The sequence below is a fragment of the Miscanthus floridulus genome, chromosome 15 (assembly GCF_019320115.1).
Source record: "Miscanthus floridulus cultivar M001 chromosome 15, ASM1932011v1, whole genome shotgun sequence".
NCBI lineage: Eukaryota > Viridiplantae > Streptophyta > Magnoliopsida > Poales > Poaceae > Miscanthus > Miscanthus floridulus.
Genome location: NC_089594.1, coordinates 51,882,422 through 51,954,510, shown reverse-complemented (window position 1 = coordinate 51,954,510; position 72,089 = coordinate 51,882,422). Strand labels below are relative to the sequence as shown.

Here is a 72,089-nt window from a genome sequence, read left to right as displayed (position 1 = left end):
CTTAATTCCAAATTAATTCAAAAATAAATAAAGGCAAACCCTAAGTGTTTGATTAGTGTTAGATCTTATTTTGGTCATGTTTTGTGACTAGTAGGGTTTCAAGATCCATTTGGTCAAGTCACATGTGTGGTTCTTGATGGTAGCATTGCAAGTTGGTTTTGTTGGCTTGCAACTATACCGTGAGAAACAGTCGTATTCGAAGTGTTGTTATATTTCATGTACCATGATAGCATCATGTTTACATTATCATCATGTTAAAGCATATGTTATCATTTCATGTAGAATCTGAGAGTGAAACGATTCTAGTTGAGCAAGTTCTGGAAGAATCCCTGGTTATCATGGGATTCGATAATTGTGGTACTGATCCGAAACCTGAGATCATCAATGAAGGCAAGCCCCGGTTTATGCATTAAACCCTTACCTTGTTACTTTGAAAAGTTTATCACCTATGTTACTTATTGCATTAAGTTGATTAATTCAAATGTTACCTACTTGATGCATTGCCTACCTTGTTAATTGTTTAACATCCTTGAAGATGTTTTCATTTACAAAGGCGTAGAATGCTTAGTATGCTTTATGATAGGCTTACAAAATAAAAGTTTTGATACAATCAAAGATGGCATACTGGCCAAAGAAAGAAAGAAGGTTGAATGAACTAGAGACTAGTTGGGTGACTTATCTTGAATGTTGGGTAATGTTGCCGACTATGTCGCTTAAAGGCCACTCATTATGGATCTTCTGAACGAGACACTTTGTAGTACTGGTCACATACTCCAGGTAAGCCTACTTTGGCTGATCCAATACTAAGACGAATGCCCACGCACTGGGAGTGGGGAGATGGCGGGAGTAGCATGTACCCTCGTGGCTAGAATGTGGCTGGATTTGAGGTGTGTTGTGCTCTCGAGTGGCGTGGAGATGGACTAGTATAGGAGGATCCGGTAGCGAGGTTGATATATGCAAGATTGAGTTCTTCATATGTCGTGTGATAAGGAATCCCCAGCTGGGACTTGAATCAATTCGAATTACTGGTGCTCCGCGGATATGGAGACTCGATTCATTATAGAAGCAATGCAGGACTGGTGAATTACTAAAACTTGAGAAAAGAATGGAATGAGAAGGAATGGAATATGGGAAATGTACATTTAGTTGAGATAATGAACTAAAAGGACTTAGGGGTAAAACTTAAAAATAGAATAAGAATAGTAAGCTTTTGGCAAAGAACTTTTTGAATCTTGCTACATCCTTACCTTGTCCCAACACCTGCATCTTTAATGTCTTCCACCCCCTGTTACGTCGAGTTAGTCTTGCTGAGTACTTTTATACTCAGGGTTTGTTAACCCTTATTGCAGGTGAGTCGCATGCGCAGGCTTGTTTTGGTCCCTACTGCATGTCTGTGTTTGAAGTCAATGACGATGAGGAATGATGAATGGCCTTTGGACAAGGCACTAGTTTGTATGATAAATAATGTTAATGTAATATTATCCTCGCTACTATGGTTGTATGACACTTATGGTATTGTAAGTTTGAAAATAACTGGTTTGTAAACTAAGTTATCTTAAGACTTCCACTATCTTTTACTCTGATGTATATATTTGAATAAACTGTTGTAATCTGCAATGTTTGTGATTGGGATCCTATTTGAAAAGAGAATCGTGGATGATTTGGGTTTCCCGAGGACACCTGACAGACCTATTGAGTTGTTGGGAACTCATGAACGCAATCCGAGGTCTATTAAGACAACGATAGGTGCACGTGGGCCTGATTTCTTAGGAGGTTCTACCATAGAAAAGAAAGAGAAGAAGGACAAGATGGCCGTCAAGAAGAAAAAGGGTGGTTCATATGTAGTCACTTGGGATAGCGATGCTTCCTCAAGTGATGATGATGATGATAGTGATGATAACAAGACCACCAAGAAGAAGGTTCTTGCAAGTATTGTAATAAATGAGAAGCCTTCTCTCTTCGAATCTTCATCATGCTTCATGGCTAAGGCCACTAAGGTACAATCTTGGGATGATGAAAGTGATGAAGAACATGATGATGAAAATGAACATGAAAATAAAAATGATAGTGATAGTGATGATGATGAGCCTACCAAAGATGAATTGTTTGACATGCTAGAAGATGCTAAAGAACATTTTGACATTAAGAGAAGAGAATGCAAGAGCTTGAATAAAGAGGTAAAAGCCCTTAAGCAAGCCCTTGATGAGCTCCAAGCAACTCATGAGAGGCTAGAGGAAGCCCATGAGAAACTAGACAAGGCTCACAAGAAGCTTGAAAAAGCTCATTCTTCTTTGCTTAATGAGCAAAATAAAAAGAAGCATGTTGAAACTTGCAATATAGGCTTAACTTGTGATATAATTGATGAATCATTATCTATACCTATCATTGTTACTCCTACTAACCCTTCTTGTAGTACTTTCCACTTCCACCTCATCTAGTAGTGACGGTCTCACTTGTGATACCTCACTAGTGGTTGAGAATGAGAACCTCAAGAAGGAGGTCAACAGCTCACTCACACCTTAGCTAAAGCTTATGGTGGTGAGGACCACTTGCTTATGTGCTTGGGTAGCCAAAGAGCTTCTCTCTGCAAAGAGGGATTGGGCTATACCCCTAAGAAAGGCAAGGTGGCCTTTGCTCCTCACAAGACTAGTTTTGTGAAGAACAATGGTCGGTTTTGCACTAGTTGTAAGCAAGTGGGTCATAAAGAGCAAGAATGTAACAACAAGAGCAAAAATGCTAATGTATCCTTCATAAGGCTTAATTCATGTTATATGCTTTCTAAGGGTATAAATGGTGTGAAGGCTAAGTTCATTGGTAAACTATGGATGGACTCAAAGAAGAAAGCCATTTGGGTACCAAAGAGCTTAGTGACTAACCTTCAAGGACCCTAAGCAAGTTTGGGTACCTAAAAAGAATTGATCTTCTTTTATAGGTTAATTACAAAGCTGGAGGAAGGCATTGAGTTCTTGATAGTGGGTGCACTCAATACATGACTGGTGATGCAAGAATGTTCAACTCAATCAACACCAATGGCAATGATGGTTATGATAGTATCACATTTGGTGATAATAGCAATGGCAAGGTCAAAGGACTTGGTAAGATTGCAATATCCAATGACATGATCATTTTCAATGTGTTGCTAGTAGAGAGCTTGAACTTCAACTTGCTATCCATGACTCAATTGTGTGATCTTGGATTCAAATGCATATTTGGGGTAGATGATGTAGAGATCATAAGTGTAGATAGCTCTAATTTGATCTTCAAAGGCTTTAGATATGAGAATCTATACTTAGTTGATTTCAATGCTAGTGAAGCTAAATTATCTACATGCTTGTTCACTAAGTCTAGTATGGGTTGGTTATGGCATAGAAGGCTTGGTCATGTTGAAATGAAACAATTGAATAGATTGGTTAAGCATGACTTAGTTAAAGGCTTGAAAGATGTTATGTTTGAAAAGGATAAGCTTTGTAGCTCTTGTCAAGCCGGCAAATAAGTTGGAAACACCCATCCAAAGAAAAGCATGATGAGCACTAGTAAAGCATTTAAGTTATTGCACATGGATTTGTTTGGGCCAACACAATACACTAGTATCGGTGAAAACAAATATGGCTTTGTGATAGTAGATGACTACACTAGATATACATGGGTATTCTTTCTAGTGGACAAAAGTGATGTGTTTGTAATATTCAAATCATTTGTCAAGGGCATTCACAATGAGTTTGAAACAACCATCAAGAGAGTTAGAAGTGACAATGGTAGTGAGTTCAAAAACACTAGAATTGATGAGTTATGTGATGAATTTGGAATTAGACATCAATTCTTGGTAAGTACACACCTCAATCAAATGGCCTTGTTGAGAGGAAGAATAGAACACTCATTGATATGGCAAAGTCTATGCTTAGTGAGTACAATGTGAGTCAATCTTTTTAGGCCGAAGCTATCAACATGGCTTGCTATTGTAGCAACCGCCTCTATTGTCACCCATTGAAAGAGAAGACACCATATGAGCTCTTGAATGGTAGAAAGCCCAACATTGCATATTTTTAGGTCTTTGGTTGCAAATGCTATATCTTGAAGAAAGGCACTAGATTGGGCAAGTTTGATAAAAAATGTGATGAAAGATTCCTACTTGGTTATTCCACTACAAGCAAAGCATATAGAGTTTGGAATTTGGATAGTGGTACTCTTGAGGAAGTTCATGATATTGAATTTGATGAAACCAAGGGTTCACAAGTAGAGAATGAGAACTTGGAAGATATTAGAGGCATTCAACTTTCAAATGCCACAAAGAACATGGATGTTGGTGAATTGAGGCCTAGGAAAGTGAATGATGATGAAGATGATTAAGTGCAAGTGCTCTCCAACTCAAATGTGTAAGATGATATAAATCAAGCTAGTACAAGTGGCTCTCATGATAATGAACAAGATCAAGTGGCTAGTACATCATCTCAACCCAATGATCAAGCAAGTGCAAGCAATCAAGTTCCAATCCTCCAACCAACCAATATTGCAAGAGATCATCCATTGGACACTATCATTGGTGATATTTCTAGAGGTGTACAAACAAGATCAAGATTGGCTTTATTTTATGAATACTTCTCATTTGTGTCATCCATTGAATCAAAGAAGATAGATGAAGCATTGAAGGATGTTGATTAGGATAAATGCTATGCATGAAGAATTGAATAAATTCCTAAGAAATTAAGTATGGAAATTGGTAGAAAGACCAAAGGGACACAATGTGATTGGAACCAAATGGGTCTTTAGAAACAAGCAAGATCAAGATGGGATAGTAGTAAGGAACAAAGTAAGATTGGTAGCACAAGGCTATACATAAGTTGAAGGTCTTGACTTTGGAGAAACATATGCCCCGGTTGCTAGATTGGAAGCAATAAGAATCTTGCTAGCCTATGCTTGTGTCCACAACATCAAGCTCTATCAAATGGATGTTAAAAGTGCATTTCTAAATGGCTACATCAATGAAGAAGTATATGTTGAGCAACCTCCTAGTTTTGAAGATGATAAGAAGCCCAACCATGTATACAAGTTGAAGAAAGCTTTATATGGCTTGAAGCAAGCACCTAGAGCATGGTATGAGAGATTGAGGGACTTCCTACTCTCTAAAGGGTTCATAATGGGCAAGGTTGACACCACTCTTTTCATCAAGAAGATTGAAAAAGATCTATTTGTGTTGCAAATATATGTTGATGACATCATATTTGAATCAACTAATCAAGATTTTTGTGATGAGTTTGGAAAAATAATGGCTAATGAGTTTGAGATGTCCATAATTGGAGAGTTAAGTTACTTCCTTGGTCTTCAAATCAAGCAATTGAAGAATGGTATATTTGTGAGTCAAGGCAAGTATATCAAGGACATGATTAAGAAGTTTGGCATGAGTGATAGCAAAGTCATTAGCACACCAATGGGAACAAATGGCAACTTGGATAGTGATGCAAGTGGAAATATGGTGGATCAAAAGTTGTATCGGTCTATGATTGAAAGCCTACTCTATATGACCGCATCAAGGTCGGATGTCATGTTTAGTGTATTCATGTGTGCAAGATTTCAAGCCTCACCAAGAGAAAGTCATTTGAAGGCTACAAAGAGAATATTGAGGTACTTAAAGCATACACCAAATGTTGGTTTGTGGTATCCCAAAGGAGCAAAGTTTGAGCTAGTTGGTTACTCCGACTCAGATTATATAGGATGCAAGGTTAAAAGGAAGAGTACATCGGGCACATGTCAATTGTTGGGAAGATCACTTGTTTCATGGTCATCAAAGAAGAAAAATAGTGTTGCATTATCAACCGCCAAAGCCGAATACATATCCGTCGGTATTTGTTGTGCAAAAATTCTTTGGATGAAGGCCACCTTGAATGACTTTGGAATCAAGTTCAAGAAAGTGCCATTGCTATGTGATAATGAGAGTGCAATCAAGCTAACCAACAATTCGGCCCAACATGCAAGAACAAAGCACATTGATGTCTGCCACCATTTCATAAGAGATCACCAACAAAAAGGGGATATTTGCATTGAGAGTGTGGGTATCGAAGATCAACTTGCCGATATATTCACCAAGCCATTGGATGAGAAAAGGTTTTGCAAGCTAAGTAATGAGTTGAACATATTGGATTTCTCAAATATATGTTGATGCACCCCCCACTTATATGACATGCCTATCCTTCAAGCAATCCAAGGTAAAAGTTGATTAGCATGACATACATCCTTGCTAAGGACATGTTTAGTGCATCTAGTCATCTCTCCATTATATTAGGCTCATTCATAAAAATCAAATTAATTTGATGTTTATATGGTATCACTATTACTTCTATGCTTGACTTAATCTAGTGGTAGCATATGACATGTTTATGGGCCTGCAAACCTAGTGTTTAATCTAGAAAATGAGCTCTAAGTGTTTAACTCAATATGGTACAAGATAACCCTTATTTGGAGGTGTGAAGAAGCTTGTCCTTGGATCAAACCGAGTTAAATATCTTTGGCCAATGATCTAGATTGGACCAAATTTGGGAATATGATCCTCACCACATTGATTGACATTAATAATCTCACCCTATCTATATTTTAAGCCTTTGTGGTCATTGATGACAAAGGGGGAGAAATAGTGCACAAAGATAGTAAAAAGACAACACAAAGGGGAGAGAAATAAAGATACAAGTGATAGGGGGAGAACTTGACATAAAGGGAGAACTATGACAAAGGAAAGGGATCAATTAAAATTTTGAGCACACAAGTAGGGGGAGCAAGCTTATGAACTTGTATGTTGCATTAGAATGTGCATTTCATATGCTTGCTTGCATGGCATAAGTTCTAAATTTAAAATATCCATGCTTGTGTGATGTATGCTAGTTGTAAGATTAAATGATGAAATGAAATCACTAGATAATTTTTGTTTCCAAGTAAGTTTTTACAAGTGGTATCTTTTCAAAGTATGTTTCCAAGTGGTATAAAGCTAACCATGGTGCTAAGGATGGTATAATGACGCACTCTGATTAGTATCACACTTCAAAGGTCCATCTTTTATACCTCAGCATCATTTGGTAGACATTGTCTCCTATATTTCCTATCTAAGCATATGTGCAAGCTACAATTCAAACTCTTAGCACATATGTAGGGGGAGCAATTGCTACCATTTGGGGTTCATGAAACTTGTCCATATTCTTTTACACATGGTAAATATGTTTGGGCAAGCAACATGGATTCAATTGAATTTCAATTCATATCTTTGTGAAAGGGTTGTCATCAATTACTAAAAAGGGGGGGATTGAAAGCTCTAGTTTGGTTTTGGTGAATTGATGAAACCCTAAGTGCTAACCTAATTTATCAAGTGATCATGAGATAAGTAGCACATTCCAAGTGGTGAAGCAAATGAAGATCATAGCATGATGATGATGATGCCATGATGATGATTAAGTGCTTGGACTTGGAAAGAAGAAAGAGAAAAACAAAAAGCTCAAGGTAAAGGTATAAACCATAGGAGCTATTTTGTTTTGGTGATCAAGACACTTAGAGAGTGTGCTCACATTTAGGTTTGATAGCCGTACTATTAAGAGGGGTGAAACTCATATCGGAATGTGGTTATCAAAGTGCCACTAGATGCTCTAACTCATTGCATATGTATTTAGGATCTAGTGGAATGCTAACATCCCTTGAAAATGTTTGTGAAAAATATGCTAACACATGTGCACAATGTGATACACTTGGTGGTTGGCACATTTGAGCAAGGGTGAAGAAGTTAGAGGTGAAAAGGAGTTAGTCTTGCTGGTCACTAAGTGACTGGACGCTGGTCTCTGAGGGACCGGCGCGTCCGGTCAAGTATGGCAGCAAAGATGCTCGCATCGGTCAAACGACCAGATGCTGGGTCTTGGACTAATCGGACACTGAGGTCTAGGGTCTGGTCCTGTTGTCGGGCAGCGCAGAGAAAAGTCACTGTGTGACCAGACGCTAGCAGGGTCTGGTCAAGCATGGCCGGACTGCGTTCGATCAAAGAAAATCATTTCTAGAACCTTACTAGAAACGACCGGACGCTGGAGGCTGAGCGTCCAGTCAGTTTGTGCGCAACGTCCGATCAGCAGATGACCATTGAAATCTGACGAATAGTATTTGAACCAGGGGACATGTGGCATGAATCACATGACCGGACGCTAATGGCCAGTGTCCAGTCAATCCGACCATAGTGTCCGGTCACCCTGCGTTGTGCCCAGTGAAGGCGTACAACAGCTCTATTTCATGGGGGCTTCTATTTAAGCCCCATGGTTGGTTGAAGCTCACACATTTGGCCATTTTCATTGATATAGCAATCTTGTGAGCTTAGCCAAAGCCCTCCCACTTATCTCCATCATTGATTCATCATCTTTGTGAGATTGGGAGTGAATCTAAGTGTATTGCTTGAGTGATTGCATCTTGAGGCACTTGGTGTTTGTGTTTCGCTACAGGATTCGCTTGTTACTCTTGGTGGTTGCCGCCACCTAGACGGCTTAGAGCAGCGAGGATCGTCGAGTGGAGAATGGTGATTGTCTCCGGCTCCGATCGTGGTGATTGTGAGGGGTTCTTGACTTTTCCCCGGCGGAGAGCCAAAAGGTACTCTAGTGGATTGCTCGTAGCTTATGTGATCCTCATCTTGTGTTGGCTATGCGGCACCCTATTGAGGGTTTGACGTGTGAAGCCAATTAGCACGTGAACCTCCAAGTGAGTGAATCGCCACAACAAGGACTAGCTTGCCGGCAAGCAAGTGAACCTTGGTAAAAAATCATTGTGTTCATCATTGATTCTAAGATGATTGGTCTTCATTGTTATTCATCCTTGTGATTGATTGGTTCCTTCATCTATATGGCGGTATAATCATCTTGATCACTCTCTTTACATTACTGCAAACTAGTTGTCAAGCTCTTTAGTATAGCTAGTTGTGAGAGCTTGCTTGTTGGGTTAGTGTGGCTCTTTAGTTAGCCTTTGAGAGCACACTAACATAGGGTAGTGTCATAGCTATTGTGTGAATAGATACTATCTAAACTAGAATTGTGGTAGGTGGCTTGCATTTTAAGTAGGCTAGCGCAACACTTGTTTCGCCTCATAATTGTCTAACTATTTTGTTAAATGTTGTTGTAGAAATTTTTATTAGGCTATTCACCCCCCTCTAGCCATTAGGATCTTTCAGTGGTGTTTTGTTACAAGAAGGCAAACCTGTTGCATATTTTAGTGAAAAATTGAGCTGGCCTATTCTGAATTATTCTACTTATGATAAGGAATTGTATGCTCTTGTTCACACATTAAAAACATGGTAGCATTACTTGTGGCCCAAAGAGTTTGTTATTCATTCTGATCATAAATCTTTCAAGCATATTCGTAGTCAAAGGAAATTGAACCGTAGACATGCTAAGTGGGTTGAATTTATTGAATCTTTTTCTTATGTTATTAAGCACAAGAAAGGGAAAGAGAATATTATTGCTGATGCTTTGTCTAGGAGATATACCTTGCTGAATTAACTTGATTACAAAATCTTTGGATTAGAAACAATTAAAGACCAATATGTTAATGATGCTGATTTTAAAGATGTGTTGCTGCATTGTAAAGATGGGAAAGGTTGGAACAAATTCATATTTAGTGATGGGTTTGTGTTTAGAGCTAACAAGCTATGCATTTCAGCTAGCTCTGTTCGTTTGTTGTTGCTGCAGGAAGCGCATGGAGGTGGCTTGATGGGGCATTTTGGAGCTAAGAAAATGGAGGACATACTTGCTGGTCATTTCTTTTGGCCAAAGATGAGAAGAGGTGTGGAGAGGTTTGTTGCTCGTTGTACAACATGTCAAAAGGCAAAATCACGGTTAAATCCACATGGTTTGTATTTGCCTCTACCTGTTCCTAGTGCTCCTTGAAAAGATGTTTCTATGGATTTTATGTTGGGTTTGCCAAGGACTAGGAAGGGACGTGATAGTGTGTTTGTGCTTATTGATAGATTTTCTAAGATGGCATATTTCATACCCTATCATAAAAAGGATGATGCTACTCATATTGCTGATTTGTTCTTTCGAGAAATTGTTCTTTTGCATGGTGTGCCCAACACAATTATTTCTGATCGTGATGCTAAATTTCTCAGTCATTTTTGGAAGACTTTATGGGGAAAACTGGGGACTAAGCTTTTGTTTTCTACTACATGTTATCCCCAAACCGATGGTCAAACTAAAGTTGTCAATAGAACTTTGTCTACTATGTTAAGGGTTGTTTTAAAAGAGAACATTAAGATGTGGGAAGATTATTTGCCTCATATTGAATTTGTTTATAATCGTTCACTACATTCTACTACAAAGATATGCCCATTTCAAATTGTATATGGTTTCTTGCCTCGTGCTCCTATTGATTTGATGCCTTTGCCATCTTCTAAAAAACTAAATTTTGATGCTACTAAGCATGCTGAATTGATGTTAAAACTATATGAAACAACTAAAGAAAACATAGAGCGTATGAATGCTAAATATAAGTTTGATGGTGATAAAAGTAGAAAGAAACTAATATTTGAACCTGCAAATTTAGTTTGGTTGCACTTGAGAAAGGATAGGTTTCCTGAATTGAGAAAGTCTAAATTGATGCCCAGGGCTGCTGGACCATTTAAAGTGTTAGAGAAAATTAATGATAATGCATATAAGCTTGATCTGCCTGTAGATTTTGGGGGTTAGTCCCACATTTAACATTGTAGATTTGAAGCCATATTTGGGAGAAGAAGAAGAGCTTGAGTTGAGGACGACTCAAATGCAAGAAGAGGAGGATGATGAGGACATCAACACCAATGATACATCCACGCCGACACAAGTACCAGTTTCTGGTCCTATTACTCATGCCCATGCTCATCAACTTAATCATTAAGTAAGTTCACTCTTGAGTTTCTATCCATTATATTTAGACCATGGAGACGCGTGCACTCTTGTTTTGGTTAGGAACCAGGGAGAGGACTGAAAGGGAAAAGGATTCGCGTAGGCTGGATTCGGACTCCAGGATAGCTCCAATTTGTGATGGTCACCATAGTCGCATATAGACTCGGATTGGGGCATTCAAGTACTTCATGAAATCCTTATAAAGTCTATTTTCACATGGATCTAGAATCATGTCCATATCTATTCTAAGGCGGCCGCAATGATCGAATTACTATAGAGAGGTTTTCTATCCAAAGGTGTTGTGTCGCCTTAGTTTGGCCCAATAGGCCATGTATCAAGTCGAGTCCATTAGGGACATGTCCTAGGGTTGGAGCACCACCCCAACACCCCTGGTGGTCATCCCTCCACCTTCATATATCCCTTAGCCGCCACCAAAAATAGGGGGGGTTTTGTTTATATCAAGTTTAGCTCTCGCTACTTGCTTATAAGCGCGTGTGCTGGATCAGCTGCCCGTCTTCTTGTCTCAAGAACCCCACCTTATTTGAGATTGAGTTTGAAAACCTTTATCTTCATTTAGTAAATTTAGTACTTGTTATACTTGTCCTTGCTAGTTTTTCAATTGCTTGTAGGACGAGTGCCCTAGTGGTCGAGTGATGTGCTCCACAAGATCGCGGTAGCCATTGGAGATGGTGTATCGGTTGCTAAGGCATAGCTTGAAAGGCTGTAGTTAGGCCGTGAACATCGTCTCCATCTACCAATCGAGTTATCCCACGCCCTCTCATCGAAAGTTTGGGATTCAACCCTAGCGGGTTCATACCACTTGGAGATTTATCTTTTAAAAAATATAAAAAAATACTTCATGATGGGCTTCTGTATGACAAAGCTTGAATTTCTACCAAAGCCAAATATGATATTTAGATTAGGAAAAACTTCCACTCATATATGCTACTTATTTTGCATTGAGTTTAGTCAAGCTTTGTTGACCCTTATGAGAGGTTTGTCTGCTCTTAAAATCAAGACCACGTACACACCACCCACATATGCACTACTCCTACACTGGGGGTAGGCGCAATAACATGTCATTCCATCTAGATCCACCCAAGAATGTTTTACTCCTACACTAGGAGAAAACACCAAAAAATGCTTGTTAGGTTTCCACTCCAAATAAATGCTCCAAGTTCTTGTTGCTATCTCTTAAAAGTTTTGTTGTAGAAAAGAGACACGGGGCTATGCAAAAGTTATTCATAAAAAAAGAAAAAAGTGGACAAGTGTCCGAGATATTAAAACAATAGGTACTCAGATGCTCGCCTAAAAAAAGAGAAAAAGATGAATAAGATAGCCCCTGTTTTCTTGCAAAAGAATTTCAAAGTTTCAAAAGAGAGATATGTTTTCAAGGAGCATAGTAGAATTAGGTTAGCCACCATATATATCCACCATATACTTCCACACACATGCACATCTTGATTTGATTGTATGACTCAACTCTCTTTGGATCCAAGGTTTGACTTTACAATATATGTATTGCAAGTATGCTCTTTCATGCTTTTTTCACTCCTATGAGCTCCACATAAGCCTTAGTTGTAGGAAAAGAAAGGCATAACATTACTGTTGTCTTGGTGAAGATCCATAAATACCACATATATTGAGAGACTTGAGAGTGTCATACAATGGAAGCTTTGAGTTTTATTTTAAAAACTTATAAAAACTCTAGAATAATGGCTGAGCAAAGAACTTGAGACATAGTGCTTGACTTGATCGTTCTGGCTTTCAATTGCTCAAGACCCAAGTGAAGGCTAAGAAGTTCCATGGTTGAAGGTAATATAGGTAAGTTTGAAAATTAGATCGGTTCATTCTAATTCAGAGGAGAATTCTTGTTTGAACGTATGTGTACTTTTGAGGAGTGAAAGCATCGACGCAACTCCTGATCCATTTACTGAGTTTAGCTTCACTAAGGGACTAGTAAAGGTTAAGCTTGGGGGAGTTTATTGATGGTACTTAACAACCATTATAAATCATCAATATAACATGCATAAGGGGATAAATATAATCACCAATGAAGGTCTAGGGGTTTAAACTAACAAATTCCACGAGTTTTGGTGAATCTGTATTTTCTGCAGGGTTGACCCAAAAAACCGTCATGGTGGACCTAGATGTCAGACTTAATCATGCTTATCCATAATGAAAACAACACCAGAAGATTCCAAAAGACTCGAGAGGACACCACAACAAAGCGGAGGTGAGGTGCTGCCACCTGTAGGCCGACCAGCCCCTAGGGCCCACCTATCAGCTCTCCGTTGTTATATCGGTTCTCCACCGCCTCCTAGATTGCATCTACATCGTTTATTCAAGTCAGTTTGATCTGAGAGCTCAGGATTGACGCTCCGAACTATATATATTAGCCCCTGCCACCCCTGGGGAAGAAGTCATTTGAGAAGACAGAAAACCCTAATCATCCTCAGAGCTCCACCATATTCTAGGGCATAGCTAGTTAGGCTAGGTCTAGAGGGAGGTAAGCAGGCTTCACTTCGATTCTCGATCGTGTCAAAAGCGTGGTTTGGTATAATCTTTGTACCACGTCTCTTTTGTATCTCTCATTACTTTTATATATTTGCTACAATTGTTATGATATTCATCTTCATATTTATCATATTCCTAGTTATAATGTTCATCGTCTACTTTGATTATAAATTTAGTATAGCTAGATTATCATCATATTCATGCATAAATTCGTATAGCACTTGCTCCAAAGTACACGAGGTGAGTGGTCGACATTGTGTAAGCATGGTACTTATAAGTTGTTTGCCTACGGATACACCCTATATTTTGGGTCATGTGGTAGATCGCGGATGTGACACTCCCGTTGAGTCCTTTATAGTCCATTCCCCAAATATAGGTATACAAGTAGGATCTAGTTATGAAGGAAGACAAGCTATGTTCTTAATCTTCCTTAGTAGTATCTATTTTGTGTAGATATGAATTTGATCTTAGCTATGATTACTAGGTGTAATTGCATTAATCAATGTATGCTTTGACTTGTAATTAAGAATGACTTAGGAATTATTCCTCTAATATTCTACTTAACCCTGTTGATGCCATAGAAAGGAGTACTCTGAGTGATTAATGATTAGTTATTATGCACCATTCATATATACATTTACCTCTTAATTTACCCATGTTGTGAGTAGAATATTGATTATGGTTTACTTCTCTATCACTAGTATAAGTTATCAATACATGTCCATGCCAGACCTTTCATGAAGTAAAAATATAAATAACGATACCTAGAATACTCTTGGGTGAAGTGCTATAATGGTATAATTATCTGTGCGCTTGTAGATCAGTAATGTTAAGAGATGTAGAAATATATTAGGTGGCTACTAAAATAAGTGACAAGTTAATAAATACCAATAAACACACACTCGATCATCTTTGAGACTGGACGTAGGACTCCGGCCTGAACCAGTATAAATCCTCATTTGGATGTAACCATTGTCTTCCTAGAGCAGCGCGACAATCGCATAAGTTTACTAGTCCGGTTTATAAAACATCGACACCATGTGTGCCTATACATCTATAGTACCTCGGTCCTGGATTATCATCGCTCTAGGAGATCCACTTTGGGCCTTCAGGTTGCAGCGATAGAAGACCGACGGCTCATAGGCAAGAGGCCCTTTACGGTAAGGGATTGGGGACCTCGCATGCCCTCCGTGGCCTATCCGTGCTGACGAGTAGGGAAGACTTGGCACTCGATTTCGCCATGGGAGCAGAGGAATGTGTCGCCCTCCTTCAGTCTACCTGCTCTGGTCTCCCAACCCCGCCTCTGTAGGTGCTCGCGAGAGCGACGCGGGGCCGCACTTCTGCGGCGGAGGCAGGCACGCGCTGCTGAGGGGTCGGCAGCGCGCTGAGGGGGCCTGGCCGCGTGGCCGACGAGGGCACCCTGGCAGGGCGACGTCGCTGGGGATTTGGGCGAGGCACATGCAGTGCGGCCTCGCTGACGGAACGGAGACAGGTTCCTTCTGTTATGCGCCCATACACTTGACGAGCGGGGCAAGGGCCAACATGTCTAGCGTGTCCACCTTGTCCAGGCTGGACGGCCACGTGTGCAAAACCGTCTAGGAAAACCACTATAGGAGGTTAATTGACTGATTGAGATAACTTTAATGTGTTAAATACATGGGCCATGTTTAGTTCCACCAAAACTCCAACTTTGACACTATGCAAAAAGAAGATTCCTCGTCACATCAAACTTGCGGTACATGCATGGAGTACTAAATGTTGACGAAATCAAAAACTAATTGCATAGTTTGGTTGTACTTTGCGAGACGAACGTTTTGAACCTAATTAGTCAACGATTGGACAATTATTATCAAATAAAAACAAAACGCTACAGTATAGCAACAGTGCTAAAAATTCCGGCGGCACCCATTCAGGAGGCGAACTAAACGCGGCCCTGGTTTTATACTTGTGTTAAGCGGACACCTGTCCAAACCCCATGACTTTTTGTTACAAACAATTTAACTTTTTTTAGTGCCTAATGCGGAGCCCTCCAAAACTCTCTTCCTCGCCAGCATACCTGCCCTAACAGAACCGCCGCCGATGGACGCCTCCGTCGCCGGTTCGCGCGGCAGCCCAGCCCTGCGCTTCCTCTGCCCTAAGATATCCCTACTCTCCCCGCCCTCGCACTCCTTGCTGCGCTGGCTCGTCGGTGCACCTCGCGTCCTCCCTCCCTTTACCGTCGCTGCTGTCTTACGTCCCACTCACGGCGACCACGTCGCCCCTGATCTCCCCAGGGAAGCAGGCAAGTCTCACCAACCCACTCTCTCAACCACTCATGGTTCCGCCTGACGATCTCCCTATACTTCTATGCCCCACGCAGACGAAATCCGGGGGTTGCTGCCGCGGGGTTTCGACATCATCGGGGCACTGCTCGTGGGGGGAGGGGGTTCTGATGCGGACGTCACTCGCGCACTGGAGCACGCTCGGGCGCTGAGGGAGCTGCTGTTTGGTGTGGCGACTAGCCATGGCTTGGTCGGAGGCCACATGGATGCAGCCACCGGGGATATTCGATTTGTTGTATCTGAGAGCGCAGGGACGGACTCGGTGGAAGGGTCTGTGGTTACATGGGAGGATGAGCCGGGGAGGTTGTTGTGGGAGAAGGGATGCCTCCTGCGCTGTGAACTGCCGCTGAAGCTTCCACTCTATCTTAGGCCTGATGTGAATTCTGGTAAATGCTCGAAGCTTACCTGCCTATTTAATCATTTACTGTACAAATGAATGGGCAAAAGTTGAATCAATCATGATATGATGTGTCTTGACATCTATTTGAAGAACTTGGAGTTCTGCGAATTCTTTTTGTTGCAACCGTTTCAATTTTTTGGATTATTATATATTGTGTTAGGATACTGCTTCTACCTTAGTTTGTGCTTAGAAAAAAATTATTGTTCTTAGCAATTCTCATTTCAGTACCCACCCTATGATCTGTGTGAAGCTAATAATTGGTTGGATAAGGTGGCAAGTTACTACATCTTGCATAGCTGGAGGGTTTTTGTTTCAACTATGTGATTTCTTAAGCCTGTCAAATATTCAATCATGAAAGAAGCTATTAGAGAGCCTGTGCATTGCCATAGATATTCAATAAACATATAGAGAATCTAGAATCTAAAACCAAATAATATGATTGTAACAACATACATGAAGAGGTGGATCGCCTCTTCCTTCTTGTTCTAACTGAAACAAAAATTTTGCATCAAATCAGTGAGCTAATATAACAATTCAAATTAATCAAATATTAAAATGGCGAACTGTGTCTGTGAACCTATTTATCATGAGCAAATTTGTTACTAATTTCTAACTTGCACATAGAGTTTGCATGTATGTGCAGTCGTAGATCCATTCACAGAATATCCTTTAGAGGTGAAGGTGGAAGAACATACCGCTACAACTAACACCAGTGTAATTTTTAAAGTTGTAATTGGCGAAGAACAAAAAGGTTTGACTGTGCATAATCATGTCTGACTGCACTAGTTGTTTATATGAAATCTGTTTTTTTTTGCTCTTTTTATGATATAAACAATTGTATCGGGTAGTTAGGTGCCAACTTTCTGCTTCTGAAGGGAATGAGATAACTTTGTTTTGTGTTACTTTTATGAAGGCATCGAAGAACAGTTTTCTTCACTTATTGAATATACAGTTGCTAAACTCAGAGATCGTCATGTATCGTATTTAGTTGAGGGGCCAATTACATCTAGTGAATCACATCTTTCTATTATCTTGCGTGGTGATGATTTAAGCTTTGATTCACATACACATGGAAACTCAAGAACGAACAATTGTACCACAAGTATTGTATCTTGTTCAGAATTCTTCACAGAAAAGAGGCACAACCTCTCATTGACAAGAGAGGTAAGCTGATACTCAACCAAACTTGTTCTTTAAAGTTATTTTTTGAGGACTGTAGTTATTATCGAATTGGCTCGCTTATCTTTCTTGTATGAGCATCAAAATTGAGTATAATTGTTGTTCGTGAAGATTTGTTATAAATTGAACTGAGGGGTTGTGTGTCAATGTAAAATATATGAAAGCCAGCTGCTAATGAGGTGCCATTTCTTTTCTGGAGTTCTATAGTTGGATAAATGCATGCAGAGTGCTGTTTCCATGCATACTTCTGTATCACATGATATCTTGGGTAAAAATTTTCTACAATTTCTGTTTGCTAGGATGCAGATGCAATTGCAATAACTGTCAACCAATCAGCGAGTAGCTTGAAGCCTGGCACTACCCCTGTGGTAGAGTATTTTCCTGGTAATTATGTTACCCGTGTTAAAACTCTGCTTCTCAAAGTTGACTTTTTCACCATAGTGCTTTAAATATTACCAGCAGACATACATTTTCTTTCTTAGCGAAATTATGTAAGGACCTGTTTGAATCCTATGAATTGAATCTGATTCAAGTAATAGGATTCCAGCAATTGCTTTCATGGAAATTGAATTGACCAGAATTTAATTAGAATATAACATTCTTGTTTGGATGTACGCATAATTTATTTCCAAGAATTAAATTTCAAAAGCTGTTTGGATAAGAAAACATGGAAATCATCAAACCCCTTATCTGTTTCGTCTCCTGCAACACTTGTGGCACTGTTGTGCCTAAGTTGCTGTGATTGCCTCCTTCCCATGCCACCTCCACCTGGCCCTGCCACCTCCTTGTAGAGAATCCACGCACGTGAGAGAGGGAGGGAGATAGAGCACATGCCAGCAATCTGTGTCGAGCAGTGAGAGAGAGATGTAAAACATAATCTGCTGCTGATCTCTCTCTTGCTGCAGCAGAGTTGGCATTTGGTCAGCTCAGCTGTCCAGTCTCTACTGCTGTAGCACTATGGCAATAGGACACCTCTAGTACCTTAGTTGGTAGCTATTACATCAGTCATGTCTTGGTAGTTGGCTGATCTAAGCTTTGTACTGCTAGTACTAGGAGTAGTTGGTGTACCTTAGGAGTAGGTAGTTGGTGTACTCACCAACAACTATGTACCTGGTAGAGGTACTAACACTTGTATATATATCACATCTAAGGCAATGCAAAAGAGCAGTTCAGTTTGCCACATCCAGAAGCAGAGCTTTCGGCCAGCGCTGGGCTTAGTGATGTGTGTGTGTGTGAGCTGTTCTCAATATCTTCTTCTACCTCTAGCCATACTGAGTGAGTGTGCTGGTAAGCTTGCTGCTTACCTATGCAGGGCAGCCGAGGGACCAACAAGCGATGCCGACCACTTTGGCAGAACAGGGAGGCCATGGACCACCGATCCAGTTCACTTCTCCACCCACCGACATCGACGAGTACGTGGACGCTTTCCACGACGGCGAGGAGGTCCGGTTCAGGCGGGTGGACAACATCGTCGGTGAAGGGGGAGCTCCTGGGTTGGCTAGTCGTTTTCTCGACGATCCAGAGCTGCTCCTTGTTAGTGCAGAGGAGCCATCGACGTTTGCAGTGGCTGAACGCGATGACAATTGGCGCCGGGCGATGTTGGAAGTGATGAAGGCCGTCGAGGACAATGAGACATGGGAGCTGGTGGATCCACCGGTGGGCTGCAGGCTGATCGGGTTGAAGTCGGTCTACAAGGTGAAGCGGGACGAGCGCGGCGCCATTGTCAAGTACAAGGCTTGGCTCGTCGCCCGCGGCTTCGTGCATCGTGAGGGCATCGACTTCGAGGAAGTCTTTGCTCCGGTGGTGCGAATGGAGTCCGTTGGCTTGCTGTTGGTGCAGCAGCGAAGGATTGGTGCGTCCACCACCTCGACGTCAAGTCTGCGTTCCTCAACGGCGAGGTCGCGAAGACGGTCTTCGTCAACCAAGCTCCGGGCTTCGCCGTCAAGGGCGCTGAGCACAAGGTGCTCAAGATGCGCAAGGCGCTCTACGGGCTGCGGCAGACCCCTCGGGCGTGGAACACCAAGCTTGACGCCACCTTGGGTGAGCTTGGGTTCACTTGCTGCGCCACAGAGCACGCGCTGTACACGCGACGATGGGGGAAGAAGGAGCTCGTTGTCAGCGTGTATGTGGACGACTTGATCGTCACTGTAGAGCGGGCGGAGGACATCGACGGCTTCAAGCGCGAGATGGCTGCTCGTTTCAAAATTGAGCGATCCCGGCGCGCTCTCCTACTACCTCGGCATTGAGGCGAGGCAGGGGAAGGAGCACATCTCCCTGGGCCAGCGCGCCCATGCGGAGAAGCTGCTGGAGCGCAGCGGCGTGGCGAAGTGCAAGCCGTGTGCAACTCCAATGGAGGAGCGGCTGAAGCTATCCAAGGACAGTATTGCGGCGAAGGTGGACGCGACGCGCTACCGGAGCATTGTCGGTGGGCTGCGCTACCTCACGCATACTCGGCCGGACATCACGTTCGCGGTCGGGTATGTCAGTCGCTTCATGGAGGACCCCCCGCGCGAGGATCACTGGACGGTGGTGAAGATGCTGTTGTGCTACGTCAAGGGGACGCTCGATCAAGCGATCATCTTCCCCAAGAGTGGCGGCAAGGATGGGCTGTGGCTCACGGTCTTCAGTGAGGCACCCCCAAGGCAAAGGAAGGTGAGCCGGAGCTCATTGTTTTCAGCGACGCAGACATGGCGGGCGACGGAGCACCTCCGGCGTGCTCGTCTTCCTTGGAGCGGCCCCCATTGCTTGGCAGTCGCTGAAGCAAAAGATCGTGGTGTTGTCGACGTGCGAGGCGGAGTACGTCACAGCAGCCACGGCGGCGTGCCAGACTATCTGGCTACCTTGGCTGCTGGGTGAGCTGACTGGCCGCTCACTCACCATCTCTGATGGTGGACAACCAGCCCGCCATCGCCCTCGTCAAGAACCCTGTCCTCCACGACCGGAGCAAGCATATTGACATCAAGTTCCACTTCCTCTGGGATTGCATCGATGGAGGGCAGATCGTCATCGAGTTCGTCGAGACTGGCAGACAACTCGTTGACATTCTCACCAAGTCACTCGGGCGCCTGCGGTTCATGGAGCTGAGGAGGATGATTAGCATGGATGAGGTCAAGGCATCGGGTTAGCAGCAGGATTAGGGGAAGAATTGTAAGACATAATCTGCTGCTGATCTCTCTCTCTCTCTTGCTGCAGCAGAGTTGGCATTTGATCAGCTCGGCTGCCCGGTCTCTACTACTGTAGCAGTATGGCAATAGGCCACCTCTAGTACATTAGTTGGTAGCTATTACATCAGTCATGTCTTGGTAGTAGGCTGATCTAAGCTTTGTACTGCTAGTACTAGGAGTAGTTGGTGTACCTAGTTGGTGTACTCACCAACAACTATGTACCTGGTAGAGGTATTAGCACTTGTATATATATCACACCTAAGGCAATGCAAAAGTGCAGTTCAGTTGCCACATCCTGAAGCAGAGCTTTCGGCCAGCGCTGGGCTTGTGCTGTGTGTGTGTGAGCTGTTCTCAATATCTTCTTCTACCTCTAGCCATAGTGAGTGAGTGTGCTGGTGAGCTTACTGCTTACTTGTGCAGGGCAGCCGAGGGACCAACAAGAGAGACGGAGTAGTAGTCGAGATTCAAGAAGGATTTGCAGTCATTGGGTGCTGGCTGCTGGGGCTCGTCGGTGCTGGGTGGTGCGGGCACACGGCGTCGTGACTTCGGGTCTGCGCTGCCATTCCGGTGCGACGACGAGCCTGGCCACATCTGAGGAGGACTTCGGTGTGAAGCTGCAAGCGATGAGTTGATGCGCTGAGTTCAGGGGGCGCGCTGCTGCAGCGGCAGCGTCGTGTGGCTCCGGGTCTGCCCCGCTGTGCCAGCGCGATGACGAGCCTGGCCACAGCCAAGGAGAATTAACTCGGTGTGAAGATGCGAGCGACGAGTCGAGGGGGCGGCGGCGCTCAGGAGTAGTCGGGAGAGAGATGAGGGGTAGTCTGGAATTGTATTTCTTGTTGTTAGCCCGTGAGTTTTAAGTAGGCTGCTGTTTCTGGTTGCCCAAGAACAGAATGCTTGCTTTCCGATTCTTAGTTCATCCAAACAAGATCGCCCAAGAAATTAATTTCAATTCATCCCAATTCATAGGATCCAAACATGTACTAACAGAAGTTTGCTTGTCAATTTTCTTGATTCCATCCTAGTTCTTTTCTCTTTCCACTTTAAGTGTGGTAATTTGTGTCCTCATGTTGCTGAAAATACCTTCTTTTCTTTTTTTGAGCCTCAGCACCTGCCAGCCTCAGAGTAATCATCTTGAAGCTTGATATACTATGCTACACATCAATAGATTTTTCTGTGGCGGCTGCTGTATCTGAACTTGTTATTCCAGGATTAGCTGATCAGATGATTGTAATGAAGAGGATTATTGCTTCAGAGATAACTGAACAAGTACAGGTATGTGTTGCTTAATGTCACAATTGATTAATTCCTTTACTGAAGCAGCACATACACATGGAGCATAGATATCTTTGTAGAACCACATATGGCTTAGGCTGTTACAAATTACTTGAAACCTAGGTCGGATAAAAAACACAAGATCTTTAGATATTGAAGTTGCTGCATGTTTTGGAGTTTAAAAGCTTTGTCACCGCATATTGTGAAGATAATTTTGTTCTCGAACGATGCAGGAGATTTGTGTGTCATTTCATTAAGGGAAAAAAACAAGGAAATGCTAATAGGTATCCTAGAGAAGTATATTTACAAACGCACCATGTACATTAGTACCTAGGGATGGCAACAGGCACATTACCCATGGGTGGAGCCTACAAGCACCCACACTAAGCACTATGACTATTGAGAGAACAAGTTAAAAGGGGCAAGCATGGTCTTCTTTGTTTTATAGTCCTATATAGGAGGATCAGAGCATTAGAGCTCAAGTAGTTCTCTTACGACCTAGTCAGGGCCATTACTAAAGATGCCTGCCTGCTTCTTTATATGGAGAAACTGAAAAAAGAAACATAGGTGAGCGCTCTCTCTAATATAGACCCGTCTTCTCAAACCCGTGCCCATACCCGCCACCCGTCAATGTTATCTCGTACCACTTCGGGGTCAATTAGTTGGTCCTGGTTGACTAGTCGGACATTTAGTCTGTCTATGTGCCTAGATGGCTGATTAACCATGCATATATGGTGTAACCATAAATTGGCAAATGGAAGTGGCTGTTAGCAATGCTCCCTATGCATCATTAATACGTTCATTGCTGTCTTTGCTGCTTAATGGCAGCCTCTACTGCTGTCTTTACTGCTTGCTGGCATCCTCCTGGGAAATGTGTGTGCTTCCTTCAGTGTTGGGCGTCGCCCAGGTTCCTCCCCTGGCTGCTGCCCTCTTAATTCTAGTTTCTCCTAGCTTTGTTTATCTTCTATAAGTTTATTCTGTGTAAGATAACCTGCTGCGCTCTCTTGGTGTTTTGCTGCAACAGGAAGTTGGCAATAGGTCATTTCCTTGCTGTCCATCTATCTGTCCCTACTACTGTACAAGTATGGCAATAGGCCACTTAGTCATGGCTGATGTAAGCTAAGGTACAGGTACTAGTGTACCTCTGTAGTTGGTGAACTACCACCTCTACTTGTATATACTGTTAGATATATATGGTGTATAGCATATTTTCCTCTTTGTGTAAGGGCTTAGATGCATATATGCCCAACTCATGTACATGTTTGGGTTGTTGCCCCTAGGAATGTAGTGAGCTTCGTTCCTTCCAACATGGTACCAGAGCCTAGGATCTAGGGGTTACCTCGCTCTCTCGCGCGCTCTTCCCGTTGTGCTTGCCTAGAGCTCCGCCGCCCGTCGGCTCTCTCCCTCGCGTGCTCTTCCCGTTGCACGCTCCGTAGCTGGGCGTGGCCCCGCCGTCGCGCGCTCTCCGCGGCCGGGCGCGGTCCCGCCATCGCGCGCCCTCTGCGGCCGGCGCGGCCCCGTTGTCGCGCGTCCTCGATGGCCCCGTCGCTGGGCGCCCCGCCGCCGCGCGTCCCTCCTGTCGCTTCCCCTCCTGCTCCTACTCCTCTCCGTCCTCGGTGCCTCCGCGCGCAACGAGGAGGACGCCCGCGTGTTGGCGGCTCTCAAGCGGGCGCTGGACCCGACTGGCCGGGTCCTCGTCTCCCGGGACCCCTCCGGCGACCCATGCGCTGGCTCCTTCGTCGGCGTGGCCCCCTGCTCCCATGGCCGCCGCGCGCTTCTGCGTCAGCTTTCGCTCGGCCGTCCGTTTGAGTGCTCTATTTTTCTGCTTTGCTGCTTGCTCTGTTTTAATTAGGTAAAAAAAAAGAAAAAAAAGGAAGAAGAGTCAGATCCCTGCTTTGCTGCTGCTGTTTTTCTGCTTTTCTGGAGAAAGAAAGATGGCATCTCCTCCTGTTCCTCCCTCTGGAGGCGCTCAAATCCCGCGTTGTCCAGTGATTTTTTATGGCACCAATTATCATGACTGGGTTCCACATATGCGGTGGCATATGCGTGGTCTCCGACTCTGGGAGTTTCTAAGTGGTGAGCTACCTTGTCCAGCATTGCCTGATCGTCCAATGCAGCCGGCGATTCCTCTAGAAAAATCTGAAGAGGAACAAAAGAAGTTGCGCGAAGCTTATGATGATGATATGGCCTCTTACATGTTTCATTTTCGGGCTTATCGGACTTGGTTGGATGAAGATGCTCGTGCTGGGGCTGTTCTTGTTGCTAGTATGGAGAAGCATCTGGCAGGAGAGGTTATTCGGCTTGATCATGCTGCTCAGATGTGGGCTGTTCTTCGTCAGCGCTATGAGCCTTCTGGTCCAGTCCACTTATATTGCCGCCCTACGTCAATAACAACGGTTGCAGCAGGGTGACAGTTCAGTTGAGGATTTCTTTCGACAGCTATCTGCAATATCGCGTGAGCTTGACACTCTTAGTCCTCAGTTGTCCCCGGACACTTGTGACTCCTGCAGGAAGCAACAGAGCCACCTCGAGCTTCGTCGCACCTATGACTTCCTGACTCGTCTGCGTGCTAAGTTTGAGCCCCTTCGTGCTCAATTACTTACTCGTGAGCCGTGTGTGTCTTTGATGGAGGCTCTTGCTGCTGTTCGGTAATGAGACTCGCCTTTGTTCTGCTGGTCTACTTCAGTCGACGTCCTCCTTAGTTCTGGCTGTTCGGTCTGGAATTCTTGGTTCTCCTCCCAAAGTGCTTGCTTCAGCAGCCTCTGGCGGCTCGGGGACTCGCAACTCAGGTGGCCTTCATTGTAAGCACTGTGGCAGAGATGGACATGATGAGGATCATTGTTACAAGAAGAAGAGGCAGGCTCAATCTCAGTCTCGTCGAGGTGGGAGTTCCTCACATGCTCAGTCTCAGCATCTTGATGCACAGCAGGGAGATACTCACGTTACTTCGTCGTCTTGCTGTTCCTCCACCTACTGGAGCTTCTGGTTCTGTCACTACTGGAACTGCTGGTTCTGTCACTCCTGCTCCAGTACTCTCTGCTGCTACTTCTCAGTCTTTTATTGAGAGACCACCATCCACTTTAGGTATCTTGCCATGGATTCTTGATTCTGGTGCTTCTTTTCATATGACACCTGATAGTACCTTCTCTTTCTTCTATTTGCTCTCCTTCCATTCCTCTCACTGTTCAAACTGCTGATGGCTCATCTCTTTCTTCTTCATTTCATGTTCCTAATGTTTCTTATGTTCCTGATTTGACCATGCAACTTATTTCTGCTGGCCAGCTCACTGATCATGGTTGTCGTGTTATTTTTTATTCTGACTCTTGCCGTGTTCAGGATCTCAGCACGGGTCTCCTAGTTGGTACTGGCCCTCGCCGCCGTGATTCTTCGCATCTCTGGGAACTCGATTGGCTTCGTCTTCCTTCCGCTGCCTCTGCCGGTCTTGTGAGCTCTGCTTCTCCTGCATCGGCTTCTTCCTCTTTTGCTCAGTGGCATCATCGCCTAGGACATCTATGTGGTTCCCGCTTATCCGCTCTTGTCCGTCGTGGTGTTCTAGGAAATGTCTCTGGTGATGTTTCTTTAGATCAGTGTCAGGGCTGTAAGCTTGGCAAACAGATCCAGCTTCCATATCCCTCTAGTGGGTCTGTGTCACAGCGTCCTTTTGATCTTGTTCATTCAGATGTATGGGGTCTTGCACCTTTTGTTTCAAAAGGGGGTCATCAATATTATGTCATATTTATCGATGATTTCTCTCGCTTCACATGGGTGTATTTCATGAAACATCATAATGAGGTGTTATCTGTATATAAAACTTTTGCTCGGATGATTCGCACTCATTTTGATGCTCCTATTCGTGTTTTTCGGGCTGACTCTGCCGGGGAATATCTTTCGGGTGCTCTTCGCCAATTTCTTTCTGAGCAAGGGATTCTCACAATTTTCTTGTCCTGGTGCGCACGCTCAGAATGGTGTTGCTGAGCGTAAACATCGTCACCTTCTTGAAACTGCTTGTGCTCTTATGATTGCTTCCTCGGTCCCACCTCATTTCTGGGCTAAAGCAATCTCCACTGCCACCTATTTAACCAACATTCAACTCTCATCTGCTCTTAAAGGTGGCATCCCATATGAGCGCCTTTTTGGACATCCACCTGATTACTCTAGTTTTCGCCTTTTTGGATGTATGTGCTATGTTCTTCTTGCTCCTCGTGAACGCACTAAACTCACCCATCAATCTGTTGAGTGTGTTTTCTTAGGCAATAGTGCTGAGCACAACGGCTATTGTTGTTGGGACCCGACTGCTCGTTGTATGCGGATCTCTCGGGACGTTACTTTTGATGAGTCTCGTTCCTTCTATCCTCGGCCCTCCTCTGATGTTTCTCCTCAGGCTGTTGTTGAGCCTCTGTCCTTCTTGACTTTTCCTGATACACCTATCTCCACTGTGCTTCTTCCTTCGTCACCATCTCCACCTCCTAAACCATCTTCACCTCCTCCACCTTCTCCTCCGCTGATATGAACCCGCTAGGGTTTGTTTTCGATCTTTCGATGAGAGGTGTGGGATAACTCGATTGATGGGTGGAGACGACGTTCACGGCCCGACTATAGCCTTCCAAGCTGCGCCTTAGCAACCGATACACCACCTCCATTGGCTGCCGCGATCTTGTGGAGCGCGTCACCCAACCACTAGGGCACTCGTCCTGCAAGCAATCGAAGAACTAGCAAGAACAAGTATAGCAAGTACTGAATTACTAGATGTAGATGAAAGTTTAAAACTCAATCTCAATTAAGGTGGGGTTCCGAAGACAAGAAGACGGGCGGCTGGTCCAGCACGCGCGCTTACAAGCAAGTAGCGAGAGCTAAACTTGATCTAAACAAAACCCGACTATTCTTGGTGGCGGCTAAGGAGTATATGAAGGTGGAAGGACGACCAGGGGGGTGTTGGGGTCATTCTCCAACCCTAGGACGCGTCCCTAATGGACCCAACTTGATACACGGCCCATTGGACCAAACTAAGGTGACGCAGCACCTTTGGACAGACAAGCTCTCAGTAGTAATTCAGTCATTGCGGCCGCCTCAAAACAGATATAGACTTGATTCCAGACCCATATGAAAATAGACTTCATAAGGATTCCATGAAGTACTTGAACGCCCCAATCCGAGTCCGTATGCGACCGTGGTGACCATCCCAAGTTGGAGCTGTCCTGGAGTCCGAATTCAGCCTCCGCGAATCCTTGTCCCTTTCGGTCCTCTCCCTGGTTCCTAACCAAAACAAGAGTGCACGTGTCTCCATGGTCTAAATATGATGGACAGGAACTCAAGAGTGAACTTACTTGATGATTAATGTGACGAGCACGGGCGCGAGTAATAGGACCAGAAACTGGTACTCGTGTTGGCGTGGATGTATCGTTGGTGTTGATCTCCTCATCATCCTCCCCTTCTTGCATTTGAGGCGTCCTCGACTCAAACTCGTCTTCTCTCAAATATGGCTTCAAATCTGCAATGTTAAATGTGGGACTAACCCCAAATTCTGCAGGCAGAACGAGTTTATATGCATTATCATTAATTTTTTCTAACACTTTAAATGGTCCATCAGCCCTAGGCATCAATTTAGACTTTCTGAAATCAGGAAACCTATCCTTTCTCAAGTGCAACCAAACTAAATCTCCAGGTTCAAATATTAGTTCCTTTCTACCTTTATCACTAGCAATCTTATATTTAGCATTCATACGCTCTATGTTTTCTTTAGTTGTTTCATGCAGTTTTAACATCAATTCAGCATGCTTAGTAGCATCAAAATTTAGTTTTTCAGAAGATGGCAAAGGCATCAAATCAATAGGAGCACGAGGCAAGAAACCACAGACAATCTGAAATGGGCACATCTTTGTAGTAGAATGCAGCGAACGATTATAAGCAAATTCAATATGAGACAAATAATCTTCCCACATCTTAATGTTCTTCTTTAAAACAGCTCTTAACATAGTAGACAAAGTTTTATTGACAACTTCAGTTTGACCATCGGTTTGGGGATGACATGTAGTAGAAAACAAAAGCTTAGTCCCTAGTTTTCCCCATAATGTCTTCCAAAAATGACTAAGAAATTTAGGATCACGATCAGAAACAATTGTGTTGGGCACACTATGCAAACGAACAATTTCTCGAAAGAACAAATCAGCAATATGAGTAGCATCATCCGTTTTATGACAGGGTATGAAATGTGCCATCTTAGAAAATCTATCAACAACCACAAACACACTATCACGTTCCTTTCTAGTCCTTGGCAAACCCAACACAAAATCCATAGAAATATCTTCCCAAGGGGCACTAGGAATAGGTAGAGGCAAATACAAACCGTGTGGATTTAACCGTGACTTAGCCTTTTGACATGTCGTGCAACGAGCAACAAACCTCTCCACACCTCTTCTCATCTTTGGCCAAAAGAAATGACCAGCAAGTATGTCCTCCGTTTTCTTAGCTCCAAAATGCCCCATCAAGCCACCTTCATGCGCTTCCTGCAGCAACAACAAACGAACGGAGCTAGCTGAAATGCATAGCTTGTTAGCTCTAAACACAAACCCATCACTAAAGATGAATTTGTTTCAACCTTTCCCATCTTTACAATGCAGCAACACATCTTTAAAATTAGCATCATTAATGTATTGGTCCTTAATTGTTTCTAATCCAAAGATTTTGTAATCAAGTTGATTCAACAAGGTATATCTTTTAGACAAAGCATCAGCAATAATATTCTCTTTCCCTTTCTTGTGCTTAATAACATAAGGAAAAGATTCAATAAATTCAACCCACTTAGCATGTCTATGGTTCAATTTCCCTTGACTACGAATATGCTTTAAAGACTCATGATCAGAATGAATAACAAACTCTTTGGGCCACAAGAAATGCTGCCATGTTTCTAATGTGCGAATAAGAGCATACAATTCCTTATCATATGTAGAATAATTTAGAACAGGCCCGCTCAATTTTTCACTAAAATACGCAACAGGTTTGCCTTCTTGTAACAAAACACCACCCAGTCCAATTCCGCTAGCATCACATTCAAGCTCAAAAGTCTTATTAAAATCAGAAAGTTGGAGGAGAGGTGCATGTGTAAACTTATCTTTTAGCATATTGAAGGAGTTCTCTTGTACTTTGCCCCAACTAAAAGGCACTCCCTTCTTTGTAAGCTCATTCAAAGGTGCAGCAATGGTATTGAAGTCCTTCACAAATCGGCGATAGAAACTAGCAAGTCCTAGGAAACTCCGCACTTGTGTGATAGTCTTTGGTACAGGCCATCCCTGTATAGCTTCTACCTTGGCTTGATCAACCTCAATTCCCTGTGGAGTCACAACATAGCCAAGAAAAGACACTCGATCGGTGTAAAAGGTGCACTTCTCAAGGTTACCAAATAAACGTGCATCTCGTAAAACATTAAAAACAGCACGTAAGTGATCAAGATGTTCATCCATAGATTTGCTGTAAATCAATATATCATCAAAGTAGACTACAACAAATTTTTCAATGAAAGCATGCAGAACCTCGTTCATTAACCTCATGAAGGTACTAGGTGCATTAGTTAACCCAAAAGGCATAACTAACCACTCATATAAACCAAATTTAGTTTTGAAAACAGTTTTCCATTCATCTCCTAATTTCATACGAATCTGGTGGTACCCACTTCGCAAATCAACTTTGGAAAACACATTAGCACCACTCAGTTCATCAAGCATATCATCCAATCGTGAAATAGGGTGTCGATATCGAATGGTGATATTATTAATAGCTCTACAATCAACACACATACGCCATGTTCCATCTTTCTTAGGCACTAAAATGACAGGAATAGCATAAGGACTGAGGGACTCACGCACATAACTTTTGTCAAGTAGTTCTTGCACTTATCGTTGAATTTCCTTCATTTCTTCCGGATTAGTCCTGTATGGCGCACGGTTTGGCAAAGATGCACCAGAAATAAGATCAATTTGGTGCTCAATCCCTCGTATTGGTGGCAGCCCCGCTGGTATCTCACTTGGAAAAACATTTGAAAACTCCTGCAAAATGTTAGCAACAGTAGGGGGCAAAGAATGCTGCATATCGTGAACTGAAATCAAAGCACCCTTGCATACCAAAGCATAGGCAACAGAAGTGGAAGCAACCAATTCATTAATATCAGATTTAGTAGCAAGCAAGCAATGTTCTTTCAATCTTGTCTCATCTTTGTTACTACTAACAGATTTGACATTTTTATCGATCTCAGATTTAGTTTTCTTAGCTTTAGCAACATCATCACGCACAATGGCTTCAGGAGACATAGGGAGCAAAACAATTTTCTTATCATGGTGTATGAGAGAATACATATTTGATCTACCATGATGCATACAATCTGTATCAAATTGCCATGGTCTACCTAGCAGAATATGACAAGCTTCCATATGCACAACATCACAGTCAACAACATCATGATATGATCCAATAGCAAAATGAATTCGTACCAATCTCGTTACCTTAACCTTACCACTATTGTTGAGCCATCGAATGTGATATGGATGTGTGTGTGGTTTGGTTGTAAGTGCAAACTTCTCACCATATCGCTGCTAGCCAAGTTGTTGCAGCTACCTCCATCAATTATCAAACGGCACGAACACTCTTTAATGACACACTTTGTTTGGAACAGTGTATGCCGCTGATTTTGCTCCGTCCTTCTCCATTTGTGCGCTAAGCACACGCTGCACAATGAGGCTCTCATAATGATCTGCATCCTTTACTCCAATCTGCTCTTCTGGTTGTTCCTCACTTCCTACATGGTCAGCAGCAAGCAAAGCAAGTGTATCTTCATCAAAATCACTAGCAGAGTAATACTCACCATCATCTTTGACGACCATAACACGCTTGCTTGGACAGTCACGCATCACATGTCCATATCCCTTGCACCGGTGACACTGAACGTCTCTTGTTCTACCTGTAGATGCCATGGATGAAGCACTCGTAGCAGGCTTCTGGGTCGTCTTCGCCACTGAATTTGTGGAAGTAGCGCGAGGTTTGTCGCTGGATGTTGGCATAGGAGCACGTGTGGTTGGAGTAGTAGTCGTGCGGGGCTGCCATGAATTAGTTTTCCCTGCAGAAATATTATTCTTGGCACTGGCACGTCGCCCCTGCACTTCTCTTTTAGCTTTACAAGCAAGATGAAACAAACGGGTTACGTTAGTGTATTCTTTATAATCAAGGATGTCCCGGATTTCACGATTTAACCCACCCAAAAATCTTGCCATAGTAGGTTTCTCATCCTCATCTAAATTACAACGCAACATACCCATTTGCAATTCTTGATAATATTCTTCTACACTTTTAGCACCCTGTCTCAGTTGTTGCAATTTATTTAACAAATCACATGCATAGTAAGAAGGAACAAATCTAGCCCTCATGATTCGTTTCAAAGCATTCCAAGTTCGTGGTATGTTATTAGGATTTTTCTTGCCATACTCTATCCACCAAACAGTAGCAAAATCAGTAAATTCACTAGTAGCAGCCCTAACACGTGTATTCTCAGGAAATTCATGACATGCAAACTTTTGATCAACAGCAATTTTCCAAGTAATGTATGCATCAGGATCATATTTACCATCAAAAGGAGGTATCTTAAATTTTATCTTACTGAAAGCATCATTATTATTGGGTACCTCACGTCGGCGGTGACCACCCATACCTCTACGATTATGGCGTAGGCGACGCCGGTCACGAGTGTCATGAGCATCATGTTTAGTATCAGCAGTATAATCATCATCATAATTATCTTCGAATCGCTCTTCATCCTTGTCTTCATTATGTTGCTCTTTGTCTTTCGTGTGGAAGTCATCAAAACGCTTCAGAAGAGCAGCAAGGCTTCTGTCCATACGGGCAACAGATGCCTCCAATCCTGTAAGCTTGGTGGTGGAGGCAAGTTGGGTGGCCTCCAGTTGCCCAATCTTGTCATTGGTCACCTGTAAATCTTGATCAAGTCCTTCTGTATGCTGCTGCACTTGCCTTGTAAAATGTTGAATGATGCTTTGGTGCGAGCAGATTGTGGCCTCTTGTCAACATCCTCTGATCTTGACATGGTTTAAAAGACAAGGGCAACAAGAAAAACATGTGAAGAAATAAAAGCCCTACAGCTATTAGGATGTAGCTACTGCAAGGCGCTCACTCTCAGCCTGTTACAAAAGCTCTTACCAATTCTTACCTTGCTCAACAGGAGGGAATGGCAGCCAACAAGTCTGCAACCGTGGAATGAAGTGTATCGGTGCCGCAACAACAACACCTGTCAAGCTGTAGTCGAAATATGTGGAGCTATAGGTGGGCTGAAGCAAGGAAGTACTAGTACCACTGTCAGTCACAGAAGCAAGCTGAATAATCGTTCAACGGTGGTACTGTGTTGGTCCTAGCCTAGACCGTGCTAGAGACGCGAGCCTGGGCACAAAGGAGGTCACAACACACCACCGGAAACAATGGAGAAGCACAACAAATAGCCCTCCTTTTTTTCTGTTTTTTTTTTCTTCTTTTTTTTTTCGGGGGATCCTTAAAACTGATTATATAAACAAAAAGGCTTCATAGGAGTCACACACCACACAAACTTTTTTTTTCGAAGGACGGGTATTCCGGTAAAAAAAAATACTCTCTCTCTCTATAGAGTAAAAACCGAACCAAAACGTATATGCAGGTCGTGGAGAGTTGGAGTATAAGTAGAACTACTGCTGCACAAAGATGTACTCAGATTCGGTCTCACAACAGCAACCAGGCCGCTGTCAATTCGGACTAAACACCGATTCCAACTCGAACTCAACACCACATGGTATTCGGTCTCAAACTCAGATTCCTACTCGGTCTTGAACACAAGGATGTATTCGAATTCAGCCAACAGAAGGTTTATATGTTAGCACACGGCTGTGACTAGAACGTGACAAGAACTCGAAACTCTAAAGGACAAAAACTAAGACCAGCAACTCGACACAACCGATGTAGCCGACGACTCAACAAGCCCTAACTAAGCAGTGCTAGCAAAGGCTCAAAGGGTTTATAGGATCACGGGTAAAACTAATCTACTATTTTTTTTTTGCTTTTCTGGACTATAGGAAAAAATTAGAACAATGAAAGGATTGGAAGACTCTCACCGATAAACCTTACTCTGATACCAACTGATATGAACCCGCTAGGGTTTGTTTCCGATCTTTCGATGAGAGGTGTGGGATAACTCGATTGATGGGTGGAGACGACGTTCACGGCCTGACTACAGCCTTCCAAGCTACGCCTTAGCAACCGATACACCACCTCCAATGGCTGCCGCGATCTTGTGGAGCGCATCACCCGACCACTAGGGCACTCGTCCTGCAAGCAATCGAAGAACTAGCAAGAACAAGTATAGCAAGTACTGAATTACTAGATGTAGATGAAAGTTTAAAACTCAATCTCAATTAAGGTGGGGTTCCGAAGACAAGATGGGCGGCTGGTCCAGCACGCGCGCTTACAAGCAAGTAGCGAGAGCTAAACTTGATCTAAACAAAACCCGACTATTCTTGGTGGCGGCTAAGGAGTATACGAAGGTGGAAGGACGACTAGGAGGGTGTTGGGGTCGTTCTCCAACCCTAAGACGCGTCCCTAATGGACTCAACTTGATACACGGCCCATTGGACCAAACTAAGGTGACGCAGCACCTTTGGACAGACAAGCTCTCAGTAGTAATTCAGTCATTGCGGCTGCCTCAAAACAGATATGGACTTGATTCCAGATCCATATGAAAATAGACTTCATAAGGATTCCATGAAGTACTTGAACGCCCCAATCTGAGTCCGTATGCGACCGTGGTGACCATCACAAGTTGGAGCTGTCCTGGAGTCCGAATTCAGCCTCCGCGAATCCTTGTCCCTTTCGGTCCTCTCCCTGGTTCCTAACCAAAACAAGAGTGCACGCGTCTCCATGGTCTAAATATGATGGACAGGAACTCAAGAGTGAACTTACTTGATGATTAATGTGACGAGCACGGGCGCGAGTAATAGGACCAGAAACTGGTACTCGTGTCGACGTGGATGTATCGTTGGTGTTGATGTCCTCATCATCCGCTGCCCTCTGAGTCTTCACATGCTCCTCGGTCCATTTATGATTCCAAACCTCCCGTGATTCACACCTACAGTCGTCGGCTCCTGGATTCCTCGCCTCCTATTGAGTTGCCTTCTGATGTCTCCTCTCCTGCTGAGCCATCTTCGGTTGACGATTCTTTATGTCAGCCCTCCTCTCATTATAATCTTCACGATTGTAGCTCGCTGAAGCCTCTTGATAGGTATGGTTTTGCTGGCACTGTCTTTTCTGAGCCGGCCACATACCATGATGCCATTTGTCATCCTGAATGGCAACTAGCCATGGCTGAGGAGATTGCTGCTCTTGAGCGCACCGGCACTTGGGACCTTGTCCCTCTTCCTTCTCATGCTCGTCCCATCACGTGCAAGTGGGTTTATAAGATCAAGACTCGCTCTGATGGCTCTCTCGAGCGTTATAAGGCTTGTCTTGTTGCTCGTGGTTTTCAGCAAGAGTATGGTCGTGATTATGATGAGACATTTGCTCCTGTGGCTCACATGACCACTGTTCGCACTCTCTTTGCTGTGGCCTCTGTTTGTGCTTGGTCCATTTCTCAACTTGATGTCAAAAATGCCTTCCTTAATGGTGAATTCCGTGAGGAGGTCTACATGCGACCACCTCCTGGGTATCTTGTTCCTGATGGCATTGTTTGCCGTCTTCGTCGCTCTCTTTATGGTCTAAAACAAGCTCCTCGTGCTTGGTTTCAGCGCTTTGCCTCTATGATCATTGCTGCTGGTTTTTCCCCAAGCAATCATGACCCTGCCTTATTTATTCACACATCCCCTCGTGGTCGCACTCTTCTTCTTCTTTATGTTGATGATATGATTATCACCGGTGATGATTCTGAGTATATTGCCTTTGTCAAGGCACGCCTCAGCGAGCAGTTTCTTATGTCTGATCTTGGTCCTCTTCGTTATTTCCTTGGGATTGAGGTCTCTTCCACCTCTGATGGCATTTACTTATCCCAAGAAAAATACATTCAGGATCTTCTTGCTCGCTCTTGCCTCATTAATCATCGCACTGTTGAGACTCCCATCGAGCTTAATCTTCAGCTCCGTGCTACTGATGGTAAACCTCTCACCGATCCCACTCGGTATCGTCATATTGTTGGGAGTCTTGTCTATCTAGCTGTGACCCGTCCTGATATCTCATATGCTGTGCACATTCTTAGTCAATTTGTTTCTTCTTCCACCCATGTCCATTATAGCCATCTTCTTCGTGTCTTGCGTTATCTTCGTGGGACCATTACTCGTCGTCTGTTCTTCCCGCGTTCTAGCTCTTTTCAACTCCAAGCCTACTCTGATGCTACTTGGGCTAGTGACTCTGATCGTCACTCTCTTTCTGCCTATTGTATTTTTCTTGGTGGCTCTCTCATTGCTTGGAAGACAAAGAAGCAGACCGCGGTCTCTCGTTCGAGTGCAGAGGCCGAGTTGCGAGCTATAGCTCTTGCGATAGCAGAGGTTACTTGGCTTCGATGGTTACTTGAGGATTTCGGTGTTTCAGTTTCTATGCCCACTCCTCTTCTGTCTGACAGTACCAGTGCTATCAATATAGCTCGTGATCTTGTGAAGCATGAGCTCACCAAGCATATTGGAGTTGATGCATATTACACTCGGGCTCAGGTGCAGGATGATGTCATTGCTCTTCGCTATGTGGCCTCCGAGCTCCAGGTGGCTGATTTCTTCACCAAGGCACAGACGCGAGTTCAACATCGTTTCTTTCTCTCCAAACTCAGTGTTTGTGATTCACCCTGAGTTTGAGGGGGAGTGTTAGATATATATGGTGTATAGCATATTTCCTCTTTGTGTAAGGGCTTAGATGCATATATGCCCAACTCATGTACATGTTTGGGTTGTTGCCCCCAAGAATGTAGTGAGCTTCGTTCCTTCCAACATATACACCAAGGAATAGAATGGAGAGAGTAGTTTCAGTTGCTGCACTTGTGTGTGTGTGTGTGCTGTATCTGTGCTCACCCCCTTCTACCTCCAGTCGAGGGTGTTGTGTGTGTGTGTTGAGGTGTTACTCACCTGTGCAGGTCAGTCGGATCCCAACAAGTGGTATCAAAGCCACGGTGATCGCTGGCGATGCTGAGTGGTGCGAGTGGTAGTGGGGACATGGACTCCACCCGCCTCCTCGCCGTGGCAGTCCTAGTCACTGCAGCGACAGGAGATTGTGGTGAGGTGGGCGGCGCAAATTGGCTAGTCCTCACCTGCACCAACTACGACGAGTGGGCGGTGTTGAAGAAGGTGATGCTGAAGGCGAGGAAGCTTTGGCGCGTCATCAACGTCGGCATTGAAGAAGAGGAAGACTGCGCGGCCATGGAGACGATCCTCAAGGCCGTGCCGTCGGAGTATGTGGAGTCACTAGGAAGCAAGGACTCCGCGAAGCTTGCTTGGGACGCCCTCAAGGCCATGCGTGTCGGCTTGGACTGCGTAAAGAAGGCCTGCGTAAGGAAGGCGAAGGCGTAGCAGCATCGGCGGGAGTACGAGGTGCTGGCATTCCGCGACGGTGAGGCGGCTGGAGGAGTTCACACTGCGGTTGCAGTCGCTGGTCAACCAGCTCGCGGTGCTTGGCGTTGTCATTGGCGATGAGGTCGTCGCCAAGTACCTAGTGGTGCCCGCCAAGTGCACGCAGATCGTGCTCTCCATTGAGACGATGATCGACCTATTGACGCTCTCCATCAAGGATGTGATAGGGTGTTACTTCTAGCTGCTAGTGGACGATTGCAGTCGTTTCATGTGGCTGCAGGTCCTAGCAAGCAAGGATGAGTGCTTATGGCCCAAAGCGACGCGGTGACCCCCTGCGTAGCTTCAGTGCGCTTAATGGCATTTTTGGGAGCCTGCTAACACCACAATTTTTTTTTTAGAAAAGCACAATTGTTTATGGACAGTGACATACCAAACAACAGTACAAAAAATACCAGTCTTAGCATAGCTGACATAAAGTTCCACTGTCAAGGACACAGTTTCTAGAGATGGCAGAATATAGCGTATTACACGTAGATCTAGTTACGTTGATTAGTACACGTGTCACAGGAGCACATAACAACAACAACAACAACATAGCCTTTCAGTCCCAAGCAAGTTGGGGTAGGCTAGAGTTGAAACCCACAAAGAGCCCTAGTCACGGTCACAGGAGCACATAGTTTAGCTATATTTTTTAAGGGAAGTGGCAGTTGCTCTTGAGCTTCTCTTGATCACAATGATTGGTAACAGAGCTTCCAACTTCGACTGGACAAGCCATCGCTGCCAGACTCACAGCTCCAAGCTAGGGAAGAAGCTGCCTAAATCATTGGAATTGAGGTCAGTGTTTGATATAGTACACCCAATGCTATCATTGTCATCTGGAAGGGAGGATCATAGGATGTGGTCACCGTTTGAGGAAGCTGAGCAACTACTAAAACAGCGATGAGGCATAAAATAAAAGATGACAAAAATACTGTGATGAGGCTGTCGGTCACATTGCAGGGATATGGTTAGTTTTTAAAAAATAGTATCACGGCATTTTGATGAGATGGATAAATATATATTATATAACTTAATGCAAGTTTTCTAAGAAGAGTCAACTCCTTTCACTACCCTGCATGACTAATTTTGGGAGCAAATTTTATTCATGTTTTAAGGAGACTATTATTTTCTTAATCATATTGATATCTATTTTCTTATCTAGAAACACCAATGCATCACATGTATTGATATATCTACAGAAATAATGAATTATGAGGGAGGCTGGAACCAAAAGGAACATATACACAAAGATTGAAGTGATGATAGAGGAAAGGAAGAACTCAAACAAAATAGAAGTGGTAACTGGAGATGCTACAATCAATGCAAATTAGGTCGATAAATATTGAGTGTGCGTGAACAAGGATGCCCAATCTAGCAGACTTTGGCAAGCATCCTGATAGGATCCACGTATCAATATATGTGTAAACATAAGAATAAGACATGGTAAATATGCATATGTGCATACAGTAAGCCTAAAAAGACTAAAAATAGAATTTACCAAGATGCTATCATGGCTATAGATATGCTACATATCCAGCATAGGCCAGTCAGCAAGTTCAATGAGAATTACATATATGATAACTGACTTAATCAGGAAATTTTATGAAAGGTGGGATTGTTGAATGACATTCTCCACTTAACAATACCGCAATGACATGCTGAAATTTTGACCATGCTTGGTTCATTTCTGAACTATGTATTTTTTCTGGTTCTTTTATGTTAAATGTGACTATGACCAATGACCATTGCGTCACCATGTCATTTACAACGTACAACAAGTCAAGAACTCAATCTTATCGCCACCCTTGATAATCATTGGCACACATGTTCATTCTAGGCCTTCTGAATTTGATTCTCAGTAAAAAGGGGGCAGACCCAGTGCCGGAGGCTCCCACATGAGGGGGGTCTGGGGAAGGGAAAAACCGAGGCAAGCCTTCCCCCCACAAAATCTACGGAGAGGCTTCTTCGAACCCATGACTTGGCGTGATTCTTAGTGTATTGGTGTATTATGGATTGGACTTTAATTACTTCTAAATAAAAAAAGAAGTAAAACATACTATTTTCAATCTGTGTGGGCAATTGAGCAATTGATGTTCGGTATTTTCTTGGTTGCATATTTCTTTTTCAACGCATACAAGTGAAATCAAGTTCTCTTAATCATTAACACTGATTCTTTTAGTGTGTCATTCATTATAAACATGATCATTAAATGCTTTAATTTCTTATTAGAATGTTTTCTCAAATGCTTCTTGACTTTGTTTGCAGCTTTGTCCATTCCATTTCATTCCTTCTGGTTTGCATGTTCCGGTAACAGCGATATACAATACAAGATATGGTGAGATCGAGGAGAGGCAAAGTATGAAAAATTCTATTTCTGGAAAGTTCATATTTCTTTCATGATTTCATGAAGCATGGGAGTGAATATGGGGCCTTAATACTGTCTCTATATCTCTATACCTAAAAATATCCCTTATTATTTACAGGTGAGCTGAGAAAAGAACTGCATATAAGGCTAGGACTTCCCTTAGATCGGCCTTTGTTGCGAATTTCTAATGCATTGACTTTTGGTGGCACGGGAAAGAGGAAGAAAAGCATGCCAAGAAGTGGTATTCATCATGCATATGTTGCAACATATACTACATTACTATGTTTTACCCCTGAATTACATGTGCGATCTTGCAGTAACTTTGTGCAAATTTGTTTCAGAGTATAATATATATAAAAACTGCAAAATATCATATTATACTATGTGAGAAGCTAATAACATCATCTAACATGAAGATAATAACTTATCTTTGTATATGTAATACTGTGCTAGTTAAGGCTTTCGTTATGTTTTCACATTCAGGTTCTTCGCTGCTTCAAGACGTCCACAGAAAAATTCCATCTAGTGGTGGTTAGTTCTATCTCTATTTCTTGCTTTAAGCAAAATAAGAAATTTGGTGAATGTATTCTTGAAGGAGATAGTGATGTAAAGTTTTATGTTTATTGCAGTATCTGGAGGTGTTATGTCTTTGATTGATGGTTCGTATGAGTATTATCATTACCTTCACGATGGTATTGATGACAATGTAATGTGATGCAGACAGCCAATCTAATTTTAAATTGTTTCTTCAGTGTTTGTTTAGATGGATATGATAATTTGTAGGTCTGCCTGGAAATTTCCTTCCCCAGAGCTCAGTGTGGGGGGGGGATTACATCTTACATTATTTCCTTGATGAATGCATAAGATCAATTTTATTAAAAAAATGTCTTTCCCTTCTAGATTGTTTCCTGTAGATGTTTAGGTGGTAAATTATATTAAGGTTGCTTTTGCAGTTTGTTTTATTCAACCTATATAGTGATTGCTTGCTAACCTTCATGATCATAGATCCATATAGTCCCATCGATATATGGTGTTGGTTACTGCAAATTTTGAACCCAAGTGTGATGAACTTGCAGCACAAAGAAAGATTTTATCTTGAAGCTTTGCACAATAAGCCATTTTCAAATTCTCAACCTGCAGGGGGTAAGACAGCTCCCGGGCATTGCATTAAGAAGAAGACCTTCTCACGCAGGTCGAGAAAACCCTTGAACCCCTACCCCACCCATAAACAGTGGCACCGTAGCCCATATGAGAACAGCCACGACCGGGGCCGGGCCTTAGACCTGTGCTTTGGCGTGGGACAAACAAGGGGATTTTTTTAACCCCAGCTTGAAATTCTCTCCCACGGGGTCAAATTCTAGTTACAACATTGCTAATGCAAATAAATTTCAATTGAAAGTTTGATGGTGTTAATTGCATAGTTCATGTACTTATATGATTAATACGGATTGATATTCCTCAATATCTTCAAAGTTCAGAACAAGACAGTTTTTACTCGAACACGCAAGAGAGCTGCGTCCCATTATATTAAGAAAAAAGGGCAAGAACCCTTACTAAACACACACACACACACAGATTGCACTGTAGACCTTTTCATGTTTATCCTGATTGCTATTTTATTTACTCTCGACATAGTGATAAATAAAATGCAGTATACAGTTTTCTGTTGATGTTTGTATATTTGTTACAAAAATCATTAATTGACCATAGAATACATTCAGAGGATATGCCTGTTATGATTTCTTGTGTATATTTCTTCAGTGATATGATCATGTTACAAATTATAATGTTGCATTTCAAAACTTCCTTTCTGAAATTGCCCCTGTTAGGCCCAGCATTGGGCTTTTATGAATTTCCTCACTATTTTGTAGAAATTAAACTGTTGTTCCCTCTTTTGGGTTGGCAAGTCTTAGTTCTCTTTCAATGTTTCAGGGATGGGGATGTGCATATCGGTCTCTACAAACAATTGTCTCTTGGTACAGATTGCAACAATATTCATCAATAGATGTTCCTTCTCACAGGTTTGTGCCTATTTTCCTTGTTGACTTGAATAACTATAACTTGGTCATATTGACTGCAAACTGACCCTAGGATTATGGTCAGTTGATAATTCTGACTTTCTGGCATTAGTATATCAAACAATCAGAAATGTGCAATTCTATCTGCATGTTGCATAAAGAGGAGGATGTGCCAAGTAAATCAATATAAAGCCTTATTACAAGACACCATCTTGCAATCTGCACCCATGAAAATTCAGAAAATGAACATACCTGCATTTCAATATGTGTCAAGAAAGCATCATGCATGAAGGTCCTAATGATGTTACCAACAATGTGAATCAAACATCCCTTTCTACCATTATTTGGTTCCTTCGTTTTGTAAGGGACTAAGGGCAATGTTTCCATGCCCATTCCCATATGCTACAAATGTTAGGCACAGCAAACTGTCACGCTGCAATTTATTTGTCAATATTGACGTGACCATATAATGTATAGTTTGAACAAATGCTTTTTAGTAGAAACATAGAGGAATCTTGTATTCTTGCCTGTTATTGAAATATATGATGTCAGTTTGATTCATATTGCTGTTCCAACTCCAACATTCCTATTCAGGGAGATTCAACAAGTTCTTGTTGAAATTGGTGACAAGGATTCATCATTTATTGGATCTTGTGAGTGGATTGGAGCCATTGAGCTAAGCTTTGTCCTCGACAAACTGCTGGGCGTGAGTTTTCACTATTCTTTTCTTCATGATTCTTTTCAACCTGGTGGACTGTTAATTTACTTTTCTCATATGTATTACGTGCTATGAAGACTTGTTTGGCATGTAAGCAACAGGAAGGTCACATTATCTACTGCCAAAAACTCACAAATGTTTGACAAATAGTCCATAACAAGCAAACCAGAATTTGGTTAGCAGATCTTAATTTCTGGCCCTTGGCCAAACAACACTGATGTACTGCCTCAAAAACATCTGCTCCTGTGATTTACTCCCTACTTTTTTTTTGAAAACGCAGGAGAGCTGCGTTTCATTGTATTATAGAGATGAAAAATAGGTTGGGTCCCCAACAGGATCCTCACTCATACGGGGACTAGATATGAGTGAGGCGATTACACAGAGTCATGGTTTAAACACATAGCAAACAAACATGACTCGACCTTAGCTAAAAGGACCTAGTCTGCAAGCGCCAGTCCTAGCCCTTGAAGCTTCTTCGCCCCAGCCATGCACCAGAGGCTGTGCTTGTTCTTCAGCTCACTCCAAATCATACTAATCGAAGGAGAAGCCCCCTCAAAAACACATGCATTCCTATGTTTCCAAATAACCCAGGCCCCTAGAATAATTAAAGAGTTCACTCCTTTCGTGTGCTCCTTACTTACTCTGCGCATCGTCTTGTGCCACCAGTCAGCAAAACTCAGTTCGCTTTGTTGGGGGACTGAATCTGCTAGGTTCAATGGAGTGAACAATTTGAACCATACTTGTCTTGCCACCACACATGATGTTAAAAGATGTTGTATTGTCTCATCTTCTTGATCGCATAGAGGGCATTTATCCAGATACTTACAGCTTGGAAGCACGGAATGACGTGGCAAAGGAGCGTCTCTTCGACCGCGCCTGCTCCACATGCCCGGTGGGTTCCACCGGGTCTTTTTCCACGACTGGTACTGGCGCTGGGGTTTGCTCTTCGACACTTCCTCCGCTTGTCCTCTGTGTTGCAGTGGTCGGTGATGCGATCACTGCTGGCACAGAGGAGCCACCCTGCTCTGTCGCCTCCATTTGTCTCCTCTTTCGAGGGACGAGTCGGAAGATGTCCAAGCATCCTCTGTTTCATCGTCTGAAAGGGGGAAGATGGCCTGACGGCGTTTGTTGGCCGCCGGCCGCTTGCCAGCAGCCCTGGCCGTTGCCTCCTCCCCAACCCCAAGTACCGCCCAGTCGACGTCTTCGGTCTTGGCACTGGTCTGGGCGGTTGGGCCGGCAACTTGCGGCCAATCCACACCAGGGGGTGGAGACACGTACACTGCTGCCCGGTCACGACCATTGCTCTAGTAAACATAAAGGCAACAACATAGTCAAATTTTGTTACAACATAACTCTGCAGGTACAAGAAAGTATCATTTACCTTTGGGGGAGGTCGGGCCAGCTTGAAGGCATGCTCGATGTCGCTTAACCTGACATAATTGGGATCAGCTAAGTTGAATAGCTCCTCAATCCTGGCCTTGACTTCGATCTTGTCAAGCGCCTCTTTCCTGATCCTCGTTGGATCTGCGCTCCCCTGTTATTCGTATCCAGGATGCACCCTCTTCTGGCAGGGCTGGATCCTTCGGCTGATGAAGTTTCCGACCACACTTGGACCGTCCAGCTTTCCCCACGGGATCATCCAAAGCAGTTCTGTGATCTGCTCCAAGTTCTCGGGCTTCTCTGACCAGCTGTTCTTCTTCTCCGGAATCAACCCCACGTCGCACAGGGTGATCGTGTTCGGCTCTTCGCGGATGTAGAACCACTTCTTGTACCATTCGTCTAGTGAGGTGTTCCAGGGGCAGTGCAAGTACTGGGCCTTCATACCGTCACGCAGATTGAGGTATACGCCTCCGGCTATCTTCGAGCCGCCGCTCCCTTTCTTTCGCAGACAGAACAGATGGCGAAAAAGGTTGAAATGGGGCTGGAAGCCACCATAGGCTTCGCAAAGATGGATGAAGGTGGAGACAAGAAGAATCGAGTTGGGATGCAGATTGCAAATCCCAATCTCGTAATACAAGCAGAGCCCCTGAAGGAAAGGGTAAGCTGGAACCCCAAAACCCCGCTTGAAGAAATCCTCGAAAACCACAATCTCACCTGGTTGTGGATCGGGGAAGCTTTCTTCCTTTCGGCGTACGCCATCCCATGAGTGCCTTGTTGTAGAGCACTCCCATGGCGACGTGGTCTTCGATGGTCTGCTCATTGCTCCTTGACTTCCACCACTCCTTCGCCATGACTCCCCCTTTCTTTCAGGGCGTCTCTCTTCGCCATTAATCTGCCCTTGCTAAAGGGGTGGATGCGGTGGAGGGGGGACTGGTAATGATTTTCGGAGGAATAGGGTTCGGCAAGAGGAAGAAGGTTGCGGCGGCAAATGACAATGGGGATCGGTAAAATGTAACTTACCAGTTCTATATTATAAATAACCAAGAGCTCCGTCGTTTCGTCCGCCCGAGATTCTTGGGAGACGTGTGCACGTGCCGCAGACGGTTGTTTTCACAACCTCGAGATCTACGCCAATAAACGCACCCCTTCGTTACCAGTGTACGCGCCTCTTTGTTGATAGTGTGAGAGGGCCCACACTGACGCACCTCCATACAGGTGTCAAGCAACTCTTTGCCAGAAGGAGTAAGAAGACAGAGTGACGCGCTATACCCGTCTGCTTTTTTGACCAGACGTGTCAGATTGGATTTGACAGAGTAAGGAGATAAAATAAATACACCAAATAATAATACAAGCGGCGTTCGTTTTTTCGCTGCATGTCTTATGCTCAAGGATGTACCAGACCACTGCCATGCTCGGGGACTGTCCAGACCACTGCCGTGCTCGGGGACTGCTCCGACCACTGTCGTGTTCGGGAACTACTCCGACTACTATTGTGCTCGGGGACTGTCCCGACCACTGCTCGGAGATCGTTCTCCTCGGCTACATGTGATTTGTACTCACATACAGTTGAGAGACTTTTATTTAGACCTTGCTACAAGGCTCATACTTCGCCTTCCAACAAGCTCGGGGACTACATTGGTACGATGCACCTGCCGGTGCATCTCGTATCGCCTGCATGACAATTGGATTCTTAACTTCAGTAGAAATTCTTTTTTAGACCCTGGCACCACGTGCCTGCGTCACCTACTACCAGGCTCGGGGACTAAGTGGGCACAATTCACCGTGCGGTGAATGTGTTTATTTATTCGACCCCTATGCTTTGACTGAATGTAAGGATTACTATCGTGCTCGGGGACTGTCCCGGCCACTGCTCGGAGATCGTTCTCCTCGGCTACATGTGATTTGTACTCACATACAGTTGGGAGACTTTTATTTAGATCTTGCTACAAGGCTCATATTTCGCCTTCCAGCAAGCTCGGGGACTACATCGGTATGATGCACCTGCCGGTGCATCTCGTATTGCCTGTACGACAATCGGGTTCTCAACTTAACTGGGAATTCTTTTTAGACCCTGGCACCACGTGCCTACGTCACCTACTACCAGGCTCGGGGACTAAGTGGGCACACTTCACCTTGTGGTGAATATGTTTGTTTTTCGACCCCTACGCCTCTGATGATCAAGGGTGGTACGCTTTAAGATTCACTTACATTTCTTTTCAGAAATACAAGTGGGCACACTTCACAGGATGGAAATCTTTTTCTTTTTTCTTAAGAGCACCATACATTCTTCGGACAACCTACTTTCTCCGGCGACAACGGTGGTCAGAGACGTCAAGGACTCAAGCCTTACTTGTCGGAGAAGGTTAAAACGGCGTGTCGCAGGATAATACATGGTACTCGGGGACTAGCTGTGGGGGTATTAACCCCTATACCCTTATGGCTAGGCTTGGGCCGGCCCGGATCAGTGGGACCAGTCCACCAAAAGACGACGCGCGGCCCGGCCAACCTGTTCGGAGTCCCGCACAAGGAGTCAAGGCAGATTTGGCGATCAAGCAAGATCCTGGTCGGTTGGAATAGGAATCCTTATCCGGCCACATATGCCAATTGTAACTGGCTAGGATTAGTTTTCAGATCTGTAACCCGCCTCCCGGATTATATAAGGCGGGCAGGGGACCCTTATAAAAAACATCTCTCATTGGCATACAGCAATACAAATCAAACGCAGGACGTAGGTATTACGCCTTCTTGGCGGCCGAACCTGTATAAAACCTCGTGTCTGTCTTGTGTCACCGTCTTGTTTGTGGCTTGCGCATCTATCTGCCGACAATCTACTACCTTAGGCATACCCCTAGATAGACTACTAACCAAACACAATAGTTTGCCGACCATATTTCATGGACTGCCGACCATCTGGTTCCTGATTACATCCGAGGAGGTCCAAACACATAGGTCCATACCATTTCAAACAGAGAAAATTGGATTTCACATAGGCTCCTCGTCTCTTCCTCCCTAGAGTTTTGAGTTCTGTGTTTGCCTGTGGGGGTATTAACCTCTATACCCTTACTGCTAGGCTTGGGCCGGCCCGGATCAGTGGGACCGGTCCACCAAAAGATGACGCTCGGCCCGGCCAACCTGTTCGGAGTCCCGCGCAAGGAGTCAAGGCAGATTTGGCGATCAAGCAAGATCCTGGTCGGTTGGAATATGAATCCTTATCCGGCCATATATGGCAATTGTAACTGGCTATGATTAGTTTCCAGATCTGTAACCCTGCGCCCCGGACTATATAAGGCGGGCAGGGGACCCCTCTAAAAAACATCTCGCATTGACATACAGCAATACAAATCAAACGCAGGACGTAGGTATTACGCCTTCTTGGCGGCCGAACCTGTATAAAACCTCGTCTCTGTCTTGCGTCACTGTCTTGTTGGTGGCTTGCGCATCTGTCTGCCGACAATCTACTACCTTGGATATACCCCTAGGTAGACTACTGACCAAACACAGTAGTTTGTCGACCATATTTCGTGGACTTGCCGACCATCTGGTTTCTGATTACATCCGAGGAGGTCCAAACACATAGGTCCATACCATTTCAAATAGAGAAAATTGGATTCCACATAGGCTCCTCGGCTCTTCCTCCCCTAGAGTTCTGAGTTCTGTGTTTGCCTGTGGGGGTATTAACCCCTATACCTTTACGGCTAGGCTTAGGCTGGCCCGGATCAGTGGGACCGGTCCACCAAAAGACGACGCGTGGCCCGGCCAACCTGTTCGGAGTCCCGCGCAAGGAGTCGAAGGCAGATTTGGCGATCAAGCAAGATCCTGGTCGGTTGGAATAGGAATCCTTATCCGACCACATATGGCAATTGTAACTGGCTAGGATTAGTTTCCAGATCTGTAACCCTGCCCCCCGGACTATATAAGGCAGGCAGGGGACCCCTCTAAAAAACATCTCTTATTGGCATACAACAATACAAATCAGACGCAGGACGTAGGTATTACGCCTTCTTGGCGGCCGAACCTGGATAAAACCTCGTATCTGTCTTGCGTCACCGTCTTGTTTGTGGCTTGCGCATTTGTCTGCCGACAATCTACTATCTTGGGCATACCTCTAAGTAGACTGCCGACCATATTTCGTCAACAGTGGCGCGCCAGGTAGGGGGTGTGCGTACTGCTCTCCAAGCAAACAAGATGGTCATCATCTCCGGCTTCATGGCTACGCCGAACAGCTTCACGTTCACTGTTGGCCAGATCACCTGGACCACCGGCTCCGACGACATCATCGCCATGACCTTGGAGGAGGCGTGGATTCAGTCTGCGCCGACCACTGCTTCACCTGCATCGGCTACGGCTCCGACCACGGCAGATACGGCTCCGACCACGGTGGATACGGCTCCGACCACGACGGATACGGCTCCGACCACGGTACATCTGGCTCCGATCACGCCTGCATCATCTTCAGCCACGCTGACAACTCGTCATCCGCTTCCCCGCTACAAAGGGAAGCAGATCGACAACACTGACCTGCTCGACTCCATCGATCGGGTCGGCACCAAACTCGCTGAAACCCTAGCTCTGGTAAGTACGATTCAAAGTCAACCTAATGAGCAGGTAACCGCTCCTCACAACAGATCTATCCGATCAGCTCGGACCAGTCGTCCTGCACGACTTGGTACAGATCTCGTGGTCATATCTACTCCTGAAGGGCGCTCCGTTCATCGCCGGCCAGCCTTCGCGACGGGTATTCAGCTCTCCGAGTACGAAGCCTCGACGGAGAACCACCAGGTCCAGCCCTACGGCCTGCGAAACGCTGCCTCCAGCTACGCGTATAACCTACAACGCCGCTTAGATCTGTGTTTTATGCATCGACTTCAGCCGAAGCCTCGCAACTTCGTCAACATGATCCGGATTGAAGATTATCAAGAAGGATCCGTCCACACAGTCCAAGAGGGCGACTCCAGCTCCTCGTCTGGCATCGCATCTAATGCATCTGTCCACACCGAGCTTCAGCATCACGAAGATGAAGGCGTCAAATACGATCTGGATATCCCAGACCACGCCCCGGGGTTCTCACAATTCCCGTCTTTCCCGCCAAGACGAGGGGATTTGATCCATGTCGTCAGCAATGACGAGCCGCCAGCAGTTAGCGAAACAGAACAAGAAAGGATTGCACACGAAGCACGCAATATTGACCAGTTTAATCGTCGACAAATCGAAGCCGAAGCAGACCAGAAGGCACGACGCATAAGGGTCCAGCCACGTGACCTCAACGATGCTTTCGACAGGGTGGGGGATAGACAGGTCTTCAGGACTCCAAGCGCCAACGTAGCCGTCGCCATGGCGACAATGCAACGGCTACCCAACACACTGGAAACCCAAGCAGTTCGTGATGAAATACAAGCTTATCTGACGGTTGCTATGGCCTAGACCGCAGAGATTGTAAACCAAGCCCGGGCTCCATTCGTCTCAGTCGAGTCAAGCCACAGCCGCCAGCACCCAAGTCGCTCACAGCCACTCAACCAACGTGGCTCGCGCAACAACGACCCATCAGACAACCGTCAAGGCGAAAACGGTGGCCATGATGGTGGCCAGGATGACAACCGCCGTCGGGACGACAACCGCCGCGACGTCCGGGACGATAACCGCCGAGACAACCGCGACAATCGCCACGATAACGACGGTCGCAGGCCTAATCCAGATGGCAATCGAGATCGCCGCGATGGCAATAACGATCTCCGCCATTACCTCGGTGGACGCGATCTGCGCGCTCGCATCAACCAGAGAGCTGACGATCGAGCATCCCACGAAAGTTATCACCGTATGGAATATGACACTGCCCACGGCCCGTCGGGTTTGAAGCAGTTTACTCCACACCTTCGTCAAGTCATATGGCCCAAGAATTTCAAGCTCGAGAAACTTTAGAAGTACGACGACAAGGAAAACCCCGAATTATGGGTCATGCTCTACGAAACTGCGTGCAGATCAGCCATGGCTGACGAGCACGTCACGTCTAACTATTTCCCAGTCGTTGTTGGCCATGCAGGTCACCAATGGCTGGTCTGCTTACCGGCGAACTACTTTGACTCTTGGCAGGAGCTCAAGCAAGCCTTCATTGACAACTTCATTGCTACTTGTGAACAACCAGGCAACAAATACGATCTACAACGGATTCGAGATCGAAAAGATGAGCCACTGTGCGAGTACGTTCGGCGTTTCTTGGAGATGCGCATCAAGGTCCCATCAATCTCCGACAACGAGGCAATCGAGGCTTTCATCACTGGCCTCCACTTCCACGACGCCCTAAGGGACAAGCTCCTCCGCAAGAGACCTGAATCGGTCACAGCGCTCTTGGCCACCGCTAAGAAATATGCGGACGCCGACGATGCTAAAAAGATAATTATTGAAGAAGCAGCTAGGGTTCCACGCTCCGACCACCCCCCACACCGCGACGACTACCGCGGCAATCGTGGTCGGAACGACAATTTTGACCGCCGCAACCAGCGCAACGACTCCCGCGACCACCGCGACCAACGTAATCAGCGGCGTAATCGCCGTGACGATTACAGGAGCAAGCGTGCTCGGGAAGACGACTGGCGAGGTCAATACCGTTAAAAAGGGTGGCGGACGTCGTAACTATGAAGACGACTACGCCAAAGCATTGAAAGGGCCCTGCCAGCTCCATCCTAAGTCAAACCATACCATGGAGAATTGCCACGTTCTCAAGTCTATCTACACGCGTCAACGGGCTCCGGATACGTCCGACAAGCCTAACGACGCAGGGGAGCAGCGCAACGAGGATAACGACGACGACGATGCAGACCCTCGTCACAAGTACGTCAAGCCAACCAATCGCGTACACACCATCATCGGAGGCAAAGTGTCCATCGAGACCAAACGAGAACGCAAGCTGCTCGCCCGCGCTTGCTTGAACGTGGCCAACACCAACAACCTCCTCGCCGATCTCCGGCTCCCTCCGTGGTCTCACCGCGAAATCTCCTTCAGCAGAAAGGACCAATGGACCGCAATACCTGAGCCAGGACGTTTTCCCCTGGTCCTCGATCCTTGTATCAACAAGGTTCAGTTCGACAGAGTACTGATCGACGGCGGCAGCTCCATCGATATACTGTTCAAGAACAGTCTGCCCGCCCTGAAGATAGCTCAGGCGGACCTCAAGCCGTACGAGGCACAGTTTTGGGGTGTTCTCTCCGGACAGAGCTCTACACCTCTCGGGCAGATCACGCTACCTATGCAGTTTGGGACCCCGGACCACTTCCGCACCGACTACGTCAACTTCGTGGTCGCTGACTTCGACGGCACCTACCATGCTATTCTTGGTCGACCGTCGCTCACCAAGTTTATGGCCATATCTCATTACAGGTATCTGGTGCTCAAGATGCCTACCGAGAAAGGAGTCCTAACCCTCCGAGGCAACGTGTACGCAGCTTATACCTGCGAAGACGACAATTTTAAAATAGCAGAGGCTCACGACCTCTCTATTCGCATGGCTGAGACCATGCTCGACGCCAAGAAGACCTCGACCGATCACCTGGAGATCCCGGAGCTCGAGGCTCCACGCAAGAACATCAAGTCCAAGGAGCACAAGGTGATTCAGCTGGTCGACGGTGATCCCAGCAAAACGGCCCTTATCGGGGCCAACCTGAATCCCAAATAGGAAGACGCGCTCGTCAGGTTCTTGAGGAGCAACGTGGATGTGTTCGCATGGAAACCTGCTGACATGCCTGGTGTATCTCGGAACTTGATCGAGCACTCATTGAATGTCAACGGCAAGGCCAAACCTATCAAGCAGAAGCTACGACGGTTCGCTCGCGACAAAACGGAGGTGATTAGGGTAGAAGTTACACGGCTTTTGGCAGTCGGATTTATCAAAGAAGTGTATCATCCGGAGTGGTTAGCCAACCCGGTTCTTGTACGCAAAAAGAATAATGAATGGAGAATGTGTGTTGATTATACTGATCTCAACAAACACTGCCCTAAGGACCCCTTCGGCTTACCTCGCATAGACGAGGTCGTAGATTCAACCGCCGGTTGCGAGCTGCTTTCCTTTCTCGATTGCTACTCTGGTTATCACCAGATCGCTCTAAAAAATGATGACCAGATCAATACATCTTTTATCACGCTAGCTCAAACTAAACTTAGTAAATTTTAAAGACTTTGCTCACTCTTAACACGTAAAGAAGTAACAAGCAAACTTCACATAATCCAAACGCCTGTCAAAATTTGAGAACTTTGAAAATTCACATTTTTCCTATAACTAAATTTACGCTAGCTCAAACTAAACTTAGTAAATTTTATCCAAATATTAAAATAATTCATTTTATTTAGTGTTTTCTATGCACAACCCAAAATCAGAAAATTTGGGGTGTGACAAACTACCCCACATAATGGGAATCTTGTCTCGAGATTCGGAGAGACTAGGGAGAAAGATAAAGATCTTTATGCCTCCACACTTTCCTTGATTCGGGAATTCATGAGATGAAGGAATGAACTTGCATGATAAAGTGGATTTGGGAGTTGCACAGGATAGCAAGGAAGATAAAGGTCAACGATGTTTTGTAGAGGATGCTACCCCACTTAACAAGAGTTTTGCTAAACTCTGAATATTCCATACGAAGATCCTCGTGTTGGTGTAGTCTTCAGGGCCTTCCTTTGGATCACAAAGATAGGGATGACAAACAAGCAACACACCAAACAAGACAAGCATGCATAACAACATCGAAACTACACGTGCTTCTGTAGCAATGGCGGGCATCCTAATGAGTGGATTATGATGAAAGGCCATCGCAAATTTGAATAAGGTGAGATCAGAAAACTTTAGTAAACCAAAGAGAAAAAAATCAAGGAGATAAGAAACAATAGCTCAAAGGAAGGTATCAAGGAGAGTAGACAATAGGACAAGGATGAGAAATAATCAATTCAATAAGTCAAGGAGATGAGAAAGTAGTTTTGTAGCAAAATAATTTTTAGAAGGCGACCAGTGCTAACTTCATACGTCCTACAGTCAACACCGCTCTGATAACAATCTGTCACATCTAGTTTTAAAGACAACTAAGTACTAACTATATGTGTGTCCAGGAAGTCAAATCACACATATAGCGATAAATTATAATAGTATTAAAAGACAATGCTTTATTATATAACGAAACATACTCATATTTAATACTTACATCAGAGTACCGTGGAACGGTAGCTAATCTTTAGGCTCCATTCTTCACAGAGACGACTGATCGGGGGCTACGTATGTCAAACACTTCTGATAGTCTTATGAGAACTCCTTCGTTGTCTTTACCAATTTTCTGAGCAACTTTTACCAGAGTCTGGGGGTGTGGGGAAATAGCAATGGTGAGCACATGTCCTACTCAGCAAATATAACACGGGGTTCATGAGGCTCAAAAGGCTAACACTGGTTTAACTATGATTAGCTTTTAATTGTCACAATTTTAGCAATTGAGTAGCAACAAGTTTATCACCAGCCCATGTAAACACATGATCAGTAAACATGAATAATGAATAGCATAAACAGTAATCACTAATGAGCATCTTTATCATTCAGTATCATCAGTGTTCATCATCTATTCCGTAAGGGTTCCAATGCCGCTCATGACCATGAGCATGGCTGATATACCAGTTTTACACTTTGCAGAGGTTGTACACTTTCACTATGAGTCGTGTTACCTATATGCTCGGGTTTATAACTCCCAAAACACTTTCAAGGTGAGCAGACAGTGTACACTACGAAGCTTTTCCCCTGTCGTTCTAATAAGGAGCAGCCGCTAAGGATTTCATCTTCTAAGTGTTGTGGAGTCATCTTCAAAAGTGGCACTGATACACGCAGCATAGTACACACCCTGGGGATGAGGCCCATACCTCTTGCCTTTTCAGTAAACTGCTATAAACTAGAAAGAGTAAGGTATTAGACTAAGACCAGAGCCATGTAGTTCTCATGGTTGTACTATAAGTCTCGGATGATTACTTATAGATAATTCCTTAGGGAGAGGAATCTGAGGCATATAGAAAGTAGCTAAACACTCCAGCCCCCTATTTTCAAGTTGTTAAAAAGTCATATTTTAATGTTTATTGCATATTCTATTAGTCAAGTTACAAGATCATGGTTGTAGTTGAGCACTAGCAAAGCTATCTAAAGCAATACCTCATAGGAATCAAGGTACAAATATAAATGACTAGGATATCCTTAGTGGTAGTCAAGGTAGACACGTACAGTATGAATTAAATGATTAAAGGTGTATAGGACAACAAGAAAAATCACATACTATACTTGCCTTAAACTTGTTTTACACCCAAAGCAACTTGCTCAGAGAAGCTTCAACTTTATCTTCCATTCTGCAGCTTCTGCAGCTTCGTGCACTCAACTTCTGACCTCCACTGCTTACGTACGGTTCTCTTCTACTCGTGGCAAACACCAAGCATAAAGAACATACAAGCAAGCAAGCAAAGTAAATTAAGAACAATACACCAATCATAACAAAAGCTTTAAAACAACATACTAGGAGGGAGCTCATGGTTACGGTCACAAGAACGCAAGAGATGCAAAAAACGGAGCTAACGGCTAAAAACAAATGACTATTGAAAGATTTAATTATATTATAAAAGTGAGGAAACAACTACAGGTTTGGTTTATTTTAATTAAGAAAAGTCATATGAATGACAACACAGGTTAGTCAATTTGTATTTCGTTCCGAAATCAAATTAAACCTAATCATATTTTATTCATAAATGTTGTAGTATGAATTAAGCAAATTAAACCGTAACCTTACAAAATAAAGTAGCATGTGAGAACACCTATTTTTTAAATATATGCAACGTGGTTTAACTGATCAAATTATAAATAAAGAAAACAACGTGGTCTAACTAATCAAATTATAAATAAAGAAAACATATTCATGTAGCAATTAATCATATTTAACATTTTTGTACATGAAATACCGTAGTGTAACACCTATATTGCTTTTAGAATAGAAAACTAGATACATATAGGTTAATCAAATTAATATTTAATTATGAACACATAATCATACGGCATGAAGAGGAGCATGAACTTGGTTGATGATCTATGGATTGGGTTAACATGGAAAACAGAGACTTCAAAGAGGAGCATGTACGTACTGCGATCATCTTTGAGCGGGTCACATATGTCAATATGATCTATGGATTGGGTTAACATGGAAAACAGAGACTTCAAAGAGGAGCATGTACGTACTGCGATCATCTTTGCGCGGGTCACATACGTGATCTGCATTTACGGTGGTTACGGTGGCTGGTTGATGATTATTGTTCATATATGAGGCATGGATCGTTAGTATTTTCTGGCGTTGACGGATGAGACCAAGATGACAGCAGGGAGAAAGGGTTTCGGTGGACTGCAGTGCTTGGCCAGTGGATGCGTACGCCGATAGCTAATCATTTGAATAAAACGACCATACAGTACATGAAATTGATTATAGGCAAAATATTAAAGCCCATGCCGTACATGGCTTTCCAGGCCTGCCTGATGCGGCTTGCTTGCTTCTGCTTTGCAGCTGGCCGGACGGCAGCGCGGTGGCGACGGCAACGGCAACGGCGACGGCGATGGCAACGGCGAGAGAAGGATGAGAAAAATCTAATTTACTATATGAGGGATTTTTCAAACTAGGGGCTCATCTTATGGTAGTTTGGGTGTGCTTTGCCTATGTGGTTGGTACAAATATATAGGGAGAAAAACTCCCCACCTCTATATCAACTAGCGATACGGTAATAATTAACGTTGCACCATCCACCTGCACTAATGGACCTAAATAATCATTCAAGCCCATTAGTAAATAAATGCATGGGCCTTTAAGATTTATTAGGATTATTGCACATGGGCTTTGAGCGTTGGGGAAAATGAGAGATTTATTATTTTCGGAATTAATTAATTTCGTGGATAAAATAATTCTATAAAAGTCTAGAATTATTATTTAAGCCGCGAAACATACTCCGAAAGCCCTAAAAATTCAGGGAAAATTCCCATAGACATTATGGAACATGAGGAACCCAAATAAAGTATTTGGAGCCCATGATAAGATAATTTGGAGCATCTAAAAATTAAATTATGTTCACAGACAAGTACGAACAAGTTCCAGAAAAAGCTGGAAAAATTCCTGAAAAGTTTGTAGAGATTGATTGATGGACGAGAAACTGAAACGAGTGATTTACGTTACAAAGAAAAGATTTTAGGAAGCTCCGAACAAAAACTTGAGCCGAGAAACAAAAAATTTGATTGTAGAAAAAGATAAAGGCGTGCCGGAGAAGGAAAATCGATCTACTAACGTATTTTAAAGACTTTGCTCTCTCTCAACACATAAAGAAGCAACAAGCAAACATCACATCATCCAAACGCTCGTCAAAATTAGAAAACTTTGAAAATTCACATTTTTCCTATAACTAAATTTGCGCTAGCTCAAACTAAACTTGGTAAATTTTATTCAAATATTAAAATAATTCATTTTATTTAGTGTTTTCTATGCACAACCCAAAATCAGAAAATTTGGGGTGTGACAAGGCCTCAGTCCGCGCGGCATCCGCGTGCGCCTATCCCCCTCAGGACAGTACTCAGCAAAATCTCCATATGAACATCTCTTTCAAGGATCAATTCTATTTAGACCTTGGGAACTTATTTGGAAGACCTGGGCCCCCGGAAAATGCAAGTTCTTATGGTTAGTCCAACATGACAGGTGTTGGACGGCTGATCGTCTTGCCCGTCGAGGTCTGCCTGTCCGGAACGTTGTCCTTTATGCGATCAGGAGCAAGAGACAATTAAACATCTTCTAGTATCCTATCCCTTTGCAAGGCAATACTGGTATTCCCTGCTATGTCAGGTTGGGCTGCAGCAATTCGCTCCTCAGGCAACTGATATGGTGTTCGATGATTGGTGGAATAGATTGTGGCATGCTGCTCCGGAACAGCAAAAGAAAGGTCTCAATTCTCTCGTTCTAGGTGCTTGGGTTCTTTGGACTCACCGCCATTCTTGTGTTTTTGACGGAGCTGCTCCTAGCATTGCAAGGGCTCTTAATATTAGCAGCGAGGAACAGTGTCTTTGGGAGATAGCCGGCGCACGAAGCCTCTTCCTTGACTACCCCGGCACTTTTGCCTTAGAGTGGCCTAGTTGTTGGTTTTGTGGTCGTCTTTTTATATTTAGCAGGCGAAAATGTAATCTAAAACTTTAGTTTGGTGTGTCTAGAGTGTGTATGGGTGTTTGGGTTCTTGTCCCGTATTTTCTTCTTAATATAATGAAGCGCAGCTCTCCTGCGTTTTCGAGAAAAAAGACACAAGATAGTTGATTGATTATCAGGGATATGAGGTTACACATATATATGCAAGGATGTCCTAGGTTTATAGAAATAGAACCAGCGGGGGATCCTTGCTTATTAGATAACTATCAATCAATCAATCTCAATCTATCCTAACCATATAAGCACTAGGCCTGTCTAACACTCCACATCATTGTCTTCACCTCTGCTCGACACCCTGTCCTTTCCTTCGTGCCATTGTCTCCTCTGCCCGGATCGGCCTATCTCTACTCTGAATCGGCCTTCCCTGCCTAGAATCGGCCTTTCTTCGCCCCATCGTCTTCTTTCCTTTTTTTTGGCGAGGAAGGTCGTCTTTTATCTAGATGAGAGGACCATGATATCACGCCTCTACGTCCATGGCGTGTCAGTCTATGGCGATGTCTCTGAGCCTAGACACATCCACGGCGGCCACAGATGGCTCGGGGGTAACCTTGCTGCGTGCGGACGTCTGGGGTGGTGGCATCATTGCGCGCGAGGACCAGCAGTGAGGTGCTGGTGGCGAATCACTTCTTCCCACTGGTGATCCATCGTCACCAGGACGTCCTGAGGCCCTCCCACCCTCACTGATGGCAGCCTCGACACCAACCTCACTATCGGTCATCAGCAGTGAGGTGATCCGGCTGCTAGGCATCATCGTTGGTGATAGAATGATTATTGCCAGACTGAGCACTTTCTATTCATTGAACATGAGTTTATATAGGGGATACATGACTCTTCGTATAAGACTTATCACATTCTAGACTTATCACATTCTAGACTATTTGTATTCTAATACCCTCCCGCAGACTCAATCGGGAGATGAGCGAATGTTGAGACTGGAGCGAAAATTGATGAAGACAGCAGTTGGCAAACCCTTGGTGAATATATCAGCATATTGAAGAGATGTTGGAACATGAAGTACTCGGACAGCTCCAAGGGCCACACGCTCCCGAACAAAATGGAGATCGATCTCCACATGCTTGGTCCTTTGGTGATGAACTGGATTTATGGACAAATACACGGCACTGATATTGTCACAATAGACAAGAGTAGCACGTGTTAAAGGACGATGAAGCTCACTCAGGAGCTGACGAATCCAACATGTCTCAGCCACAGCATTGGCAACACCCCTGTATTCAGCTTCAGCACTAGACCGCGAGACGGTGTGTTGGCGCTTGGAGGACCATAATATAAGATTATCACCAAGAAATACACAATAGCCAGAAGTGGAGCGACGTGTGTCTAGGCAGCCAGCCCAATCGGCATCTGAGTAAACCACTAGCTCATGAGATCGGCTGCGAGAAAGAGCAAGGCCGTAGGCCTTAGTGCCTTTGATGTATCGCAAAATGCGTTTGATGAGAGCAAAGTGCGACTCCCTGGGATCATGCATATACAGGCAAACTTGTTGAACGGCATGAGCAATGTCCGGCCGTGTGAGAGTCAAGTATTGTAAGGCACCAGCAAGACTGCGGTATAATGTAGGGTCAGCAACTGGTGGTCCATCTTGGGAGGACAGCTTTGAATGAACCTCAAGTGGAGTTTGGCAAGGGTTGCATGATGACATGTTTGCCTTGACCAGGATTTCAGCAGCATATTTAGCTTGAGATAGAAAAAGACCTGTGGGTGACCGTTCAGCAGAAACTCCCAAGAAATAGTGAAGATTGCCAAGATCAGTCATGGCAAATTCCTGCTGAAGGGAGCCAATAATATGTTGAAGAAGATGATGGGATGAAGCTGTCAAAATGATGTCATCCACATACAGTAGAAGATATGCCATATCCGTACCATGAGTATATATGAAAAGTGAAGTATCACATTGCCTGAAAACCAATAGAAGTAATGAACGTCTGGAAGCGACTATACCAAGCCCGCGGGGCCTGTTTAAGACCGTATAGAGCCTTGTTGAGCTTGCACACATAATTAGGACGAGAAGGCTCAACAAACCCAGGTGGTTGTTGGCAATAAACAGTCTCGTTGAGAGTACCATGTAAGAATGCATTTTTGACATTCAGTTGATGAATAGGCCAATCACTGGAGACAGCAAGTGATAATACCGTGCGAATTGTTGCAGGCTTGACCACTGGACTGAAGGTTTCATCATAATCAAGGCCGTGTTGTTGAGAGAAGCCGCGCACAACCCAACGAGCCTTGTATCTTGCCAAAGACCCATCAGCATTTAGTTTGTGACGGTATAGCCATTTGCCGGAAACAATATTAGCATGTGGAGGCGGTGGCACAAGGTCCCATGTTTGATTAGCAATGAGGGCACCATATTCCTCCTCCATGGCACGCTTCCAATTCGGATCAGAAAGAGCACCACGATATGTTTTTGGAAGCAAGCTAATATCTTTGGAAGCCGCTGCCAGATTGCAGTAAGCCTGCCCGTCTTGCTGTCGTGGCTGGCTGATGCCAGACTTGCCCCTGGTTTGCATGGCGTGCTGATTGATGGTGGGAGGGACAGGCACAATCGGCGCATTTGAGGAGCGCATAGCAGCAGGGATGACAGTGGAGGTGGTGCTGGGCAGCGCAGGAGATGGCACTAGTGGTGGTTGATCTGCAGGCACTGGTGGTGCTCCAGGAGGTTCCTGTCGGCATGTGTATACTTGCGTAACCGGAGGTCGATAGTGCAGGCCTCCAGCAGACGTACCGGACTGGTGGCCCAGATCATTGACAGGGCTGTCAGGAGCCAAAGCTTGGCCCTGAAAGACAAGAGGAAGGGGTGCTGCACCTGATCCCTGCCCTTGTCGCGGTTGGCTGGAAGTCGTGCCTTGATGATGTGGAGGTACAGCAGCTGGTTGGGCAGCTGAAGGCACAACTGGACCAGCGCCTGGCGAAGCCATCGGTGGGCCAGCAGAGTTAGAAGGCACTGCTGGGAAGCCGCCGGATATCACCGGATCAACATCTGTATCATCCAAAAAATCATAGGCACTCAATGGTGCCGGTGATTCACGTGTGAAAGGAAATTGTTGCTCATCAAAGACCACGTGACGGGAGGTGATCACTCGATTGGTGGTGAGGTCAAGGCAACGATACCCTTTATGGTTATCAGGAAAGCCAAGAAGAACACATTCTGTAGAGCGTGGTGCAAGTTTATGGGGCATAGTGGCGGAAAGATTGGGGTAACAACGACACCCAAAGACACAGAGGTGAGCGTAGGAGGGTGGTGTACCAAAAAGAGCTTGGTGTGGGGTGCGGTTTTGAAGAGTTTTGGTGGGGTGAAGGTTAAATAAATAAGTAGCAGTGCGAAGTGATTCAGCCCAATATGCCGGTGGCATAGATGCTTGAAACAACAATGTGCGCATGATGTTATTGATGGATCGAATGACACGTTCGGCTTTGCCATTTTGTTGGGATGTGTGAGGGCAAGAAAGACGAAGATGAATACCTTGTTGAAGGAAAAAAGAGCGAGCAGCATTGTTGTCGAATTCGCGACCATTGTCGCTTTGAATAAATTGGACACGGCAATGGAAATGAGTGAGCACATAGCTATGAAAGTTTCGCAAAGTGTTGAATGTTTCAGATTTCAGTTTAAGTGGGAAAGTCCACAAGTAATGAGTGAAATCATCCAAACACACTAGGTAGTATTTGGAACCGGATATGCTTATAACAGGAGACGTCCACAAGTCACAGTGAATTAATTCAAAAGGTTTAGATGCTCTTGACATAGAAGTAGGAAATGGCAAACGAGTGTGACGACCCAACTGACAGGCATGACACAAAGAGGTCCATGATAGAATGATTATTGCCAAACTGAGCACTTTCTATTCATTGAACATGAGTTTATATAGGGGATACATGACTCTTCGTATAAGACTTATCACATTCTAGACTTATCACATTCTAGACTATTTGTATTCTAATAGTTGGCCTAGCGCGTGACAAGCTTGAAGAGACCAAAGCGGATCTGGTGCTTGCGAGTTCGCGGGAAGCATCCACTGCATGTGGTGGGGAGGGAAGATGGAGGAAGTTTGTTTATTCATGGCCGTTCATAAGCATATGGACTACTGTAGACCTGACACATGTGAACTGCTTTAAAAATTAGCATATACTCCCTCCGTCCCATTGAAAGTGTCGTTTTTGACTTTTAGGACTTCTTGTTTGACTGTTCGTCTTATTCAAAAATTTTGTATAAATATTATTTATTTTGTTATGACTTATTTTATCATTAGAGATACTTTAATAATGATTTATTTATTTTATTATTTGCATAAAAAATTTGAAGACGAACGGTCAAACAAGTATAAAAGTAAAAAACGACACTTTCAATGGGACGGAGGGAGTTTTGTGTATGGACCACTCTGGTTGGTTTATATACCCCTTTTTGTACACAACATTGTGGTGCCCTTAGGCAGGACAAATCCACTCTATTCTTGTGTGAGCTTCCTGGGCATACCTGATTGGGAGTGTAGCTACCATTGTTCACTTCACATCTTGTATTATTATGTCCGTACCGTACCACGTGCTTCCATTTCTGCTGAGCAGAAACTGCATCTTGCAGGTTAGTTGCAAGGTTATCAATGTGAGATCTGGCGATGAGCTTCCTGAAAAGTGCAGAGAACTTGCCAGGCATTTTGAAACCGAGGGAACTCCTGTGATGATTGGTATGTGCTTTTGTGTAAAGAGTCTAATATTGAACGTGTTATAACAATGTTAAGATGGCTACAGTTGATTCTGTGAATATTAACATAGAATTGGCAAATCCAGGTGGTGGAGTCTTGGCTTACACCCTTATCGGAGTTGATTATAACGAAGCCAATGGCGACTGTGCATTTCTTATCCTTGATCCGCACTACACTGGTACTGACGATCTGGGAAAGATTGTAAATGGCGGATGGTGCGGATGGAAGAAGTCTGTCGACAACAAAGGCAGGAGCTTCTTCTTAAAAGACAAATTCTACAACCTCCTACTACCCCAAAGGCCAGACATGGTGTGAAACCTATGGTGTTCAATATGTTACTACTGCATGCTACGAGGCACACACATGTTTATGGTTGTGATAGAGGTTTATGATTGTCGACGTTATATTATTTTTTAAAATGCCTCGTAGATTGTAAGTTACGAATTGTAAAGTTTTTTTAATGAGACATATTGTTTTTATAAATATGTAGTGATTAGTAAATTTGTAACATCCTAGAACTTTGATTTCTGAAAATAGTTTTAATTTGACCTAATTATGCAATTGTGTGCATTAAATATAGGGGTAATTTTCTTTAGATATAAAATCAAATATAAGGAAATAGAAACATGAATGTGCATACATGCTGGTGCATCTATTTTTGTGATGCTGTTTTTGGTTTGAAAATCAAAACATGATTTGAATTTGAGTTCGAAAACTGATTTCTAAATAAAAGAAAAGGAATTTCTTTTAAACCCTTGACGTGTCATCACTGCAGTAATGATCTCATAGTATGGCCAGCGAACGTGTCCTTGCTCCCGGACGTAAGGCAAAGAGCCGCTCCCACCGCCTAGGGTAGAGCCGCTGCCACATGCTTGCTTCTTGCTCCGTTGCTGCGCCTAGGCCCCTCTTCTTCTCTGGTACGTCTTCTAGAGGCAAGAATGAGAGGGGACATATCTTTTTTCTGCAGTATTCTGGTGTTTTAGGATTGATTCTAAATAAATTTTGAGTGAAAATGGATGTTTTTTGGTTGGGATTGTGTATCCTGTGATGACTCGGCGATTGCCACGATAAGATCGGCGTTGCAAGCGTTGATTTATCGGCAGGTGGCCAATTTGTGGCCTTTATCTACAAGGGGAGGGATGCTTCGGGGAGCCCTGATTTCATCATCAGGTGACCAATTTGTGGCTTTTATTTGCAGGGAGAGGGGTGCTTTTGAGAGCCCTTACTGAGGACAACGACTTTGGGTCATCGATCTCATCGTCGATGGTTGTGGAGAGGAAATCAAGGTCTCGAGGTGATGATTCTGCATCCTATGTTGTACCTAATGATGCAACTGTCAATATTCTTTTAGTGATTTAGATACATTTTGGATTGGTTTCGAAGCGTTGGAGCTTGGGGCATGTCTAACGTTTTGGGGTTGGTCGTTGGATTGGCATAAGGACTGCACTTTGGCTCTAGCGTTCGAGAGAAACCATTGGGGGAAAAGATGATGTAAGGATCTAGATAGAATATTATATATTTTTTATTTTAGATTTTTTCATGTGTAATTTGAAGATCGACTGTGCCAAGATTTAATATAAGTCTCCCTTCCCAAAGGGTGCGCCTCAGCATAACATAGATAAGACTGGGAATCCTCAAATCCTTGCTAGACACATGGTGTGTTGACGAGATCCTAACATAGGGGTATGATAAGCCTCGGGATCAAAGGTTCTCGACCGAGAGACCTTCCGACTGACCCTTCCAGGATTGTCTGGGGGCTCGGGGGCTATATCCATTGGGTATGCTCGAGCGTACCCTCCGACAAAGGAATCATGCCACTTCTACTCGTGACTCGGGGGCTTGTCCGAGCCTCAAGCTCCCGATCGACGGATGTCTAGACCCGATCCTTGGCTCCCTCCCAGTCTTTGGCGCCAGCTAAAGCACGAGCACGAAAAGGTGTGCCCTGAGCCACCAAGGCTTGGGGGCTCCCTAGCACTGCCTCACCGGCATGGCTCTGTCAACCGCTCCTTAGATAGGGTCACGCACGAGGTGTGACACAAGAAGACAAACTCCTTCGCTGGCTTTAGGGGCTCGGCTGCTTCTAGACCCACGCATCAGCCCCTCAAGTCGATCTCCTTCGCCACCAAGAAGCCTCCAGAGGTGCACCTGGTGGACGCCGGTCCAAGCCGACACAGCATGACACTCAGCGTGTCAGAACTTCTTCGGCTCTACAATATCGCCACGGTCCACACGGCGCCACTGCAAGACCCTCCTAGACTCTAGCGCATGTAGACCATAGGCTCAACTCCCCCAAACCGCCATGTACCTGACCTACCTCGATATATAAGGGGAAGGTTGGATCCTAAGAGGGGGAGGACAATTCCACGCAGATCATTCGAGTCCTCACCATTCAGCTCACGCTCTACACCGAGAGCAGAGCAACCTAGAGAGGGGCACTAAGAGTTCCTCCACCGCATCCGTTGTCTTCCTCCTCTCTGGCGAGGGGAAAGGCTCCACCAGCAGTGAGGCATCCAAAGGATCAACACCCCAAATCTCTCTCTTTCTCCCTAACACTCTGTTGTAACACCCTAGATTTTGGGTGCACTTGAGTATAAGGATCATCAGCTGCTAGACGTAGGGCACCGATGGCCCAAACCAGGATAAACCTTTGCATCTCCTCTATGATTCTTGTGTTCTTGAGTCCACCCGAGCCACTAGAGACACACACTCTAACACTACCACGAACAACAAATGCTTGTCGCGGTTTCAACCCCGCGACAGCTGGCGCGCTAGGTAGGTGTTGATGGTTGCTAATGTCAATCATAAACCATCAATATATCCTACATATATGATTAAATGAATCACCAACATAGATATAGTGTTTTAAACTAATAAGTTCCACAAGTTTTGGTGATTTTATGACTACAGGAGGATTTAAACAGAAAATAGGTAATGTGAACCATAATGTCAGAGCAAATCACGATCATCCATGACAAAACTGACTTATAGGACTCCTAATCCACTGTAGAAGACAAACCACCGCAACTCGACCCGAACAGTTAGAGGGTGGCATCGGTCGGCCCGACCTATAGGCCGTCCAGCCTCCCAGGCCCACCTGGTGGCCTCCGTTTCAAACGTCGGTTCTCCATCGCCTCTTAGGATCAATCTACATCGTGGATTAAGGTCGATTCGAATCAAGGGCCAAGATAATGAGTTGCCATGGATCCATGGGCCCACAGGCTGCGTGATGACCCTTATAAAAGGACCCCCTACCTCCTCCAGAAATGAGTCAGCAATCAAGAGAAGAATAGCTCTCCACATTAGGTGCTATCCTTTGTAAATAGAAAATAGTGAGATAGAGAGTGAGGGAAGAGTTTGGATGAAGTGTCGGTCTATCAGTGCTCTCTCTCACTACGGCTTGTACCTTGACAGATTCAAGTTCTACTTGAGCTTGCTTCTGAGACATCTCTGGTATTCAATTTCTGATTCAAGTAAGTTTCGTGTTTATATTGTCCACTAGGATCATGACTCTTTTGAGTGACTTAATCCTTGTAGCTCTTGGGTTAAAGTAGTAATCGTAGTATAAGCGTGGTGCTTAGACTTCGGCTACTCGTGGATGCACCCTGCATTTTGGATCGGTGGTAGATCGCGAGGGTGATAGCCTCGTTGAGTCCTTTGTAGTCCATCTCCCGTCTATAGGCCAAGTAGGACCCGATTACTATGGAATTTCATACTCTATTTGTGCTTTCCTTAGTAATGTCCCTAGGTGAATACTAGAATACACAGTTTACCCAAGTTAGAAATAGAGAATCTTAGTAGTCCTCGCTATGCTACTGTTTATCCTCAACCTTGTTGATATCCCTAGTTAAGTTAGATTTAGTTAAACTCACACACGTTTTCCTGAGTTTGATATTCTAGAATATTTTCGGTGAAAGCTACAGCGGTATCCGTATGCTTGCGAATTAATTTGTCTGCGTCTAAAATATACCAACAAGCTTTTTGGCACCGTTGCCGGGGAAATGGTTGTTGTGTTAACTTCAAACCTAGCTTAACCTTGTATCTTTTACCTTTTTTAGAATGGAAACCACAACTATCCATCAATATGTTGCACCTACGAGCGCATGCCTAGACACTACTACAGAAAAGCTAATCACCGCCAGCTCCAGAACCCCCATTACTGATGGTTTTGCCCCCCCCCCCCCCGTTAGTGAAAGTTGGTGGTGATCGGCGACCTTTATCTCTACCGGTTGCGTGCCGGTGGTGACGATGTGTTACCACCGTCGGTTCAACGTACCATCCGGCAGTGACGATATGTTACCACCGTCGGTCTAGCGTACCATCCGATAGTGATGATGCGTCCATCGACGCTAGCCCGGTGTACCCATGGTGATGATGCGTACATCGACACTGGCCTAACGTACCATCCAACGGTGATGATGCATCCATCGACGCTAGCCCGCGCTGTACCGTTCGGCGGTGATGATGCCTCCATCGACGTTAGCCCCACGTACGATCCGACGGTGATGATGTAACCATCGACGTCGGGCCGATGTACCATCTGGTGGTGATGATGTAGCCATCAACATCGGACCATTGCGTCATTCGGCGGTGATAATGTACCTATCATCATCGGGCTAGTGTACCAACTGGCGGTGATGATGGACCTATCGACACTAGGATCGGTGTAGCATCCGGTTTGATGACGAGAACATCAACGTCGGACCAGCTTACCATCTGGTTGTGATGATGAGAACATCAAAGTTGGACCATCGTACCATCCCACTATGATGATGAGAATATCAACTCCAATCCGGTGTACCATCTAGCGGTGATGTAGGTGCCAGTGCACATGGTTGGTGTTCCCTCCGGCGATAATGAGGGGCAGCTTCACCGCCGCCGTTGTGTTTGTTCTGGCAGTAATGTTTTGTCCGTTACCGCCAGCGTTACCACTGTGCATCATTATTGTTCACAATACATTATAACACCAATAATAATATAGAAATTTCATGGCTTATGCATCGCTAGCAACATATATAGACAAAGATAATGTATTGTATCCAAACATACATCACCACCAATACACAAATATCCATACAAAACGACAAGGACAAACATAGTTTTCAACCACAGCAACATAATGTCTGGCATCCAACAACAATGAATATATAGTTTTAGAACACTAGCACCTTGATTAGAGAAGGCGATGGACTCCCTTGGTGTACATGACTTGGTCTATAATGAACCGGAAAGATCTTCTTGGAACTTAGATATATCCAAATCAGTTAGTTCCGGTGTAGATGACACTTCAGTCTGGAACACAAGAAAAAGGGAAACACAATTAAGAAAAGCTTTGCTACACACTCTAAGTATGTTGGGAGGTCGTCCAAATTTACTATAGGGGCTGAGGGGCCAAACCTGTGAGCCGGAGAGAGCATTGATGAGGCTGCTCATGTAATGCATGACATAGAACCCACAAAGATCATTGCCCATAGGCTGCATTGGGATCGAATCGGACGATACTACTTGAAACCAAATCTGCCAAGCTCACAATGTTTGTTGGACCTTGACTTCAACTTCTTGTAGGCCCTATGCGACAAGTTCATGACAGCAACATAAGATGATCAAAGCTATGTAACAAATAATCTAATCGTTGCCAATGTAGTAGTAGCTTGTTTTACTTGTTCATCACCTCAATGAAGGGATGGATGTTCTCTAGTTGGCTCCCTCGAGAGTCGTAAACGTTGACAGTGGTCCTCTCTATGCTGATGTCAAGAAGGACATGATGGTCATTGCTGCATTCACAATGCCACCGTCGGTTCCAATTAGGTTCAACCCTAAAATATGTAAAGGAGTAGAAAATTAGGCATTTACAACAAACTTACACGCAGTTGTAGGGTAGAAGTATGCTGCGATTTGTTGAGATGGAAGCTCTTTGTCAATTCATCGATGTAACTGGTGTACTTTAGTGTCCCATGATTACATACCACTGGGTTTAAGAAGCCTATTTGAATCTATTGCGCACTGCTAGAAGTCTACCACCTTCCTACAAAACAATGTGTAGTTGTTAGAAACTCAACTCGGAGCTATAAAATGCATGGTGTACTAACTAGACTTACATGGTCCACAAGATCATGATATGAATGTGCAGGGCCAACTTCTAGTAAAATTGAAACAATGCCTTGAACTGAATCCACAATGAGTCATATGTTCCCTTGCAAAACTAGTTTATCCAAAATTCTTGCCCCAAACTAAACACTATGTTGCCTTTGTACCAGTGACACACCTCCCATCCTTTTGGTCCTAATTTTAGGACTTCTCCAGAGCCACCGATCACCCCTTGCCTAAAATTGCCATACAGGTGGCACCTCCTCTCTATCCTGTGGAAGCTCAGCATCTAGAAGTTCTTCCTCTGTCGTTGTGTCTTCTTGCAAGTTCTGAGATGGTTGAGTTGTAGTCCTAGTAGATGGACCGATCTTGCGAGTCTTGGGTTGTAGCGGTGATGAAATACTTGGTTCCCTATTTTGGTGTGAGTCTTCTAAGTCTTTGTCATCCATATCATCGTCGGATTTAGAATTTGAGCCAAAGGATATGTAGCGCTTGTGCCAAAAAACTTAGCAACCCAAGTTCTCCCCTAGTGTCTTCCTATCCTCATCCTCTAGGTGATCTAACTTAACTGCACTGGTACCTAGTCTTAGTTAATGCATCAATGGTCATCTTGGAGTACCCTACAAGCAAATGATGGTTCTGTAGCACATCCCCTGCTTCGCCATAAGGATAGGCAAGATCTTGCGGCACCTTGGTCTTATAGAACTTCTCCTATGATTATAGGTTGTAAGGTATTGGCTCCGTGAACTTATCAACTGGGGAACATGAGACATGCATCGTCGAGAGGAAGCGATGTGCTTCCACTGCTACTCCGTACCTGATCTGGGCTGATGATCCCGACCGTAGCATCCTCATCTGGTGCCAAAGCATGGTTTTTATTCTCTCCTCAAGCTCTTGATGTAAATGTTGATTGTTTTCTTTCATTTCTTGTCGAACAGCCTCCATCAGACGTTACATCTCCAATTCTTTTTGGTCATTCCTCCTCATACGACTTTTGTACGTGGAGATGTCATCTAGGAAGGAAACCTCCCATGGAATAAGTCCGAACCATCATGTTCGACCAGGATGCTCTTTGTTTCCTAGTGCCCGAGTTAGCTGATCAGTCTCCCTATTAGGCTTGAAAGTACCATTAGCAACTTCCTCGTGGACCGCCTTCACCCTTTGTGCATGTTCCTCGGTTGCAGCATCCTGATAACTTAGGGAGCCATATGGGTTGAAGGTAACCCCCTAGCAAGAAGGAACCTTACAGAGTGAGGATCCTAGTTGGATGTATAGACCATAACACCGCTCTGGGTCAACTGCTCCTTGTCCCGTTCCCAATCTTAGATTTTCCTCGAGTAGCCACGTGAGCCGGTGTAATGCGGCATCCTATTTTTGCAGGAGTTGATTGTATTTGCCTCACTCTGTTCCTTCACCTCATCCGATTCCTTCCAACTCACGAAATCACTCCAATACTCTTGCCGAGGTGGGTATTTACATATCTCGGACACTTCTCCATTTTTTTCTCAACTCTTTTTTTCTTTATCTTCTTTTTTTTATGAATAACTTTTGCATAGCCCCATGCCTCTTTTCTACAACAAAACTTTGAGAGAGATATCAACAAGAACTTGAAGCATTTATTTGGTAGATGGAAAACCTATCAAGCATGTTTTTGTGTTCACTCCCAATGTAGGAGTAGAATATTTTTGGGTGGATCTAGATGGAAGGCATCTTTTTGTGCCTATCCCTAGTGTAGGAGTAGTGCATATGTGGGTGGTGTGTACGTGATCTTGATTTTAAGAGCATGACAAACCTCTCATAAGGGTCAACAAAGCTTGACAAAACTCAATACAAAAGCAAGCAGCATATGTGGAGTTTTCCTAGCCTAAATAACATGTATGGCTCTAGTGGGAATTCAAGCTTGTCATATAGGAACTCATCATATAGCATTTTTGTGTTTTTTAAAAGATAAATCTCCAGAACATTAGTGCCACTTAGAATAAGATAAACAATAGTTCAGACCTTCTCATATCATATCGGTCAACTACCTAGATTTAGATCAAGCATATGCTACCCACGAGTTTCAAGTTTAGAGTACATCATTATATCAAAACAATCTTATCCAAAGCTCAGGAGAATTCAAGGCTGAAAACTAGGTACTTGAAAGGAATTACAATAGATCAACTATTCATCATTTCCATTTAAGAGATTATTATGAGTCCTCTTTATTTATTAACTCTTAAAAATAGAAATTAAAGCAAACTAGACACACACCTCTTTATTTTATTTCCAATTTTAGATCACACATTATTACTATAGCTATATATATTTATTATAAAGATAATTTTTTATTTTGTTTCATTCATCATTTTTTGAACTATTGAAAAGAAACTAAAACAAAAGAGGAAAGAATACTTACCTAGATATACGGGAGTGCATCTCCCATAGCTCTTTCGATGAGGGTTTGGTGTTGTAAGTCCTCCGAACTAGAATTCTCCTTGTGAAGTTCATTGACCAAATACCTTGATTTACTCTGAAGATGAGAATTCTTGTGGTGACACATTAAATTATGATATCACCTTCTGCCAAACCTATCTTGGGTTTTGAATTTAATTTTGGGTTAACAGGTTCAGAACTTTCACTTGTAAAAATTGGGGAATTAACTAACTCCCCCATACTTTGCTTGAAGTGTGTCCTGCTCATAAGACAAGGTAGAGATCAAGTGCATGGGCTCCGTTGGTGGGAAAACACCAACAGAACCAAAACTTTACTTATTTCTCTCTATCCTTAGGCACATTGAACAAGATGAAGTTCATGTTATGTACTTTGTTCAATTATAACATGGGTAATAAGGTTGAAAGATTGAGCATGAATGTAGCACTTAAATACATTTGATCAAAAGGGTTGAATTGCTTAACCGTTGGAAGGATTGTCTATATGTGAATAATGTATCAATCTTTACATGATTATGATTGTCATCTTCTAAAGATAAGGTGTGCAACTTTTTATCTTATTTGGTTAAGGCTATGGGATCAAGAAAATGGTGCTAGGAACAAGCTTAAAGAACTAAACATGTTGAGATAATCAAGTTGGATGAAGCAAGTTGTGACTCAAACATGTTTGTTTCTTATTTATGTGCCTATCAGAATCAAGGAAAAACTCTTTTAAATAATTACCATTTACCTTAGGATGTTACCTTTGTCATTGGAGCGTGATGCCACCATATGATGAAGGGTAGATGACTCGTGATGGTCCTTCCCATTTTGCTTGAAGTTTTCCTTGTTCGGCTAGTCTCGAAGTACGAGTTGTTCATGAGCTTCTTGTCTCCTAAATTGCACCCTTTCTTTCTCGTCCTTTTATCATACCATCTTTTTGCTCTTCAATCTTTTGACACCTTGTTAAACCTTTTGCCTCACTTATTGTTTTATGCCTGCAAAGGATTAGTGGACAACACATACCCGAAGGAATATACAATTTTGAAACATAGGTTGTTTGTCCAGAATTTTGTAATTTCCCTCTATGCTAATGAAAAGATGGTTTTGGGATTACTTTAGTATTGAGATCATATTTTATACAAGCATGGCTCAAGGCAAAGGTAACTTTTAGCAAAAGACAAAGTGAATGAACTTTGGTACTTACAGTTCTTTCATCTATGTTGAATGAGGTGTAGTTCTTACATCTATGATGAATGAGCTGTGTCTTCTTATGCAAGCTATTGAAGTTCGTCATGTGCCTTGCTTCATCTTTGATTTGAATTCATCTCGTGACTTACCCAAATTGAATTGAGAGTTTCCTATAGGGGTTAGTCCAACAAAATAACCAGTACTACTCAAGCATACTTTTGGCTCAAAAATCAACCTAGACACCATGTCTAATTTGATTTAGGAATGCATTTTAACCTAAGCACCATGCTTAATTTAAAAAGCCTTTAGAAGTAAGATCAACACTGTAACACCCCAGGTGTTAGTCACAAGTTAAGCAGTGGATTTGGGCTTAATTAGGATATGTCAATCAATGATCATGATCTCTAGTTCATAATTTTGAAGTGATGATGAAGGTGTTGTGGTCCAATCTATGAAATTGAGTCCCTAACTTGAAATTGGACAACACACCTTTGCTTACATGTGGACCCTTTTTAAAATTTTCGCAAGAGTAATGTTAAACATGCTTATTTCATGTACATTACATCAACATGCATCCATCTTGACCTAGTTGAAAAGTTTCATGAAGTTTGGAATCAAGAAGTCATATGAAATGATAAGTTATAATCATTCTTGAATTGCTTCATCAGGTGAATGGGAACATGGGATATTGACCAAACCTTGCTAGCTTGCCCAAATGAATCTAATTGAACTCTACAACAAAAGCCATGAAGGGTTCATGCTGAGAAAATGTCAAGAAAATGCTTCTAAGTGTGGGAATAGCTAAAATTGTCTTTTTCATGATATGGTTTTGACCTGTGTTGACCAACTATTTGGTCTGCTTGCATGGATTTGGACCTTAAATAAAAGTTGTAGTTCTGCTTAAGTAGAACAAACTTTATTTTTGTACCAAGACCTGATTCAACTTCTAAGTGTCTCATATAGTGGTCTCAAGTTTGAATGCAGTGCTGTTTTGACCCTTCCGAAATTTTTCCAAGTCCTCGATCAGTAGCAGCGTGATAGCAAGTTTGTGACATTTTATCTTCCAAATTTATATGGTAGCTCATGTGGATTCCTTAATGTGAGTTGAAGTACACTTTGTGTTGGAAACAACAAAATAAGTCTCATCACTTTTGGAGCACGTTTGGACTTTCAAAAGTTATTGCAAGAACAGGAAAAAGTTTCTTGAATTCAGCCCTTAACTGAATTCAGTTTTCAGTTTCGTATACCCTACTTTGGAGGCTTGTATCTTCATAGCCATGCCAAACCAGCCCAAGATCCTTTAAGCAAAGTTATTGATCTCGTGTAGCTCTACAACTTGGGTTACTACAGCTTGTGCCAAAACTAAACGGATTAGAAATTGGAAGAGGGAGAAGAATGTTGTTTCAGTCGGCCTGAAACCAAAATTCAGAGTTCCGTGTTTGGGTATCCTCTTTTGAAGATATGTATCTCCAAATCTAGGCTGAGTTAGCTCTTGATCCTTAAATCAATGTTGTTCACCTCACAAAGATCTACAACTTTGCCTCTTGCGCCGTGATCACAGGACAACCGGATCGGGAGATAGAGGATGGGAAAGTTGGCAGTTTTAGTTGTATTTTCATGGTGGTATTTACTTGACAGTTTTTGAAATGCCTCA

At 43.9% G+C, this 72,089-nt stretch overlaps 1 protein-coding gene across 3 annotated transcripts; it reads left to right on the top strand.

Annotated features, from left to right (window-relative positions):
- The first annotated feature begins 15,406 nt into the window (after positions 1-15,406).
- LOC136506816 (probable Ufm1-specific protease) lies at positions 15,407-61,308 on the top strand. Of its 3 annotated transcripts, none has more exons than XM_066501721.1 (13): positions 15,407-15,681; positions 15,760-16,107; positions 17,035-17,285; positions 17,600-17,684; positions 21,564-21,736; positions 38,599-38,689; positions 38,817-38,939; positions 39,182-39,229; positions 39,328-39,404; positions 40,631-40,719; positions 41,311-41,422; positions 60,629-60,731; positions 60,835-61,308. In XM_066501721.1, exons 1-13 carry the CDS (start codon positions 15,480-15,482, stop codon positions 61,062-61,064), a joined length of 1,932 nt encoding a protein of 643 aa, XP_066357818.1. In that variant the 5' UTR covers positions 15,407-15,479; the 3' UTR covers positions 61,065-61,308. The 3 variants fall into 3 exon arrangements, with proteins under 3 accessions (XP_066357818.1, XP_066357820.1, XP_066357819.1); XM_066501723.1 differs by having other exon boundaries at positions 15,408-15,681; positions 21,672-21,736; XM_066501722.1 differs by having other exon boundaries at positions 15,408-15,681; positions 21,570-21,736; positions 60,835-61,307.
- Positions 61,309-72,089: the final 10,781 nt, after the last annotated feature.

Bases quoted from the DNA above. Each gene is read 5' to 3' on its own strand.
- LOC136506816 (XM_066501721.1), top strand. From the start codon at position 15,480: ATGGACGCCTCCGTCGCCGGTTCGCGCGGCAGCCCAGCCCTGCGCTTC. The intron at 39,405-40,630 runs GTAATGTGATGC...TCAATGTTTCAG, and splicing joins ACGATGGTATTGATGACAAT to GGATGGGGATGTGCATATCG. The intron at 40,720-41,310 runs GTTTGTGCCTAT...ATTCCTATTCAG, and splicing joins ATAGATGTTCCTTCTCACAG to GGAGATTCAACAAGTTCTTG.